General features: G+C 39.6%; 1 protein-coding gene and 1 long non-coding RNA gene across 2 annotated transcripts; both read left to right on the forward strand.

The window, feature by feature from the left end:
* The first annotated feature begins 4178 nt into the window (after nt 1–4178).
* Nucleotides 4179–19815, forward strand: LOC115561605 (uncharacterized). Its single transcript, XM_030381751.1, has 8 exons — nt 4179–4260; nt 10089–10168; nt 10270–10341; nt 10742–10958; nt 11551–11626; nt 11959–12228; nt 19539–19620; nt 19707–19815. Exons 1-8 carry the CDS (start codon nt 4225–4227, stop codon nt 19813–19815), a joined length of 942 nt encoding a protein of 313 aa, XP_030237611.1. The 5' UTR covers nt 4179–4224.
* An 862-nt stretch (nt 19816–20677) lies between these two features.
* LOC115561711 (uncharacterized) lies at nt 20678–52504 on the forward strand. Its single transcript, XR_003979960.1, has 3 exons — nt 20678–20919; nt 21349–21489; nt 52405–52504. It is a non-coding gene; the product is annotated as an uncharacterized LOC115561711 (long non-coding RNA).
* The last annotated feature ends 19585 nt before the right edge of the window (nt 52505–72089 follow it).

Here is a 72089-nt window from a genome sequence, read left to right on the forward strand (position 1 = left end):
TTGTGGAGAAGGCAAAACCTTTTTCCAGTGAGTACTGCAGAAACGCAAGCACGCTTCCCACCTCGCATTGAGATTGGACAGCATGGTTCCTGTCACACCAATTAGAGAAAACGCCCCACTTCGGGGGAAGAGGGGCAAAGTAGGGAAGAAGTAGAAGGTGCACAAGCACTCTAAATAGTGTTGATAACTGCTTCAGGCAAACCTTTGCCCTGCAGGATCAACCTCTCAGGAGCCAAGCCAACAGCCGTCCCGATACATCGGGCGGGTGGGGCACTGTCCCGTGGGCCTGTGAAAGCGCATCCGATATGAACAGCACCGGTCACGGAGCCATCTGTGAGAGCGTCGCTAGCTCTGGAAACCACAGAGCTGAGCGGTGCTCCGGAGCCTCTATAATGAGTGACAATCTCTCCTGTCCGACCTGTTCCAGAAGAGGAAGGATCAGATGGAGCGGGGGAAACACATACAAGAGAGCCTGCGGCTAAGGTGTGTGTGCCAACGCATCCAAGATCCCGAGGGTTGAGAGAGAACCACCACCTGCAGTGTGTGTTGTCCCTGGACGCGAACAGGTCCACCAGAGCTGTCCCAAACCTCTGCCAGATCAATCTGACAATGTCGGGATGTAACCGCCACTCGTTTTGGCGGGGACCGCCGCAAGACATGAGGTTCGCCCTGAAGTTCTGGGCGCTCGCGATACGCAGGGCTCTCAGACTGAGGAGATACTGATGAGCCCAAAGTCAGAGCTCTACCGCATTTCGGTGAAGAGCAGAGGAGCGCATTCCCCCCTGTCTGTCCTGATCAGAACGTGGCAGCCATGTACCAGGTGAAAGAAATGCAACAGCACTTTCCTCACAGCGGCGAGTTCCAACACATTTATGTGTTGAAAGCTACTCGCCTCCGACCGAGTGAGAGAGGCACGTTCCCCCCCAACCCGTCAACGAGGCGTCCGGGAAGACCACTACGTAGGATGTCACTCTGCCCAGGGGAACACCCCTGAGAAACCGAACGGGGTACGATGAGCACCCTGAGCTGGTGTCGCTTGGGGTCCAACCGTTGGCGAGCAAACCACCGCTGGAGTCTGCGCATAAAGAGCAGACCCAGGGGAACCACGGGATGGGCGGCTGCCATCAGCCCTGACAGGCGCATGGTGGACAGTGCGGTCACATTTCTGCGAATACAAAGTGAGAGTACCAACAGGATGGCGTCTCGTCGAGGAGGCGAGAGCATCGCTTTCATGGTGGCTGAGTCTAGGCAAAGGCCCAAGTAGACTATCTGCCGGCTGGGGAGCGGGGAGCTCTTTTCCCAGTTGATGGAAAAACCCAGGAAAGAGAGATGGTTTATCACCATCATGGTGTCCCTTCTCGCAGCTTCCTCTGAGTTGCTCAGAATAAGTAGGTCGTCGAGGTAGAAGAGAACCCTCTTTCCCTAACGCCTGAGCGGTCCCAACGCCATCTCCACACACTTCGAGAAGGAGCGTGGGGCCAGGGAGTAGCCGAATGGAAGGCCCTGGTACTCGTACGCCACCCCCATAAAGGCAAAGCGGAGAAACTTCCTGTGTGCCTGTCGAACAGGGACGTGGAAGTAACATGCAAAGATCCAGAATAGGTCTCTTCTTCCCTTACTTCTTGGAAACCACGAAGTAGCAGGAGTAAAACCCTAGGTGTGACTCGTGGGGGGGAACGTGATGGCCTCCTTCTCCAAGAGACGGGCCACCTCTGCTGCCAGAGCCGTGCTTACCGCTGGGTCCCGTGGCCCGATCTCTAGCAAGTCATGTTGATCAGTAAAATGCTGAAAGAAAAGGGAGAATGAGTGGTGGTATGCGCCGTGTTATGTACACGGTGCCGTGGGAAATGTGGGCGGTGCCCACGATGATTGGTGCATAGTTGAAATTTTCAGTGCGTGCGAGCACGGGCCAAGCCCATAAGGCAAAGTCTAGACGGCGTAGCCTACAGGAAATAGAACCATTCCTAACTGTTGCTAGTTTGAAACATGTCATCAGAAGTAGCATAGAAATTATTTACATAAATTTGATTATCTTCTGGTCCCAGTCTTCATATGCCCCGGATTACACATATGTTGTTTGTGGATTTATATATAGAGAAAACCCAATGAGATAGAGTACATGTCTGTATGTGACGTCACGCTCCCTGTGACTGGCATGGATAAGACCGACAATCTCCCCATCGGCATAACTGAAACTCTCCACATGCCCCGACTTAATGGTTTTCACCTCTTTCGATGCTTTTATCCTCCCCTTGGAAAAAAGCGGTGAAGTGGAGCAGAGAGCTCGCCATGTCTGTACCGGAGCTCCAAGTGCGGGTCGTGACGTATATCATTCTCGTCGAGAGCAGCGAAGAGCTGTAGTTCACAAAGCGGCCTCACACAAAACTTAACATCATCAAACCTCTTCACAATTTTCTTTTGTTTTCTTTGCCTGAAAATTTATCATTTACATCCACAAACAACATAAGTGTAATCCAGGGCATATAAAGACTGGGACCAGAAGATTATTACTTTCTCTCCATTGAAACCTATTCATATTTTTCTCATAGGTCCCATGGGCTCTACCGGAAGGGGTGTGACTTTGCCACTCTATGCGGCTTTGGTCCGTGTCTCCCCAACGTGATGTCATGCAATGCATTCTGAGCGAAATGAGAATCAATAGACCCCTGAAGAATAAGTCCCGCCTCCGAGGCTCTTGGTTCCATGTTTAATTGTCTATGGAAAATAACATGGGGTTTTGAATGATCGTACGTGACAAACTCTGCAGGTGGCGAAGAAGTAAAAGCTGCTCAGGTTTTGAAGTACACACTTTTCCCATCTAGATTCCACTTGGGTTTTGGATTGTCGGGCCCGTTAAAGTAGATAAGTATAATGAAGAAGCATTATGCTAACGCGGATCTGCGCCGACTTAGGACGTCAAGGTTGCATAGCAACGGCAATGTTTCATAGTTTGTCTTCACTGAAATGGCACCAGAGCTTGCCTACGGAGGAGGCGGGCGCAATATCAATTATTTTACTATATTTATGCTATATATATATATTACTATTAATATATATGAGCTAAAATCTACCATCAATCTAATATCTCAATCTCATGTCTCAACTATTATCACGGTCTAAAACAAAAGTCGGGTCGTGGAGAAAAGAGGCCGAACTTCTTAGGATTCATCGAGTAGGATTTATAGACCAATGAAATTACGTGTGAGTACTCCCGCCAAGTATGACGTATGAAGTCTGCGCCGATCAGAACTAGCTCCCGGTTAGCATTAATAATAGTTAACTACTTTAACAGCCCCGACAATCCAAAACCCAAGTGGAATCTAGATGGGAAAAGTGTGTAGGTCAAAACCTGAGCAGCTTTTACTCCTTCTCCACCTACAGAGTTTGTCATGTACGATCATTCAAAACCCCCATGTTATTTTCCATAGACATTTAAACTTGGAACCAACTATTTTAGTGGTTTGCTATAGACCGCTGAGGAATGAGTCCCGCCTCCGAGGCTGGAGGCAGGACTCATTCTTCAGCGGTCTGTAGCAAACTGCTAAAATAGTACCTACTCTTTCATATTACATTACATTTTGTGATACCTAACAACATTAAATACAATGGATAACAGTTTAAATCTTTATTACAAACAAGCAAATTGCACAAATTCTTTGGAAAATGTATCCTGCAACACAGCCAACAGTATGAAGACAATCTATGTAAAGACTATTAATGTTCTGAAAGTATGAAGACAATCTATGTAAAGACTATATTCATATTGTGAAAGTATAAAGGAAATCAATGTAAGACAATATTAATGTTGTAGTCATGAATCATTTTAGTAACGGAATGTATGGAAGTAAATCTGTGCCATCGGGTTTTGAAAATAAAAACACATTGAATTATAAGCACTGAATATTTATGCATTGAAATAACCTATCTGAATTTTTTGCCTCTGAATTTAACTCTTTACATTTTCAATTTATCATATTCACCTTTATTTTTCAATGTTAAAAAATTCAACGTTAAAAAATGCAACGTTAAAATATTTCACTCAAATAGTTTCAACGTCCCAAAATTCAGTCCGCTAAAGTCACCATCAAAATTCAATGTACGAAATTCAGTGTTAACATCCGGGGACCCAAGAAAGAGCAATCGATCGATCGCGGTCAAACGAGTGGGCGCGTCATTCTCGTTGGATACCTGATTCTCACGCGGGAAGGCATAACAGATTTAGCCATGTCCTACGGAAACAGCAGCAGTAATGGTGCTTCGGTGAGTACATTTTTCTATGTATATATAATAAAACAGTCTTGCCCACTCCACAGTACACCCGAGGTATATCAATTATAATGCCAGGACTTCCGGTTATGGCGCGCTGCTAGGCAGACGTGTGAAAGAGAGCTCCCATGCACAATTCATAGAAAAGTAATCAGGAAGCCACTAAGAATTACCAAACAGTTACTACTGATCCAAAAACACAGCAAACAGCCATAATGCCACCGAAACTGCAGCCAAAGACTTCAAGATCTACTAAATCAACCGATGATTCTTCCAGCCCGACGATGCTAACTAGTTCCAATACTAGCGACGACGACACAATTAGCCCTGGTCTAATTCTCAACGCTATCCAGACAATGAAAGAAGATTTTGTGTCGAGGTTTGATGGGCTATTGGGCGCTATTCAGGGAGTGCAAGGCGAATTAAAGTCATTGACTGGCCGACTGACCGAAGCTGAAGACCGAATTGGCGCCAATGAAGATGACCTAACATCTCTTAAAACACAGACCACCACCATGAAAGCAGCTATGGAGGAGCTTGTGCTAAAGGTGGATGACTTGGAAAACCGAGCACGCCGCTCGAATGTGCGGTTGGTGGGTCTGCCTGAGTTAACCGAAGGAGGTGACGTGCGTAACTTTTTGGAAAAGTGGATTCCTAAAGCTCTTGGTGAAATGGACTTTACTGGGCCATTGCTTATAGAAAGAGCACACCGAGTTGGTAGACTCAACAGTAAAGATGGAAGCCAACCAACCGCTACACGCCCTAGAGTGGTGGTGATGAAGTTTCTGAACTACGCCGACAAGGTTCGAGTGATGAAAGCGGCCAGAAGCAAGGGAAAGATACTTGTCGACGATAAGAATGTCATGTTTTTTCCCGACGTGTCGGCGGATCTGCTAAAACGTAGAAAAGTCTTTGATTCAGCAAAGAAAGAACTAGCCTCCCTTTCTATCCATGACCTGCGTTACGGAATAATTCACCCAGCTACACTTCTGGTGACCATCAAGGGAAGACGGCACACGTTCGACACTGCATCTGAAGCGGAGGCTTTTGTGCAGGAATTAAAGTCGCAAAGCTAGGCAACGCTGGGTGGTGAGAAAGCTAACGTGTTTAGTGCTGACACAATACAGGTAACTGAATTCTTCCTGGACTGTTTAAAGAATGCAGCCGCAATACGGGCGCGATAAGCTTTTCCTGGACTGTTTAAGACTGTTAATTTAAGTCTAATGTTTTGCTGCAAAGTGGTTATTTCTGATTGCAATACACAATAAGTTAACTTTTAATATTTTGCATGGAGCTCCAACATGATCGCTGAGCATGCTGTTCCTCGACATGTGGGTGGACCAGCTTAGTTCCATAGTCAGACTGTGTTCAGGGGTCTATTGGAAGTGTGATCTAGGGGAGGGAAGCGTGTACTTCGTTTGGGGAAGTACACCCTTTTGTGTTTACGTCTACGTCTTAAGGCACATATTGTTATTTTCATTTGTATTAATTAAGTTTTCTCTGTATTGTATACTCAATTCCAACCCGCACATACAATGTAGTATTATATCATGTCATTTGAACTCCAGTTCACCTCTTGGAATGTAAGAGGTCTAAACAAACTTGTCAAGCTTAAGCAAGTAATGAGTAGGATTAAACAACTAAAAGCTAAGATAGTCTTTCTGCAGGAGACACATTTAACACCTGAAGATGTAGTAAAAGTGAGGAGGAGGTGGCCAGGTCGAGTTTTTTCTGCTTCATCTAGTTCTCGCTCACGTGGGGTAATTTCTGATACATAACTCCCTACCCTTTCATCTCATTAATGTGGATGAAGACCGATATGGGAGATACATTATTATTCAATGTGAAATACTCTCAATTAGGTTAAATCTGGTAAACTTATATGGACCCAATGATGACAACCCGTCTTTTTTCAGAAATCTGTTTTTGTCCCTGGCTGATTTGTCTGGTAGTTTCATAATAGGTGGAGATTTTAATTGCACTCTCCAACCAGAGATTGATAGATCCACGGGGATAGATACCTCCCATGCCCAGACACGAAAGGAGTTATTACAATATATAAAAGAATTTAATTTAACTGACATATGGAGAAGAGACTATCCTAATCAGTCAACCTTCTCATGTTATTCTGCCACCTGCCAGACATTCTCCAGAATTGACTACTTTTTGGTCTCTGCTTCCTTGATGTCAACAATCACAAGAAGCTGGTACGACAGCATTGTAATTTCAGACCATGCTTCAGTTTCATTTAGACTAAACATGCCAAAGTCACTGAATTTCTCCATGGGGTGGCGCCTTCAGTCATTTTGGCTGAAGGATCCAGAATTTATGAAGTTTATTGGGGCACAAATTGATGATTACTTTGTAAATAACACAACTCAAACATCAGCTGCTATACGGTGGGAAGCATTTAAAGCCTTCCTGAGAGGACATATGATAAGTTATACAAGTTATAAACAAAAATCTTGGAGGCTGGAGATGCAACAGTTAGAAAAAAAGATAAAAGAAACTGAATCAAAACACTTCAAAAATCCTTCCCAACAGTCCTTTAGAGAACTTAATGAATTTAGAGCTAAGTATAATGTTTTATCTGTCAATAAGGCAACTAAAAGCCTGCTGAAATTGAAACAGTCCTATTATGAGCAAGGGGAAAAGGCTAGTAAACTCTTAGCTTGGCGTATTAAACAATCAGAATCTGAAAGAACAATAAATACTATTCAGCTAGATGATGGGTTGGAGACTAGTGACCTTAAAGAAATTAATAAAGCTTTTAAAGGTTTTTACGAGAACTTATACAGCACAGACTCTTCAGCCTCAGCCTTGCAAAAACAAAAATACTTTTTGGATTCATTGAACATCAAGCCTCTTGAAGAAAACTTCCTGGATGATTTAGACCTAGACTTAACCATTGAGGAATTATCTGCAGCCACTGGGAGTATGAAGGGGGGTAAGACGCCTGGCGAGGATTCGATTCCCATTGAAATCTATAAAGCTTTTCAGGAAACGCTACTGCCACCTTTACTTGAAATGTATAAAGAGTCCTTAGATAGTGGGTCCTTTCCCCCTTCTCTAAATATGGCGGTAATCACACTATTGTTAAAACCAGGTAAAGCATCTAACCTTTGTGGATCGTATAGACCAATATCACTTCTTAATAACGATCTCAAAATTCTCTGCAAAGCATTAGCCAGACGGTTAGATACACTTCTACCACAAATGGTGCACTCTGATCAAAACGGCTTTGTTCAGGGACGACAGGGTTTTCATAATATAAGACGAGTTCTTAATATTTTGTTTGAAAATTCAGGGTGTATGGACACTGCTATTTTGTCATTGGATGCCGAGAAGGCCTTTGACAAGGTGGAGTGGCACTTCCTGTTTGAGGTTCTTCAAAGATTTGGCATAAAGAAGAAATTTCTCTGTTGGATCAGACTACTTTATGCTGAACCCCAGGCTGTAGTTTTAACAAATGGGCTATCTTCAGCACCCTTTAAGTTGTACAGGGGCACAAGACAAGGCTGCCCCCTGTCTCCACTGTTATTTACCCTGGCAATTGAACCGCTGGCCATGGCAATTCGCAACCATACTAGTTTTAAAGGCATAAGGATAGGAGATACGGAACACCGCATAGCACTGTATGCTGATGATGTCATTTTGTTTTGCTCTAATTTGAAACAGACTTTACCAGCTTTATTGGACCAAATTAACTTTTTTGGCACCTTTGCGGGATACAAAATTAATTACTCGAAATCTGTAATATTATTCTTGAATGAAAGGGAACGACTACACCCCCCAATTCCTACTCCTTTTACGGTTTCACTAAATGGCTTCACATACCTGGGTGTTAAGATTGCCCCTACCACTGACAAAATTGTTCCTAATAACTACAATACCTTAACAGATAAGGTCACCCAACTTATAAATAGATGGACAAATCTACCCATTTCTATGATTGGGCATATAAATGTATTGAAAATGTAAATTTTACCGAAGTTTCTTTATCTCTTTCAATCTATTCCACTTGCTCCTCCACCCTCACTCTTTAATTTTCTTAAAAAGCTTTTCTCTAACTTTATATGGAACAACAAGCGTCCCAGGCTCAGGCTTTCCCTGTTGTATTTACCATATGATAGAGGTGGTTTACAACTACCAAATCTTGAGTGGTATTACTGGGCAGCTCAAATCAGAGCAGCAATGTTTTATTTTGAGAGAAACCACCCTCCAGCTTGGGTTTCAATAGAAGCACATTTAACAAACATACCTTTAAACCTGTACATCTTCTCTGCTAAAAAACATAAACTAATCAAACATACTAAAAATCCTTTTCTCAAAAATACATTAATGGTTTGGCACAAATCTCTTGCATACCTAGGAGAAACAGCTAAACTATCTCGGTTCTCTCCAATTTTTGGTAATGATGACTTCCAACCTGGTAGAGCAGACCCAGGGTTTAAAATATGGGCAGCCCAGGGTATAGCTAAGGTTGCTGACCTTTACAATGAAAACTTGGTTCTCATGTCATTCGAAGAGCTTAAATCAAAATATGGGATTCCTGCAAAACATTTTTTTAAATATTTACAATTTAGAAGCTTCATCCTTTCCAGACAGAGCAATGATTTGAAGCTTCCCCCCCTATCCACTCTAGAAGATTACACTTTGAAGTTTTTACATTCTAGGGGACAAGTTTCATTACTCTATGAGCTTTTTGTAAGCAAGTCTAAAGAATCATCACAGCGCTCACTTCAAGCATGGCGGAGGGACTTGCAGGATAATGTAACTGAGGAGGAATGGTCAAAGGCATGTTTTCTAGCTCAGACCCAATCCGTAAATACAAACTCCAAACTGTTACAATATAAATGGATAAGTAGACTGTACATAACACCAGCTAAATTGCACCACTTTAACCCTAACATACCTGATACCTGCTTCAAATGTAAAGACCAAAAAGGTACCTTATTTCATTGTATGTGGGAATGTCAAAAGACACTTTCTTTTTGGAGTAAGGTGGTGGACCTTGCTAGCCAAATCAGTGGCAGGAAAGTGCCTCTTAGTCCTAAATTGTGCCTATTGAATATCTATCCAGAAGACTTCACTACCTCTAAAAAAATTAGGTCTCTTCTGAATATTTGTTTTCTGGAAGCCAAACGATGTATTGCTCTCTCATGGAAATCAGATACACCCTGTGCCACATCACAATGGTTGAAGGGAATGACTTCTTACTTAGCTTTGGAAAAGATAAGTTACACAACAAAAAATAGACTTGACAAGTTTTGGGAAGTATGGAACATTTTCTACAACTTCCTTGAAAATAACAACATGGATGTTGATGGTTGGTTGGATGATAAGACGGATTGAGTATTTTTTGTTTTGTTTTGTTTTCATTTGTTCTCCCCTGTAAACAATGTAAGTTAGCAGATGTAATTTCAATGACTGTAACACACTGTCTACTGTGACAAGAACATCTATTATATGTGCTATATGTGAGAACAAATTGCATTATATGTGCCTTGTTGTGTTGTCTTGTATTGTTTGTCTGTAAAATGAACAAAATTCTTAATAAACATATGTTTAAAAAAAAAAAAAAAAATTATAATGCCAGACTATTGATGTAAATGTCTGTGTTGATAGAATAATGTTCGAAATTAAATTAACCTCGCATCGCATGAATCATCGCACTGTTTTATTAGCAGGCTAGCATTGCCCTTTGACTTGCGATAGCCTAGCACGAGCGAACTCTGCAACTAGAAGGGCTGAATGAAATGTGTTGAACTGTTTCTAATGATAAAGAACACCAACACCATTCTGTGTATTTATTATGACAGGGCAGCAACGTCAGTCAGGGTGAAATCGTGGATTCAGCAAGGCGATTGCTGGATTTAATTACGTCCGCTGAAAGACAACGGTGAGCCGATGTCATAGATGTGAGGTTTTGTGTTAAACTGCAATTCATGTATATGGCATACTTACTTTTACATTCTCGATCTATCGGATACGATCTTGCAGAGAACCGAGGCAGGTCGATGACAATGGGCGTTCAGCCCCAAAGCCCGCCTCGCTTCAGATGGAAATGACCAGGTAAAGGCTTCAAAGAAAATAATTAGCTTTTTTAAAAGCAACTCTATGCATACTTACTTTGTCGTGCTGTCAATTTGTAGTCACATTTGTACCTGCTACTTACAGTAAGTAATGATATACTGTACATAGTGTAGTGTAGCATTCTCTGCTTCTTACTAATATTGCAAACAATCTATGTGCTTTTTTGTGACCATTCAGTGTATTTCAGATTCAGAGTAAAGACCTGTTTTGAAGGTTCAATCATTGCCTGTTACACTTTACTGAAACCTGATGAGTATACAATATAGTGCAGTTTTTTTTCATGCAAGACAATGTTCAATTATAAATATGTCCGATTTTTTAATGCAGTAAGAAAACACTAACAATGTGTTTTATATTCTAACACTCTTATTTTCTATAGGTCTTTTCCAGGGATGTTCACCAAGGCCAGAGGAAAGAGGCGCTTTCCCACCCCAACACTTGTCCCAGCCAAGAAGTTGAAGCCATTAGAGGTGGCTTTTTATTTGCTTCCAAAGCAGTGTGAGAAGACCCCGAAGGAGGGGGACCAAATCCTCCATCTCCAAGCAGGGTTAGGCCGCAGGACTGCTCACCTGGATGAAGCTTCAACACATGAAGAGGTATTCAAATACTATTAGTAATTTAGTCTTGCTATACAACAAAAGAGTCAATATGATGAATTGAATCATCAGTTTGATAAAAGCAAAACAGTGATGAAATGATGTAAGCCAGTTGGCGGCAATAATGTGTGTCGTCAAACACTATAGAAGAACATTGTGAGCGTGGGCATTGAGCGTCTTCTTGAGTGGGTTGCAAAACTAAACTGAAAATATCAAAAGCAAAAAACAGTGGATTCATATGTTTGAGTTAAATATATTTATTCTCCTCTGCCTGCAGTGTACTTCAAGGCTCTTTAACGTGCAGTGTGGCACTTGTCAAAGATCACCCTAAAGGCCATATGTCAACTCGTTTTGTAGACAGAAGGCCTGATATCCAACTCCAATGCAATTTTCTGTAGTCGAATAGTCTAATATCTCTGTGACTGAGAAATCCTGAGTCGAGGACAGCCCTAATAACGGCACCAGAAATTATATTCATGTTTTTTTTTTTATTGCTTTCTTTTATTGATTTTGATTTTGCCATTGGTTTAACCAAGCTATCCTTGTTTCAGAGTGTTAAGCTTAAATACATTTGTATAATTTTTACTTGCAGTTATGTGAGGCCCTAAACATTCTTTTTCCCAAACTGAGGAATGTTTCCGGTGGGTGGCTGGTTTATAAAGCTTCAGGTAGGTCAACACAAGTGTGTTTTGTTTTGCTCATTAATTTAAAAAAGTACATATTCAGCAGCTAACTGCATATTATGCAATGCAAACTTTTGATTAATTCTTACAGATTGTACCCAAATAATCAAAATATACTCTTCAAACTCATTTATGTAAATGTATTATTAATATGATCTATGTTGAATTTGAGTTTGAGTTTGAAAAGTAAAAAAGACGGGTGAACTCTTCAGACTGGACTGTATTCACACAAAGAGTCTAGTTAATTGGCCTTAAAATATATTTTATACATTGTTGACAATTTCTAATCAAATTTTCCTATGCAATATTTTCTACAGCTGGATGGGGTTGCCGAAAAATCACGCTTGTGCCTCCTGAAGATAGTGGCTATTCAGGCAGGATCCTGAAGTTTGCAAGTCGTGGGGCCAAAAATCTCTTCATAGCCCCAATTCAGAAAGAACTGAGCACAAGTCCCCTACAGTTGGATGACAGGAACATGCCGAAAGCAGACTGTCAGAAGTGTGGACTACCAGTTCCGCTTCCACTCCTGACAGAACACCTCAAAAGATGTGATGTCATTGATGATATAGTCATTGAAGAGAGGGAAAGTAAGAATTATTACTTCTCTCCATCTGCTTCTAAATATCTGGGCGGTATGAATGCCTAGTTCAGTGTTTCCCACAGAAATTTTGGAGACTATGGGGGGGGGGGGGGGGGGGGGCATTCAACCGGACATGCGCGGTGGTTTGCCTACTAATAGTAAACTAACACTAACAAAGAACTAATTCCTTGGTATTGATTATGGACTTTGTATTTGTTGAGTTGTGGTGCACTATTGTTGCAGCTCACGTTGCATTCAGATGAAATAATAAATGATGGAATTATCTTTAGCCGTTCTTGGCGTATTTATTCATATTACAGATAGCAACCACCCTATTTACAGATATGACACCCTGCGCTAGAACATTTCAGTTTTCTTGGCTTTGAGAAAAACAGTTCCAGTGCCCTTTGGTAATTAAAGTCTTCAGGTTCTGGCCCGTTAATAGAGATCCTCAAACAGGCAGCCAGGTGCTCTCCCTGAAGTCTGTTACGGAGGTCTGTTTTGACCTAAAATGGCAAACAACTTGTTATAAAAATATGCATAAAAACAATGGATAAATATTAATTGAAATTCACATCACTGGTTTTCGTGCAGATGTCCTTACCCTGTTCATTGTGGAAAAGTCTCTTTCACAATTCACGCTTGACACCGGCACAACAAGGGCAATGGCTGCTAAGCGGCTGAGTAATGGATATATCAGCCCCCATTCGTCGCACTCACTTGCTAGGAGTCTCAGTATGTCAGCCTGGCTCTTGTCCTGAGAGGTCAATAAATGAGAGAGGTCAGTTAACTGTATTTAAATTAAATAAGGTGTGTGTTTGAAAGAATAACATACAACACCAACACAGAAGGTCACAACACAGTGCAGTATAATTCTACTACCTTGAATTGTCCTCTGTGGATATGCTCTCTGAAGGACTGATACTCCTGATTGACATTGATCTCATTCTCAGGTAAAAACTTGTTGGCCAGGATCTTAAGGTGGGCATTATTCTGCTCATCACTTTGTGAAGTTGCCTGTGGTCCCAACACACTGAAGGCCCCAAGAAGATTCAGATTCTCGAACCTGCACTCCAGGTGATGAATCAGGTCACTGATGTAAGGACTGGCAACCTATCATGAGCAGAGAAGAAAACCAACCAAGACTAAGCCACTCAATACCTCAAATGATAATGGTCAGGTGGAAAAAAACGAAAAAAAAAACACTAGTTTTAATCCAGATTTTGATGAGATTTTCCTTGACTAAAGGGGGATTATTCTGTTTTGTTTAAAACCAAAGATCTCCTTCAATCTAAGAACTAATACTAAGATGTGAAAAGTCTTGTGAAAACTTTTAGTTTTAAGAATTCGTAATTGAATTTACATCTGCCACAAATCTTGACCACTGTTGCTCTCGTGGTACGTCGTCAAGACTTTGTCCTCTCCTGTTCCTCTCCTCCTCATGATGTATGGACTGGGCTCCAAGTCCTGAGGGGTCATCCAGATCTCTATGGAGACAGGATAGGAAAGACCCATGTGGGGGAGAAGTGCCGGCATCCTTGATGCGTCTCAAGGTTTCAATTGTGATGGGAACCTAAAATGAGTGTTGGCATTAGACTACAAATGTAATTGTTTAAGATGTCCCAAGTTTCTTCAACAACTAATAACTATTAACTATACCTGTTCCTTTATGTGCAGGAAGTTCACATTTGCCTTCTGAAAAATCTTGGACAAACGGGCAAGATGTGGCAGTACATCTGCCTGCAGATATAATGATGCCACAAATCTGTAAGTGGCACAAAAGGTGTACAGTCCCTTGGCCACTGGGCATCGTTTCACTTCAACTTCCTCAGCTAATGTGGCAAGCACAGCTGCGAGGTTTCGCTGCAATACCCCAATGGCCTGGTGCTGGGACAGCCATCTTGTATCTTTTACTTGCTGGAAATGATAAACCAATTATGATTGACCAACTGAACTTAAGGTTAAGACATTTACATTTATATAATTATACACATAAATGATTTGCCTTCAACTTCAAGTCAGCTAGTCCCAGGGTAGTAGCAGCAGTCTTCAGTGCTGCAGTCCGGTTTGCACTGTGTTGGAAGTACAAATACAGGTCCTGGAGGTGGTCTCGGAAAATTGCCATGTATCTGACACCATTGGAAGCATCCCTACAGGCCAGTGCAAGCCGGTGAGCAGCACAAGCAACACCAACAACCTTGGGGAAGCTATCAGTGAATTGTTTCACAACTCCATTCAAACGCCCTGTGGTGAATAAAATATGTTTTACTAATGAATTCTTCAAAAAACATCAGGGAAAATAATTATACCTGAATAAATAATTATACCTGACCTGTCATAACAGCAGCACCGTCTGTGCCAATTCCATAGAGCTTCTCTGTTGGCATATTCTTATTCATTAGGACCGTTTTAATGGCAGTTACAATAGTGTCAGCCCTCCCATCAGGAACTGAAACAATGTCTAGGAACTGGTTGAAAACCAGTCCCTCATTATCCAGGTATCTGAATTGAACAAAAACAACATTAGGAATAGAACAGATTAGAGATGTGATTATTTCGCACACAGTTGAAAAAGGAAAAAATCTGTCTACATTGGTAACGGGGGTAAATTGTCCTCCAAACATTCGGTCACACCTGACATGCAGGTCAAGCTGGCGAGATGTGGACACACCCGTGCTCTCATCCACCTCAAGGCTCATGGCCTGGGATGCCCTTATCACTTGAATAATGGGCTCTTCGATAATCTGTGAAATTATTTCCAGCATCTCATCGATGATTCGATGAGAGCGATAATTGTTCCTGCGGTCCACCTTTTAAATAAGAACATTTCAAATGCGATATTTACTTAAATATTTACTTGAATTTCCTTCGGGATGAAGTACTATCTTATCTTAAATGCACTAAGTTAAGTTTGGAATGTTTGTAAAGGCATCCACCTTAAGCTTGTCAAAATAATCACACCCCAAAAGTCTGGCTAAACTAAGCAATTTGGGGTAGTTGGTGTGGTGAGCCATCTCATTTTTTATCAGCCAGTAAAGACACTTGAAACCACCAATAATAGCTTCGTGCTCCAAATGTATCACTGGCTCGAAGGTGGACATGATGGAGTATCCTGCATAAAGTGGAACAATTAAATTACTAACACTAGCAATTTAACTGTATAGAAAAATGTATAGAAAAATGTAGGAACTTGGAGTTTATTACAGGAGCAAGGTCAAGACATTACCTGATGCGACTGACTGCTGGGATTTCATGCTCAGTTGGTGGTGTTCAGTACTGATGTGGTGCTCCAGGTAATCCTTCCTGTAATGGAGAGCACCAACCTCCACAAAGGGTCTTTTTGTAGGACCATTCCTTACAGGTGGCTTATGCTGCCTGCAAATACGGCAAAACATTCCTAAAAATAAAACAATAAGAATTATAGCAATTCCATTGTCCTCATCTCATCCTCGTCATTTTATTTCTCCATATTATTCCGAACTTATCAAGTTAAAATATTCAAATATTATGAAGAAATAATAATGAGAAATGTTAAGCTTACCATGTGGAGTGGTGTAAAGCCAGGCTTTGAACTGAGGTAACTGCAGCCACTCCGGGTTCCAGCCTGACTTTCTGTGTTTGCCAGCTTTTATATAACACAGAAAATATACATAAACAACTGAAGGAATCGATTACTGCTCCTTTGTCATGAGTTGAACTTACCTGTTTTCCCTCCCTCAAGAGAGACAGTATTTCCTTCTGCCCCTATGGTACTTGGCCCTGCTGCCCCTGTCTGCATGTCTGTCCCTATTGCCGCTTTTCCACTGCATGGTACCAGCTCGACACGACTCGACTCGACTCGACTCAGCTCGCCTTTTTTGCGTTTCCACCGCGAAAACATGGTATCTGGTACCTGAAGTGGCTGCTTTTTCTAGTACCGCCTCGCTCTAGGTTCCAAGCGGCTGAGCCGATGCTAAAAGGTGACGTCGGCAGACGGCCGGCCACTGATTGGCCAGAGAGTGTGACGAAGTCACGAGAGCGACATGGCAACCATGCTGGTAACAGCCATAGCAGCGCCGCAGCCAACATATTCCACTTCTTCAACATGCCAGCTAATAATACGAACACGAATACCATCGCATCGATGTTCTCCATTGTTGTTATGTGGGTTCTGTCCATGTGTGGGTTACGTAGGTGTTGTTTGCGTCGCGTACAAAAATACGTCACGGCCCTTTCGCGCAGCCGACCCCGCCCACGTCCCGGAGGTACTATTTGCGGTGGAAAAGGACCCGCGCTGCTACCGTGTCGAGTCGTGTCGAGTCGTGTCGTGTCGAGTCGAGCTACATGTGCGGTGGAAAAGCGGCATATGTGTGTTGCTTCCTCTGCCCCTGCCGTTTCTTCAACTACATGAAGAAACTTTCTTTTCTGGTACAAAGCAATACATAATTACCATTGCAATTACTCAAATTATGTATTTAAAAATTAAGACCAATATGGCATCCTGACAAAGGCAGCAATTCGTGGCAGTTGATGTTAGGCCTACCTGAGATACTACCTCTTCATTCTGAGGTGAATTAAGATCCCTCTTTTTAAAATACTTCAAAACGCTCATGATCTGAATTAACAAAACAAATGTAGCATCATCAGTTTAGCATCCTTCTGTCGGTGGCTAGCATAAATGCCTCTGGTGATGCTCAAATAATTTGGTTTTACGGTGAACCACATCATTCAAACAACACAGACTTGCATTGGTTACCTGCGCAATGGGTCATCAACTATACAATTAATTAGCACGGGAAAAATTCACGAATTTTCATGCAAACCCTTTTTGCCAAAACTACCAGCAGTTGCCCTCTCTCTATGGTATGAGCTAAGCCATTGAGTGAGTGACGGCTGACTGAGATATGCATTTTCGCGCCACAATGCTCGACTGCCGCCAGAAATAATTTGAAAGCTGTAACTTTACATTTACACGATTGATTCATTTTAACTCAACACAAGCTGAATAATGTAATATACACTTTCTGCATGTTAGAAAAGTGTGCTGGCTTCCATACTGGACAACGCAACTTTATGTAGGCTAGTAATACTTACCAAAAAATCTTGAGCCCACGGTAACAGAGCGCCGTGTAGGCCTAGGCCTACGTGAGAAAATGTAAATCTGCAGCAACAGAAAAACACTTTTATCATGGATGCAATTAATCAATTGTATACGAAATTGCACCTGACGTATTTCAGGTGCATGGCCAGCGTAACACACAAAAGTATTACACAAGTTCAGACAAACCTACTCTGTTGCCAGGTTTGACCCATTAGTTTCACTAACATGGAAATGCTATGCTGCTTGCTAGTCACATGTAGGCTATCTTAAATGGTGGAGGAAGGTTCGTAATTGCCTCGCATGCTAAAATATTAAATCTATAATTTACTTATTTTTTCTTGAAAAAGCCTTTGTCCAGCCATCTAGTTACTTTAACCCCCAAATAAATTCATTACCAGATAGCTATTATTAGTCATGAATACTTACATAGTTGAGATGACTGTGTCTTGACTCGCATGGACAAAATTCTTCCACTGAATGAGCTGAGTCCGTCAGTTGCATTTGCGCGTCATGTATGATTGCGTGGTTATCGCGAGACAGCTGAAAGGCTACATTTACTGGATTTATTCACTTTATCCCAACATGACCGTAATAATTGTATTTACACTTTCTGCAGATATACATTCTACACAACAGATGGCCAATCTCCTTTTTTCAGTGTGCGCCTATTTAAACACAATGGCGTGGCCTAAATGTCACCTTCTCAATCGTTTCATAGGCTATACATTTGTATAAACCCCCCGTTTACACAATGGGAAAACACATGTTTTCATACGTTTTGCCCTTTCATTTAGGCTACACGAAAACTGAGTTTTTATCATGGGAAACGATCATTTATAAAAACTCTGAAACTCCGTTTTTATGTTTGCATGTGCACTAGGTCAAACTAGGGCTGTCAAAATTGCTCAAAAATGACATTCGAATGTTCGTTTGGAAAAAAATCACGAATTCGAACTATTCGAATATCTGGTTGCCTATTTTACGCAGTTGCCGTCAATATGTCAATAATGCGACAAAACCATGGTTCAAATTAGTGGGATATATATATATCCTATAAACAGCCCAGTAACGTGGAGGCCTAATCATGAAAAGCCACAACTTTGTATCGCTTGCATTTCACCACCACACCTGCAAGCGCGCAAACTATAGTAATCTGAAGAAGACGCCCGCTTCTGAATGTTACAAAGTATGCTAGTGGTAACGTTCCTTGCTTTGCTTACCATTTATCGAGAAGGCCTATTAAAATCGATAAAGAAAAAAATGCATGTCGCCTACGTCTTCCACCATGCCAGCGAAAGGGCCAGCACTAAACACCGTTCGGATTCATGAAAAAAAAGCTGTCTCGGACTTTGCCGAGAACATTGCATTATAGCAGCTTTCACCAGCCAGACTACTAGCTCCCTGAGCTCTACTTCGGATGCTTATTGAATGGCATAGCCGAGCTGGAATACCTATATCCAAGTACGGAAACCCCGAGGGGATAAAATACATTTGCTCTTCACAATACTAGTCTGTTACACTTGTACCGCGGGAGTGTTTTTTCACATTCGAATATTATGAGGGACATCGCGAACAGACAGAGGCTCATTCACAAAGCAGATAGAGTTCGAATTCGCGTTTTTGGATACATTTCGAACGAATATTCGAACTTCGAATATTCGTTGACAGCCCTAGGTCAAACGGAGTTCTATGTTCTCAAACAGTATGCATCTAAAAATGCATCACCTCTGTGAGCATCGTATGTTTACAGTTAGTTAACTTACTGATCATGGATGCTGTTAAGGTAGTGCTCATATGTCGCGCTCTCTCTATGTCGCGCTCTCTCTATTTTTTAGACAACTCAAGACCCTCTGCAACGTAAGCACATGCACGCTAAACTGATCATCACGATTCACCAGACTCTCATTTAAATAAAGTTCAAGGATTGCCAACTTGGATTCGGCTGCAGAAGGCTATTCGGCACAGTCGCAGGCAGACAGCCGAACTTCGTGCTCTCATGCAATCCCAATGAGAGCGACAAAAAAAAAAAAAAAAAAAACTTAATTTGCACGCAGAGACTATGGCGGCCGAAATTAGACTATGGCGGTGCGCCATAGTCTCGTCAATGTGTGGGAAACACTGTAGTTTGAGTGCGCCCTAAGATAGCATATTATATAGCATTTTTAAAACAAAATAATTCTGAATCCTTTGGTTCTATAATAACACTGTTCTTGCTTGTAACTTCAATTTCTCAACAGCAGATATGCAGGAATGTCCTGTGTGCACACAAATCTTCCCAACAGATTTTATTGAGGCACACGCTTCGGCCTGCGGGGAGAGGTATCCATTTACTTGTTTGTCCTTTTTCTCTCACCAACAATTGTCTTACTCTTTGTGCAAGTGTAACACAAAATATTTGTGGCTAGTGCTAGTGCAGGGAATGAGATGCATGCAAGTACGATCAGTGAGGAAGAAGCAGCAATACCTGGAACATCCGGAGGAGATAGAGATAGAGATGGAGGTGGGGATGCTTAGGCCCGTGTTCTCTGAATGCCATTCCCCTCTGCCCCATTGAATCTTTTTTTTATTTTTCTTATTAGGCTGGTTCACCATTGCTGACCCCGCCAAGGCCATAGCGCAGTGTGTGGAAAATCATCTCAGCCTTCACAAGGAGGAGAATCCATTGCAGCTAACCATGGACATAAGAAGTAGTCCTACCGAACAGGACATGGCCCTGATCTCCTTTTACAAGCCGCCAAATGTGGAATGGGGACGACCCCTGAACTGCAGACTTGAAGGTTGCTCCAACATCAAGTTTCAGTTGTCAAATTAATATTTTCAAGTATTTCCTTTATCTTTATTCTGTCAAACTGTTTCACAGGAGATACTGCTATTGGCAAGGGTGTGACTCGCTTTTTTTTGTCCTCCCGCATTGAAAAGCTGAAGTCTGGATTTTCCATAAATTTTGGTATGCAATTTAGGTGTATGGCATCCTTTTAAATGCTCTATTTGTTTAATGTTTATTTCAGGTGGGATAATAACGGGGGAGTCCAGTTCAGCACAAACAGTACTAACACATGTTTTTATTCAATGTATTTTTATGTGTTGAACAGCAAATGCCGATGTAACACGGCTTTTTGATGGCGAGCCTGGCCATTTGGTCCCATCAGCCTCTCATTTTCTTGTCGAAAGTGACTTGTTCATGGTGGCGGGGAGAATGCTAGGCCACTCTTTCCTTCACGGAGGACCGTCCTTGTCTGGACTTGTTCATGTACTGCTTGGTGGGAGTCCTGAAACGGCAACTCTAACTTTGGAGGATTGTCCAGACCTGGACATCAGAGAAATAATAAGGCCATTAAGTTGACTTAAAAAAAACGGTAGAATCCTGGGAAAGACCAATTAGAACACAGCATTTATCATTGCTGTGATGTGTTATAGCCAGTACTTTTTAAAAGGGCACATAGTACCTAGCATTACTCAACTTTGTATCCTAATTTGCTTATTGTGCCTCTGCCTTAAAGCTCGGAGGAGAATCCACACTATCGGAGAAGGATGCAGCAAGTGTCCAGGAATTGGCCTACGCCTGGGACCTTCCATCCATAACTGAGATGGATTTTTGAGAAGTTATTGATCCATGCTGTGAGTGAAAGTTTGAGAAATGTTTGCTTCCAAAATTACAAGTGGCAATTCTTCTTTTCTAAAATCTGAGTTATGTGCACATTGTTTATCTGTCGCACAACATTAGTCAAAATTATTCTGGTTAATTTATAACCAAGGAAACAAAGTGTCACGGTTTATGTAAAATGTTTTACTTCGTATTTGTCAAATTATTTTCCTGGAAACATAAAATATGGTGTAGTCACTGGTCAGTAATAAATGCAAAAGTGGTTTTATCACTGAACTGGAGGACACAGTATCATGTTACTTAATTCCCTTGTGGATAGACACATAACAAATGTATATTAATGTTATTATATTCTTAAATTGTCTTTTTCCAATCATTGACTCTCAGATATTGCTTTGAGATGAGGTATTTCAGGTTATACCCTGTCTTGTTACTATAAACAGGTTATCGGCCGTGTCACAAGACAAATAAAACAGCTCAGGCGAGGTCTCAAAGAAACCCCAATGTGGACAGTACTGACCCAACGACCTGACACAGTGGACAGGCTTCTCCCAAAAGAGGGATCTGGGAATATAAACCCTGAGGTACATTTTTATTAGTGATGTTTTATCAAAGACCTACAAAAGAGCACAAAAGTGATATGCAATACACATGGTTCCCGCGGCTCCTTAAAAAGTCTTAAAAAGTCTTCATTTTTTTGGTGTAAAATTAAGGCCATAAATTGTCTTAAATTTACTGTAAATTTGCTCTAGGTATTACATTTTGCAGAGGGTTTTTTAAGACTAGGGGAAATTGTCGCGCACAACAAATCACCTGGTGCGTCTTTTAATTACGGCATTTTCAGGAGTTTTACGTTACGTTAACGTTGACATCAGTCATCGGGGGGCCGGTTGCATCTGCAGCCTGCAGCTGCGTCTGTGTCTGTAGGACTGCGGGCACGCCAGCCGCACTTTGGAAAAGCCCCGTCAAGCCAGCCGCCGCTTAATATCTGTTGCGCATCTATTACTGCACTTACGGTACGGTGCCCGACTAGGCCAAAATGGATGGGAAAGCAGTTTTTTATACCCCGTGCAACGGTTAAACATGAGGGAAATTATAGGTTTGCTGATTTTTTCAATGGTTTCTTGTTCACAGTGATCCTGACTATCACTATAGAACATATCAAAACATTTTACTGTATGGCTTTATAGTAAATTATAATCAAAATCCCTCCCACTCTCAAAGTGCATACGGCGATTGGATAATGTCCTCAATTTCAAAACTGTACTACAATTATTCCGTAATAGGTTTGCTAATATTTTCAATGGATTCCTGTATAGAGTGATCCTCCTGACTATCACTGTAAAACATATCAAGACATTTTACTGTATGGTTTTATAGTAAATTATCTTCAAAATCCCTCCCATTCTCAAAGTGCATACTGGCGAATGGATAATTTCCTAAATTTCAAAAATGTATTTAAGTTATTCCTTAAGAGGTTTGCTAATATTTTCAATGGATTCTCGTTCAGAGTGATCCTGACTATCATTATGGGAAATATCAAGACATTCTACTGTATGGTTTTATAGTAAATCATATTCAAAATTCCTCCCACTCTCAAAGTGCATACTGGCGAATGGATCATTTCCTCAATTTCAAAAATGTATTAAAATTAGTCCTTAAGAGGTTTGCTGATATTTTCAATGGATTCTTGTTCAGAAATATCTTGACTATCAATATGGAACATATCAAAACATTTTACTGTATGGTTTTATAATAAATTCAATTCAAAGTCCCTCCCACTCTCAAAGTGCATACTGGCGAATGGATAATTTCCACAATTTCAAAAATGTATTTAAATTATTCCTTAAGAGGTTTGCTGATATTTACAATGGATTCTTGTTAACAGATATCCTGACTATCACTGTATAACATATCAAAACATTTTACTGTATGGTTTTATAATAAATTCAATTCAAAGTCCCTCCCACTCTCAATGTGCATACTGGCGAATGGATAATTTCCTCAATTTCAAAAATGTATTTAAGTTATTCCTTAAGAGGTTTGCTAATATTTTCAATGGATTCTCGTTCAGAGTGATCCTGACTATCATTATGGGAAATATCAAGACATTCTACTGTATGGTTTTATAGTAAATCATATTCAAAATTCCTCCCACTCTCAAAGTGCATACTGGCGAATGGATCATTTCCTCAATTTCAAAAATGTATTAAAATTAGTCCTTAAGAGGTTTGCTGATATTTTCAATGGATTCTTGTTCAGAAATATCTTGACTATCAATATGGAACATATCAAAACATTTTACTGTATGGTTTTATAATAAATTCAATTCAAAGTCCCTCCCACTCTCAAAGTGCATACTGGCGAATGGATAATTTCCTCAATTTCAATTTTTTTTTAAAATTATTCCTTAAGAGGTTTGCTGATATTTTCAATTGATTCTTGTTCACAGTGATCCTGACTATCACTGTATAACATATCAAAACATTTTACTGTATGGTTTTATAATAAATTCAATTCAAAGTCCCTCCCACTCTCAAAGTGCATACTGGCGAATGGATCATTTCCACAATTTCAAAAATGTATTTAAATTATTCCTTAAGAGGTTTGCTGATATTTACAATGGATTCTTGTTAACAGATATCCTGACTATCACTGTATAACATATCAAAACATTTTACTGTATGGTTTTATAATAAATTCAATTCAAAGTCCCTCCCACTCTCAATGTGCATACTGGCGAATGGATAATTTCCTCAATTTCAAAAATGTATTTAAGTTATTCCTTAAGAGGTTTGCTGATATTTTCAATTGATTCTTGTTCACAGTGATCCTGACTATCACTGTATAACATATCAAAACATTTTACTGTATGGTTTTATAATAAATTCAATTCAAAGTCCCTCCCACTCTCAAAGTGCATACTGGCGAATGGATAATTTCCACAATTTCAAAAATGTATTTAAATTATTCCTTAAGAGGTTTGCTGATATTTACAATGGATTCTTGTTAACAGATATCCTGACTATCACTGTATAACATATCAAAACATTTTACTGTATGGTTTTATAATAAATTCAATTCAAAGTCCCTCCCACTCTCAATGTGCATACTGGCGAATGGATAATTTCCTCAATTTCAAAAATGTATTTAAGTTATTCCTTAAGAGGTTTGCTAATATTTTCAATGGATTCTCGTTCAGAGTGATCCTGACTATCATTATGGGAAATATCAAGACATTCTACTGTATGGTTTTATAGTAAATCATATTCAAAATTCCTCCCACTCTCAAAGTGCATACTGGCGAATGGATCATTTCCTCAATTTCAAAAATGTATTAAAATTAGTCCTTAAGAGGTTTGCTGATATTTTCAATGGATTCTTGTTCAGAAATATCTTGACTATCAATATGGAACATATCAAAACATTTTACTGTATGGTTTTATAATAAATTCAATTCAAAGTCCCTCCCACTCTCAATGTGCATACTGGCGAATGGATAATTTCCTCAATTTCAAAAATGTATTTAAGTTATTCCTTAAGAGGTTTGCTAATATTTTCAATGGATTCTCGTTCAGAGTGATCCTGACTATCATTATGGGAAATATCAAGACATTCTACTGTATGGTTTTATAGTAAATCATATTCAAAATTCCTCCCACTCTCAAAGTGCATACTGGCGAATGGATCATTTCCTCAATTTCAAAAATGTATTAAAATTAGTCCTTAAGAGGTTTGCTGATATTTTCAATGGATTCTTGTTCAGAAATATCTTGACTATCAATATGGAACATATCAAAACATTTTACTGTATGGTTTTATAATAAATTCAATTCAAAGTCCCTCCCACTCTCAAAGTGCATACTGGCGAATGGATAATTTCCTCAATTTCAATTTTTTTTTAAAATTATTCCTTAAGAGGTTTGCTGATATTTTCAATTGATTCTTGTTCACAGTGATCCTGACTATCACTGTATAACATATCAAAACATTTTACTGTATGGTTTTATAATAAATTCAATTCAAAGTCCCTCCCACTCTCAAAGTGCATACTGGCGAATGGATCATTTCCACAATTTCAAAAATGTATTTAAATTATTCCTTAAGAGGTTTGCTGATATTTACAATGGATTCTTGTTAACAGATATCCTGACTATCACTGTATAACATATCAAAACATTTTACTGTATGGTTTTATAATAAATTCAATTCAAAGTCCCTCCCACTCTCAATGTGCATACTGGCGAATGGATAATTTCCTCAATTTCAAAAATGTATTTAAGTTATTCCTTAAGAGGTTTGCTAATATTTTCAATGGATTCCTGTAAAGAGTGATCCTGACTATCACTATATAACATATCAAGATATTTTACTGTATGGTTTTATAGTAAATTATATTCAAAATCCCTCCCAGTATCAAAGTGCATACTGGAGAATGGATAATTCTCCTATAATAATCTTTCTTGCCTGCTCTTATAATATTAGTTAACTTATTCTCGTACTTTTTGTATTTATTTTCTGAATCTTTAGTTCTGTCTTATGAAACCTCTGTATTGTGCATATTTTTATTTTGCAGGCATTTTGTAATCCCTTTTCTAATCCATGGACATTTAGTATCTATTTGTTTTCTGTTATATTCTTTTATTTGACAGTTTTTATTATAAAGTGACTTAAACAAAGTAATAAATGTTTCATAAACACTATCAATGTCTCTTTTATGGTATATTATGTCCCAGTTTTGTGCCAGTAAGTCCTTTTTTAGTGCATTGATCGCTTCATCCAATCTCACTCGTCTGTATTCTGTTAGCTTGTATGGATTGTTGCTTTGTGTATTCCAACAATTCTGTATGTTTACTGTGGCACACTTTTAGTCTTCATCGAGTTCAATATGTTGATTTTATCTCTACCTTTGTGTATTTCTCTCCTCAGGTCAACATCCTGTCCTCCACTTTTGGAGTTGGTTACTGTTGACTTGCCCTTTATTCCCCAAATTCATGCCTTTTAATATGGTTTCAGGACTGGTACGGTTGATGCAGCCCTTTCTGAGAATTACACTTGTTCTATGCTTTTCCATAACAGCCTCTATCTCTTGCTCTACATTTTTTTTCACTGCAAACAGTGACTGTAGCTTAAAGAAGCAAGGTGTGGCATTACCAGCTGCCAACACACATTTGAATAACTTCTGAAATGCCAGACTTGACATTGTGATGTATCTACAGACAGATGATTGATTGATAATTTTAGGGGCGCAACTACCCACTTTCTGGGGGGTATGCAGACACTTAGCAGGCAAAATAATGTGTGATTTGAACATGTTAAATAAGCAATTTTGGTGAACTCTGGTGAAGAGAATTAAAGACAAAGAAAACTTTTATTTCAGTTCAAATAAATAGTAAAATGAGCCAAACAAGTTAGTCAGCCAACCTTCTTGACATTACCCATACGACGTGTGTAGGTATTTACTAAGAAAAACGTTAAAAAGAAAAGCTCAGAAAAACGGTAAATGGGAAAAAACAGCTTGTTGATCAAACTTTTTTTTCAAGTGAAGGAGAGAGAAAGGCCTCAAATAAGATAGAAAATAACTTAGACCCTCAAATCGATCGCACCAAATTCCCTTACAATAAACTATTAAGATTGTGGCAAACAGGATTTTCATTATCATTGCTAAAAAACCATCCATCAAACATCTCTCGCTCTCGCTCTCTCTCTCTCTCACTCTCACTCTCACTCTCTCACTCACAACACAGTCGTGCGCTGGAATGGTGCAAAATATGATAATAGTGGGAAACAGGTGAGTTTGTTGTTTAGGCGCTGACCTGCTATCACTACACTACCATTCAAAAACGGTGAAAACAGCAATAGTCAAAAACTTGAGGTCCCTGTCATCAGATGACAACACGATTCAAATGAAAGGTCTCGCGCTCCAGCGCGTGCTAGAGGGGGCGCGCACTGGAGCGCTTATCGTGTGGGGAGGAGGAGGCGAAGGAGCGGGGGCGCCTATCAGTGACGTGCCTCTGTTACTGATCATATCATTTACGCAAACGCTGTTAAATACAGAAAAAAGTTTGCGCCACTGCTGAACATTTTGATGGTTGAATGGTTTCTGTAGCGCAAAATTTGAATGAGTTGAAAGGTGCTGAAAAGCGTACGGAAGAAGATAAATAATAACTTTAATAAATTCCAGAAGAACAATAGTGTGAATGCTGTGTCAGCATTCACACTAATAAATAAGCACAGTGAACATTGGGGTATTTTCCAGGAGCAAAATATCTGCTTCTGAAACAGGGGCCTTGTTGCCCTGAGGAGAAATCGTTTGTTCTTGCGCTGGTTTTGCGTCTCCAATCTATTTTAAATATACGGAGGTCAAAAGGTCAAATTGGCGTCTTTCCAGGGCAGTGATTGGCTTTCACATTATGTCAATCACTTTCTTTCTACAACGGTCTGGTGGTAATTGCAGCGTCGCACTTGAGCGAATATTTTCACTGTCAAGTTCGTTAATTTACTGAAGACAAAGAAATGTGTGCCCAACTTCAACGAAAGGATGAGTAATCCAAGTGACAGGTAAGATGCTAATTACCCTAAAGTCTTGAATGTGTGTGTGTGCGTGTGTGTTTATGTATGGAGGGAGGGGGAGAGAGACCGGCCTCTGTATGTAGGCCTATTACTGTGTTGTAACACCGGTATGAGTGTAGTGTATACAGTGTCAGTGAAACAAAATTAGTCGCAAGGCGTTCTATGGGCTGCCATCCACTCCAATGGCAGCATAATAATAATAATAAAAACTAGAACTGCAAGCAGTTATGCAGGGGTCCAAGAAGTGTGCATTTCGCCGGCACAACGCGACAAGAAATGTGCATTTCGCCGGCACAACGCGAAGCAAGTATTCAAAACGCTACCGTGAACAACATGTGGATATAAAGGTTTTGACTCTGGGAGCTTCGGTGTGGGAGTTATAGCCGCAAACGCGTATTCCTTGGTATAGCGCCACCTAGTGGCCGGCGTGTCTGGATTTTGTTATCTGAGTAGCGGTGCCGATTCTGGATCTAGTCATGCAATTGGCGCGTGTGCACCATTTACGGTTTGGGCTGTAGTCCCACAAGTACGGGGGGAAGTATAAAAAAAATCCTTACAAAAACAATAGGGATCCAACCTGTTGGCTTGGACCCCTAAAAAAATCCTTACAAAAACAATAGGGATCCAACCTGTTGGCTTGGACCCCTAATAATAATAAGAGGTCGTACGAAAACAATAGGTTTTCACGCAGCTTAGCTGCTTGACCCCCAATAACAGAAAGTGAACGCACCAGTATCTCCACTATAAACTCTATACAATTTTAGGCAGAATCTGTTCCAATAAATATATGTAGCCCCAACTTAAACTAAGTAAATCCATTCAGTATAATGTAATTGAGTTAGTCCAAGTAATTATTGTAAAATAAATATAGCTATTCAATATGATGTAATTTAGTTAGTTCAACTAATTATTATCAAATAACTAGAGCTATCCAATATAATGTTTAAAAAAACAAACGTTTTTTAAATCCAATTATTATATTTTATACAAATATAACCACTCTAAGAAGGGCTTGAATCGTATATAACTATATATGTATTTGTTCCAGATCCTGCACCTTCACCACATTTGGAAAGGCAAGTATTTCACTTAACGCACAACTTTGAAAAATAAGGGTCTTCACTCTTGTAATGACTATTCAATTGCACAATAATGTGTGGGATATTATACAATTTATTGTTGTGATCCTATTGAAATGTCCTAATTATGTCATTTTCAAGACACGGAGAACTTCCAAAAGCCTGGAACAAATACTGAAAAGTATTGAAGAATTGGCACAACCTGGGACCAATATAAAGGGTTGCAGTTATTACAATGCTGATGGCCTTTGGGGAGATGTCTGCAAAAGCCTGGAAGTGCCCAATACATCAGTGAATCGGCAAAAACTTTATAAGATCGCTGCTCATCTTTGGAAGGTATTTAGTCGTCTGTCAAATTATTTAATGACAACATAATGGGTGGAGTGGGGTGTTAATGTTATTTTGAAAATGTAAATATATGCTACAAATGATAATAGGTTAGAAAAATTAATATGAAAATATTGTGACTTTTTTATAGGACATCTCAGGGATAAAGAGCAACTTAAAAGTGACAGATGCTGATGCTGAGGAGAGGGAACACATCGCCTCTTCGGTAAATTCTCTGATGTTACAGTCAAAACATTTTGTTATTGTTACCCATGCCATTACTTTTGTCGTGTACAATTTGAAGGAATACAAATTATTGTTAGAGTGGCCACTGTACAGTGAGTCAGACACTATTTGATTATTTATCTTTGGTTGTACACCAATGTGAGACTCAAATGTTTACTTGCAGATGTCAGATCCAGTGCTGTCATTGTAAGATATTAGCAGAACAATAACTGGATATATTGCTGTTCATTACATGAAATTATGTTTTCAGTTCCTACTACTTCAGAAAATTTGACTATTACTAATGTACTGACACTGTGCCACATCAATTTAATGTTAATTAACGTGATCTGTATGCTCTTGTGTCTGATTGCATTATATAGAAGCTGTTAGACTATTAATTAAAATGCTTTTCTGTGCCTTTTTACCTATAAAGGATGACAATGATGTTGGAGACACTCATCTGTCTCCACCTTTGGAAAAAGAGGATGAATGTTCATCTTCATTTGAAAAGGTATTCCTACTTTTCCTAATTACCTAATAAAAATTAGGTAATTGTCCAAAAAAAATTAAACAAAAAGGTACAAATATCCAGTGTTATATTTTATGTTATTAACAATGGTGTACTTTAAAAAAAAATCAAACTATTTTCAGGGCTATTGTTGGGGTGATTTAGCATTATATGCTTATATGCTTGTTCTGTTTTAGTAGTGGCAAAATATTAAAATAAGGGTCCTCATTTAACTCTTTTAATTTCATATCACCAAAACTTTTCATATTAACTCTGAAAATGTACTGTGTTCCAGGATAATGAAAAGGAATCCAACCTGGCTGAATCTGCTTACATGTCAACAGAGAGCAGTGAGGCAGAGGAGACAATTTTCTCATGCTGTGTGCCACAGCAGCCATGTTTCTTTTTTCTTGACAAAAAGGAATGGCAAGACCTGAGGAAATCTCAGAGAGGAAATTGTTTTCAAGGGTTACAGTGGACAAATGTGATAGCAAGTGGAATAAGGTCACTTCACCTGCAGCTTTGGTTTTAGACGTCACGCATTAAAAACCCTGCGGTCACAAAGAAGCGCACCCATCTTCAAATGTAATGGATACTGTCGGTTTGAAGATTGCCCCATTGCTGTTACTGTCGAAGTCAGAGATGAGGTCACCCTGAAGGCAGATGTGGTATTCACAGGAGGAGATAAGGTGTGCCACAGTACCACTGAACTCAAAAGAAGGCCAGTCCGTGCAGATGCACGTTCATCACTTGCAGAAACCCTTGAAACGAAGTTACCAAGAAGCCTTTTTTTGGACTCTATGCAGAAAATTCCTGAGATGGTGATAGAATCAGGCTGCAGGGACGAAGCACCGACAAAAGAGGTTCTAAGGAACATCGCATACACCCAAAGACAACTTAAAAGACCTCACACCAACGAACTTTTAAGTCTCCAAATGCTAATTGACCAAAAAGCAGGAACAGACAATGAAGTCCTGCAGAGGGTTATGATGCACCCAAAAGGAATAATGCTGTGGTCAAAAAAGACACTGTCCATTTTTTACCAAAGATGCAAGGAAGACATTGTGTATCTGGATGCAACAGGAAGTATAGTTCAGAAAGAAAGTGGCAAAAGTCCACCATACTACGTGTATGAATTAGTTGTGCGGAATCCTTCCAAGGGGGCATCTCCTCTTCCTGTTGCAACCTACCTGACTTGTGACCACACCACAGCATCTGTCACCTACTTTCTGCAGGCTTTCCAAACTGATCTGAGGAAGTTGTATGGGAAAAGGGCAGTGCAGAGGCCAGTGATGATCATTTGTGATGGCTCTTTAGTGCTTCTGCAGTCCATTTCTTTTACATTCTGCAGACTAAGCCTAGAGGATCTTCTGCAGAAGTACTTTGAAGTCATCACTGGCCAACATCAAGCAGAAAGGTTTGACCTTCCCATTCTTCACAGATGCTTAAGCCACATCATGAAGAATGCAAAGGATCTGTGCAAAAAGCAGTAGGTATTTTTTTATTTGAACTATTTTATAGTACAATCAAAGATTTAACTAAATGTCAGTTATTTTTTCTGCCTTTATTTTTAGTGTTCCAAACCATTACAAGCTGGCCATGCATATATTTGGGCTACTTGCATGTTCCACAACTCTAAAAGAGATGGATGAGGTCATTCTCAGTGCCACAGTCCTGTTCTGTAGTCCTTGCACTGGAGACAATGTGTCAAAGCACTACAGCAACCTCCAAGTCCTTATGCAGCAAATGGGAACATTTGAAGTTGAGGAAGAAAAAATTGTTGCTGAGGACTAATTCCGAAAATTCTACTTCTATTCGTAGTGCACACTGTTGACCACATACAAGGATTTCATGGACTATAATGACCTTGTTGTTTACATGAGTATATTTAATTAGAATTGTGTGAAATTGCAGAAATTGTATTTTTCTTTAGAGCTTACGGATTTCATTAACTATTTTTCAGTGTGATGTCACTGCCACACCTATCCAGAATCACTTCCAACAAAAAATTGACAGGGCACCTCTTGACCATGATGGTGAAGAAAACAACTATCATGCACCAAATTTCATTGCACGGTTGGCTCAATACTTCCTGCCGCATGCCGCTCTGTGGTCTGGTCTGATGCTAGGTATTTTTTGCAAATTCTGTTTTAAAAGTGTAGTAATTTATAAAATAAACATTAACAATATATTCAATGTCATTGTTGTCTTCTTTTACGTTCTCATTATATTTACAGGGGATATTGGCCGTCATGGTACAGGCCCAGCATACCAGCATTTCAGCAAGATCCACAAAGAAGTCAGTCAGTCCAATAAACAGGTAAATACTGTTCAGATATTTTTAACATTTTGTTTATCAATAGCTGCAATTTTGAATAATGATGTTCCTTAAAATGACTGCAGTAAAATTGAAAAAAATCAATATTTTCAGAACTTTACACAAGACAACCGGACACAGGGCATTATGGAAAAAAGTCAGTGGGACCTCAAGAGAATACGATTCCAGAGAAGGCGACTCACACGATTTGATGATTTTGTGCAGACATACCAAAAAACTCATGATGCACTGATCATTGAATACCAAGACAGAGAAAGAACCAGAAAGAAAGTAAGGAGTATTTTTTGTTTTGTAATTGTGCCAGATCATACATTTCATTTAATTCATTGATCTTCATCACATGTGTGCATATTATATGTCCTCTAGTCTTTTCGAGTGGAAATGGAGCAGTGGAAGAAGAAAAGTCAGGGGCGTAAAGGAGTATACGTCTCCCGACTAGTGAAGAGTCTCCCATTCAAAGAAGTCAGAAGCAAGGTACTCTTTTAGGTTTTAATAATACCCATTATCTTATAAAAATGTAAAATAATTTGCTGAATGTATGTGTATAAGTATTTTAATTATTATTATTTGTATTTTTTTTTGGTCTGTCCTTTTTGGTCAGAAGAAGTCTCCAAAGGCAGCCACCAATGAACCCAAAGAAAAACCCGAAGCTGTGATCTCGACACAGGTTAATTTTTTTAATATCATTCATGATTAACATTCTATATATCTTATCAGTATATAAATGGAACATTAATATTACAATGTACTGTATGAATACAATTAGTAGTTTTAAGCTATATTCATAAAAGTAAATTATTGGGCCAGGGGTTGATTACCAAATTAACTGTTAAACATGGCTATTAACAGACATGAATCTGAGATAAGAGAATATACTTGTTAAGTTGGTTGGCAGGCAATAAATCCAATTAAATTAAATAAAAACATACTACATAAAACAAAAACGAAAGTTTTGAACTGGTTATACAATCTTGTGAGGTATACTGTATATACTGGGAATAATGACTGGTACAGATTTGAACAATACATAAGTGGACACCTGATCTGATCTATAAATTAAATGTATTATTATTATATTATTGATCTATTGATGGTGATGGCAAGAAAGCTCAGCAGTAAGAGCAGTTGGCCGGGTGGAGAACTGCAATCTATCTGGAAAGACAAATAGTGCAAAAAATACTGTGTTAACAGAGGATGTTAGTCAGAATAGAGAAAGTAGAGTCAAAAGACACCATGACATACTGTACAGTGCATAATTATAAGGAATGTGCATACTGACCTCCTGTGATTATATCAGCAGTGTATCCTATCAAGACACTGTTAACGAGTGGCACAAAGATTGAAATGTCTGTTAAATAAATTAATCTTTGTTGCAATAACACTTGGTTGAGTTTAGATCAGGTGACTGATTTGGAAGTTGAATAATATTCTGTATCTTTTTCTCGAGAAGCTCTTGTGTTGCTTTTGCAGTATGTTTTGGGTCATTATCTTATCCCTTACCTGTACTGTGGAGCACCATCATATCAGTTCCACAGCATTTGGCTGAATCTGAGCAGATAGCATCCAACTATATGCTTCAGAATTCATCCTGCTGCTTCTATCAGCAGTCATGTCAAGGGACATTTGTAGAATGAGGACTAACAACAATTATTTTCATCTAGGATGATTTGGAAGCTGCAGACACTGCAGCGGAAAAGGCAACCACAGCCATCGTACACCCTCAGCTCTCTCTCTCTCTCTCTCTCTCTCTCTCTCTCTCTCTCTCTCTCTCTCTCTCTCTCTCTCTCTCTCTCTCTCTCTCTCTCTCATATTCCATGAAAACGACACTTAAATCACTAAAATATCACACAAAATTAAAGAACAGTAAAATTTTGTGGTTATGTAGAAATAACCTGCTGTATAAGTAATACATTGTGGTGTCTGTATTCACAGAAAGCAGCAGTGCAGCATATAAGAAGGAGAAAATCCAATGTTGAAGGGCCTATTTGGAAAAACTACAGTGCTACGGGAAAAACAGTTACAAGAAGGCTCTCCCGACCAGCTAAGATAAATACTCTGCAAGAAATCCTTCACCATGACTACTGGTTGACCAGTGATGCCATGGATCAAGCCAGCTACCTCATGGCCAAGGATCATGACCACATTGACGGATTTCAATCGGTTTTACCGTTTAGCGCAATTGCACAAGGAGGGATTGTGGGGACTCCTGAAAAGAAATTTGTTCAGATGTTGAACATCAGACAGAGCCACTGGATAACGGTCAGCAATTTGTTTTGCAATGACACTCAACTCGCCGTTTATGACAGCCTACGTAGCCCTCTGGACCCAAGAACACTGCAGGCACTGTCCTGGCTGCTAAGGCCACAGTCTGACACTTTGGAAGTTTTGCAACCAGCAGTGCAGCAGCAAGCAAATTTGAGTAACTGTGGGGTGTTTGCAATAGCCTTTGCATATGCATTATGCAAGGGTCATCAACCAGAACAGTGCATATTCAATGAAGGCAGGATGAGGGCACAGCTGTACAAGTCATTCACAAGGAACAACATCACATTTCGAATGAATGTTGAAGACAGAGAAGCTCAGTCAAACATCACAACAACTACAGTACCGGTATACTGTGTTTGCAGAACAGCTCATTACAAAGAGATGATGGTGCAGTGTTCACTGTGCAAAGAGTGGTATCATCCCACATGCGTCAACATTCCGAGAGCTGTGATCGGGAATGATGACATCTGGCAGTGTTCCAAATGTGAACAAGCCAATAGCACTTGAAGTGGAACATTTTATTCACATAGACCACGTTGGTGGAGCACAAAGTTCTCAAAAATCGTACAATTCCTATTTTCTTTTAAGGTTATTTTTTTGTCATTTTCAAGCCTCAAAGAGCTGAAATGGGGAGAAAGAGAGAGAGGTTGGATGACCCGCAGCAAAGGTCCACGGGCCGGACCCGAACCCGCGACCACTGCAACGAAAGCCGGAGCCAACACGGCACATGCTCCACCCACCACGCCACCGGAGCGCCCCACAATTCCAATTTTCAAAGATTATTTATCACATGTTATGATTATTTGTCTATGTTCAGAGTTTGTACTATTAGAAATGTATTTATGTTTAAACCAAAAGGAAAAAAAACATTTGAAGGTTTCCGTTCTGTATTTAAAGTCGACACTTTGACAGTTAATGTAAAAATGGCAATTCTTGTATTTATTTGATACTATTTTAGTTGGCCTATGACATTTTTCAGAAATATAGTTACGTACATTTTATTTGAAAGTTGGATTGTTACTAAAGACTTTATTGGGGTTTTCAATAAAGAAAACAAATGAGCAAACCTCTGTCTTATATCATGAGGACAGTATCCATCCAATATGCACATTGAGAGTGGGAGGGATTTTGAGTTGAATCTATTATATAACCGTACAGTGAAATGTCTTGATATGTTCTATAGTGATAGTCAGGATCACTGTGAACAAGAATCCATTGAGAATATCAGCAAACCTCTTAAGGAATAATTTGAATACATTTTTGAAACTGAGGAAATTATCCATTCGCCAGTATGCACTTTGAGAGTGGGAGGGACTTTGAATTGAATTTATTATTAAACCATACAGTAAAATGTTTTGATATGTTATACAGTGATAGTCAGGATCACTGTGAACAAGAATCCATTGAAAATATCAGCAAACCTCTTAAGGAATAATTTAAATACATTTTTGAAATTGAGGAAATTATCCATTCGCCAGTATGCACTTTGAGAGTGGGAGGGACTTTGAATTGAATTTATTATTAAACCATACAGTAAAATGTTTTGATATGTTATACAGTGATAGTCAGGATCACTGTGAACAAGAATCCATTGAAAATATCAGCAAACCTCTTAAGGAATAATTTAAATACATTTTTGAAATTGAGGAAATTATCCATTCGCCAGTATGCACTTTGAGAGTGGGAGGGACTTTGAGTTGCATTTATTATAAAACCATGAAGTAAAATGTTTTGATATGTTATACAGTGATAGTCAGGATATCTGTTAACAAGAATCCATTGAAAATATCAGCAAACCTCTTAAGGAATGATTTAAATACGTTTTTGAAATTGAGGAAATTATCCATTCGCCAGTATGCACTTTGAGAGTGGGAGGGACTTTGAATTTAATTTATTATAAAACCATACAGTAAAATGTTTTGATATGTTATACAGTGATAGTCAGGATCACTCTGAACAAGAATCCATTAAAAATATCAGCAAACCTCTTAAGGAATAATTTAAATACATTATTGAAATTGAGGAAATTATCCATTCGCCAGTATGCACTTTGAGAGTGGGAGGGACTTTGAATTGAATTTATTATAAAACCATAGAGCAAAATGTTTTGATATGTTATACAGTGATAGTCAGGATCACTGTGAACAAGAATCCATTGAAAATATCAGCAAACCTCTTAAGGAATAATTTAAATACATTTTTGAAATTGAGGAAATTATCCATTCGCCAGTATGCACTTTGAGAGTGGGAGGGACTTTGAATTTAATTTATTATTAAACCATAGAGCAAAATGTTTTGATATGTTATACAGTGATAGTCAGGATCACTGTGAACAAGAATCCATTGAAAATATCAGCAAACCTCTTAAGGAATAATTTAAATACATTTTTGAAATTGAGGAAATTATCCATTCGCCAGTATGCACTTTGAGAGTGGGAGGGACTTTGAATTTAATTTATTATTAAACCATAAAGTACAATGTTTTGATATGTTATACAGTGATAGTCAGGATCACTCTGAACAAGAATCCATTAAAAATATCAGCAAACCTCTTAAGGAATAATTTAAATACATTATTGAAATTGAGGAAATTATCCATTCGCCAGTATGCACTTTGAGAGTGGGAGGGACTTTGAATTGAATTTATTATAAAACCATAGAGCAAAATGTTTTGATATGTTATACAGTGATAGTCAGGATCACTGTGAACAAGAATCCATTGAGAATATCAGCAAACCTCTTAAGGAATAATTTAAATACATTTTTGAAATTGAGGAAATTATCCATTCGCCAGTATGCACTTTGAGAGTGGGAGGGACTTTGAATTTAATTTATTATTAAACCATAAAGTACAATGTTTTGATATGTTATACAGTGATAGTCAGGATCACTGTGAACAAGAATCCATTGAAAATATCAGCAAACCTCTTAGGGAATAATTTAAATACATTTTTGAAATTGAGGAAATTATCCATTCGCCAGTATGCACATTGAGAGTGGGAGGGACTTTGAACTGAATTTATTATAAAACCATACTGTAAAATGTTTTGATATGTTATACAGTGATAGTCAGGATCACTGTGAACAAGAATCCATTGAAAATATCAGCAAACCTCTTAAGGAATAATTTAAATACATTTTTGAAATTGAGGAAATTATCCATTCGCCAGTATGCACTTTGAGAGTGGGAGGGACTTTGAATTGAATTAATTATTAAACCATACAGTAAAATGTTTTGATATGTTATACAGTGATAGTCAGGATCACTGTGAACAAGAATCCATTGAAAATATCAGCAAACCTCTTAAGGAATAATTTAAATACATTTTTGAAATTGAGGAAATTATCCATTCGCCAGTATGCACTTTGAGAGTGGGAGGGACTTTGAGTTGCATTTATTATAAAACCATGAAGTAAAATGTTTTGATATGTTATACAGTGATAGTCAGGATATCTGTTAACAAGAATCCATTGAAAATATCAGCAAACCTCTTAAGGAATGATTTAAATACGTTTTTGAAATTGAGGAAATTATCCATTCGCCAGTATGCACTTTGAGAGTGGGAGGGACTTTGAATTTAATTTATTATAAAACCATACAGTAAAATGTTTTGATATGTTATACAGTGATAGTCAGGATCACTCTGAACAAGAATCCATTAAAAATATCAGCAAACCTCTTAAGGAATAATTTAAATACATTATTGAAATTGAGGAAATTATCCATTCGCCAGTATGCACTTTGAGAGTGGGAGGGACTTTGAATTGAATTTATTATAAAACCATAGAGCAAAATGTTTTGATATGTTATACAGTGATAGTCAGGATCACTGTGAACAAGAATCCATTGAAAATATCAGCAAACCTCTTAAGGAATAATTTAAATACATTTTTGAAATTGAGGAAATTATCCATTCGCCAGTATGCACTTTGAGAGTGGGAGGGACTTTGAATTTAATTTATTATTAAACCATAGAGCAAAATGTTTTGATATGTTATACAGTGATAGTCAGGATCACTGTGAACAAGAATCCATTGAAAATATCAGCAAACCTCTTAAGGAATAATTTAAATACATTTTTGAAATTGAGGAAATTATCCATTCGCCAGTATGCACTTTGAGAGTGGGAGGGACTTTGAATTTAATTTATTATTAAACCATAAAGTACAATGTTTTGATATGTTATACAGTGATAGTCAGGATCACTCTGAACAAGAATCCATTAAAAATATCAGCAAACCTCTTAAGGAATAATTTAAATACATTATTGAAATTGAGGAAATTATCCATTCGCCAGTATGCACTTTGAGAGTGGGAGGGACTTTGAATTGAATTTATTATAAAACCATAGAGCAAAATGTTTTGATATGTTATACAGTGATAGTCAGGATCACTGTGAACAAGAATCCATTGAGAATATCAGCAAACCTCTTAAGGAATAATTTAAATACATTTTTGAAATTGAGGAAATTATCCATTCGCCAGTATGCACTTTGAGAGTGGGAGGGACTTTGAATTTAATTTATTATTAAACCATAAAGTACAATGTTTTGATATGTTATACAGTGATAGTCAGGATCACTGTGAACAAGAATCCATTGAAAATATCAGCAAACCTCTTAGGGAATAATTTAAATACATTTTTGAAATTGAGGAAATTATCCATTCGCCAGTATGCACATTGAGAGTGGGAGGGACTTTGAACTGAATTTATTATAAAACCATACTGTAAAATGTTTTGATATGTTATACAGTGATAGTCAGGATCACTGTGAACAAGAATCCATTGAAAATATCAGCAAACCTCTTAAGGAATAATTTAAATACATTTTTGAAATTGAGGAAATTATCCATTCGCCAGTATGCACTTTGAGAGTGGGAGGGACTTTGAATTGAATTAATTATTAAACCATACAGTAAAATGTTTTGATATGTTATACGGTGATATTCAGGATCACTGTGAACAAGAATCCATTGAAAATATCAGCAAACCTCTTAAGGAATAATTTAAATATTTTTTTGAAATTGAGGAAATTATACATTCGCCAGTATGCACTTTGAGAGTCGGAGGGACTTTGAATTGAATTTATTATAAAACCATACAGTAAAATGTTTTGATATGTTATACAGTGATAGTCAGGATCACTGTGAACAAGAATACATTGAAAATATCAGCAAACCTCTTAAGGAATAATTTAAATATTTTTTTGAAATTGAGGAAATTATCCATTCGCCAGTATGCACTTTGAGAGTGGGAGGGAATTTGAATTGAATTTATTATAAAACCATACAGTAAAATGTTTTGATATGTTATACGGTGATATTCAGGATCACTGTGAACAAGAATACATTGAAAATATCAGCAAACCTCTTAAGGAATAATTTAAATATTTTTCTGAAATTGAGGAAATTATCCATTCGCCAGTATGCACTTTGAGAGTCAGAGGGACTTTGAATTGAATTTATTATAAAACCATACAGTAAAATGTTTTGATATGTTATACGGTGATATTCAGGATCACTGTGAACAAGAATACATTGAAAATATCAGCAAACCTCGTAAGGAATAATTTAAATATTTTTTTGAAATTGAGGAAATTATCCATTCGCCAGTATGCACTTTGAGAGTCGGAGGGACTTTGAATTGAATTTATTATAAAACCATACTGTAAAATGTTTTGATATGTTATACAGTGATAGTCAGGATCACTGTGAACAAGAATCCATTGAAAATATCAGCAAACCTCTTAAGGAATAACTTAAATACATTTTTGAAATTGAGGAAATTATCCATTCGCCAGTATGCACTTTGAGAGTCGGAGGGACTTTGAATTGAATTTATTATAAAACCATACTGTAAAATGTTTTGATATGTTATACGGTGATATTCAGGATCACTGTGAACAAGAATACATTGAAAATATCAGCAAACCTCTTAAGGAATAATTTAAATATTTTTTTGAAATTGAGGAAATTATCCATTCGCCAGTATGCACTTTGAGAGTGGGAGGGACTTTGAATTGAATTTATTATAAAACCATACAGTAAAATGTTTTGATATGTTATACGGTGATATTCAGGATCACTGTGAACAAGAATACATTGAAAATATCAGCAAACCTCTTAAGGAATAATTTAAATATTTTTTTGAAATTGAGGAAATTATCCATTCGCCAGTATGCACTTTGAGAGTCGGAGGGACTTTGAATTGTATTTATTATAAAACCATACAGTAAAATGTTTTGATATGTTATACGGTGATATTCAGGATCACTGTGAACAAGAATACATTGAAAATATCAGCAAACCTCTTAAGGAATAATTTAAATATTTTTTTGAAATTGAGGAAATTATAAATTCGCCAGTATGCACTTTGAGAGTCGGAGGGACTTTGAATTGAATTTATTATAAAACCATACTGTAAAATGTTTTGATATGTTATACAGTGATAGTCAGGATCACTGTGAACAAGAATCCATTGAAAATATCAGCAAACCTCTTAAGGAATAATTTAAATACATTTTTGAAATTGAGGAAATTATCCATTCGCCAGTATGCACTTTGAGAGTGGGAGGGACTTTGAATTTAATTAATTATTAAACCATACAGTAACATGTTTTGATATGTTATACAGTGATAGTCAGGATCACTGTGAACAAGAATACATTGAAAATATCAGCAAACCTTTTAAGGAATAATTTTTAAATATTTTTTTGAAATTGAGGAAATTATCCATTCGCCAGTATGCACTTTGAGAGTGGGAGGGACTTTGAATTGAATTTATTATAAAACCATACAGTAAAATGTTTTGATATGTTATACGGTGATATTCAGGATCACTGTGAACAAGAATACATTGAAAATATCAGCAAACCTCTTAAGGAATAATTTAAATATTTTTTTGAAATTGAGGAAATTATCCATTCGCCAGTATGCACTTTGAGAGTCGGAGGGACTTTGAATTGTATTTATTATAAAACCATACAGTAAAATGTTTTGATATGTTATACGGTGATATTCAGGATCACTGTGAACAAGAATACATTGAAAATATCAGCAAACCTCTTAAGGAATAATTTAAATATTTTTTTGAAATTGAGGAAATTATACATTCGCCAGTATGCACTTTGAGAGTCGGAGGGACTTTGAATTGAATTTATTATAAAACCATACTGTAAAATGTTTTGATATGTTATACAGTGATAGTCAGGATCACTGTGAACAAGAATCCATTGAAAATATCAGCAAACCTCTTAAGGAATAACTTAAATACATTTTTGAAATTGAGGAAATTATCCATTCGCCAGTATGCACTTTGAGAGTCGGAGGGACTTTGAATTGAATTTATTATAAAACCATACTGTAAAATGTTTTGATATGTTATACGGTGATATTCAGGATCACTGTGAACAAGAATACATTGAAAATATCAGCAAACCTCTTAAGGAATAATTTAAATATTTTTTTGAAATTGAGGAAATTATCCATTCGCCAGTATGCACTTTGAGAGTGGGAGGGACTTTGAATTGAATTTATTATAAAACCATACAGTAAAATGTTTTGATATGTTATACGGTGATATTCAGGATCACTGTGAACAAGAATACATTGAAAATATCAGCAAACCTCTTAAGGAATAATTTAAATATTTTTTTGAAATTGAGGAAATTATCCATTCGCCAGTATGCACTTTGAGAGTCGGAGGGACTTTGAATTGTATTTATTATAAAACCATACAGTAAAATGTTTTGATATGTTATACGGTGATATTCAGGATCACTGTGAACAAGAATACATTGAAAATATCAGCAAACCTCTTAAGGAATAATTTAAATATTTTTTTGAAATTGAGGAAATTATAAATTCGCCAGTATGCACTTTGAGAGTCGGAGGGACTTTGAATTGAATTTATTATAAAACCATACTGTAAAATGTTTTGATATGTTATACAGTGATAGTCAGGATCACTGTGAACAAGAATCCATTGAAAATATCAGCAAACCTCTTAAGGAATAATTTAAATACATTTTTGAAATTGAGGAAATTATCCATTCGCCAGTATGCACTTTGAGAGTGGGAGGGACTTTGAATTTAATTAATTATTAAACCATACAGTAACATGTTTTGATATGTTATACAGTGATAGTCAGGATCACTGTGAACAAGAATACATTGAAAATATCAGCAAACCTTTTAAGGAATAATTTTTAAATATTTTTTTGAAATTGAGGAAATTATCCATTCGCCAGTATGCACTTTGAGAGTGGGAGGGACTTTGAATTGAATTTATTATAAAACCATACAGTAAAATGTTTTGATATGTTATACGGTGATATTCAGGATCACTGTGAACAAGAATACATTGAAAATATCAGCAAACCTCTTAAGGAATAATTTAAATATTTTTTTGAAATTGAGGAAATTATCCATTCGCCAGTATGCACTTTGAGAGTCGGAGGGACTTTGAATTGTATTTATTATAAAACCATACAGTAAAATGTTTTGATATGTTATACGGTGATATTCAGGATCACTGTGAACAAGAATACATTGAAAATATCAGCAAACCTCTTAAGGAATAATTTAAATATTTTTTTGAAATTGAGGAAATTATACATTCGCCAGTATGCACTTTGAGAGTCGGAGGGACTTTGAATTGAATTTATTATAAAACCATACTGTAAAATGTTTTGATATGTTATACAGTGATAGTCAGGATCACTGTGAACAAGAATCCATTGAAAATATCAGCAAACCTCTTAAGGAATAATTTAAATACATTTTTGAAATTGAGGAAATTATCCATTCGCCAGTATGCACTTTGAGAGTGGGAGGGACTTTGAATTGAATTAATTATTAAACCATACAGTAAAATGTTTTGATATGTTATACAGTGATAGTCAGGATCACTGTGAACAAGAATCCATTGAAAATATTAGCAAACCTCTTAAGGAATAATTTTAATAAATTTTTGAAATTGAGGAAATTATCCATTCGCCAGAATGCACTTTGAGAGGGGGAGGGACTTTGAATTGAATTTATTATAAAACCATACAGTAAAATGTTTTCATATATTATAAAGTGATAGTCACGATCACTGTGAACAAGAATCCATTGAAAATATCAGCAAACCTTTTAAGGAATAATTTTAATACATTTTTGAAAAGCAGGATTGTTATCCATTCTCCAGTATGCACTTTGATACTGGAAGGGATTTTGAATATAATGTACTATAAAACCATAGAGTAAGATTTTTTTATATGTTCTATAAGGATAGTCAGGATTACTGTGAACAACAATCCATTGAAAATATCAGCAAACCTGCTAAGGAATAATTGTAATACATTTTTGAAAAGCAGGAAATAATCCATTCTCCAGTATGCACTTTGATACTGGGAAGGATTTTGAATTTAATTTATTATAAAACCCTACAGTAAAATGTTTTGATATGTTCTATAGTGATAGTCAGGATCACTGTGAACAATTAAGAATCCTGTGAAAAAAAAATCAGCAAACCTATAATATCCCCCATGTTTAACCGTTGCACCGGGTATAAAAAACTGCTTTCCCATCCATTTTGGCCTAGTCGGGCACTGTACCGTAAGTGCAGTAATATATGCGCAACAGATATTAAGCGGCGGCTGGCTTGACGGGGCTTTTCCAAAGTGCGGCTGGCGTGACCATAGACATCATATAGGTAGACGCCCCCTTCGGCCTTGGGCGGCATAAATCGTCGGCGCCATCTTGGTACGGGAGTTATTTCGTCTTCGGAGTGAAGATGCCTACTTCATGCGCCGCTTGGGGGTGCACTACCGTCAGGACGATTCAAACGAGATCGCAAGGAATTACCTTTCACAAGTAAGACTAAACAATTGTTTCTATTTGTAATTGTAAAATTCAGTCATGTCACGTAGATCATGTGTTATGTTGAGAGCTAAGAGCTGTTGAGACAGCTAAGTTGCCGCCAGAATCAGACTATAGCTAGTCTAACGTGAAATGGACATGGTGAGCAAAGCCTTATTCTATCGTTCGTCAACAGGAGATAATATTGTCAAGAAATATAGGATATACAGTATATATATATATATATATATATATATAATCTACCACTACTTGCTTGTGAGTAATTACAATGTATGTATAATGTAATTATATAGCATTTATGGTCGCGACGGAAAGCTGCGTTTCGGCTGAGCGACTGGCCTTAATTTCTCTCTGTGATGTATTTAAAAAAGAGACTAGATTAAAACAAAAAAAGGCTCAAAACATGCCACTGTATATGTAATGGTTCTACAATATATGAAGGTGTCACGTAATGAATGAAACTACGGAAAAAATGTCACGATACTCTACATGCACCTGTGAGATGCACGTGCAGTCAGTCGCCGGCCGAAATTGACGTTTTAAACGTTATTTCTATTTAAATGTTTTTCTTTTTTAAAGATACATCTGTATTATGAATCTGACTGACTGGCTAGCTAACCTTTCTCGCAATTTTAAGGTTTCCCAAAGAGAAGCAGTTGAGGAGACAGTGGGAAGTGGCTGTGAAAAGGGAAGACTTTTCTGCCAATGAGAGGTCAATGCTCTGTAGCCAGCACTTTCGGCCGGAGGATTTTGACCGGACAGGCCAAATTGTCAGGCTCAGGGATGGAACTAAACCATCTGTGTTCAGTTTCCCAACACATCTCAAAAGAGTAAGTGCATCACTAAACTTGTTGAAAATGGTTTTTGTGTGTGTGTGTGTGTGTGTGTGTGTGTGTGTGTGTGTGTGTGTGTGTGTGTGTGTGTGTGTGTGTGTGTGTGTGTGTGTGTGTGTGTGTGTGTGTGTGTTCATTTGGAATGATTGAGAATGAGATACACCTGTTCAAGTATTTTGTTCTTCGGTTTTAGAAAGTGCCAGCCAGGACTACACAAGCCTCAAGGAAGGCTGAAGCGAGCCTTGTAATTGACTGTTCTTTACAATCATTACAAGTCACTGAACCTTCACCTACCTACCTTGTGAGTATTAACACTAGCTATGCCCCAAAACAGCAGTGAGCATCATGGCATCATAAACATTACTCACTACTGTTTTGTCCTTTTTTACTAGGAACACCCTTATGCATTGCCTCCATCTCCCACTCTTCTCAAGACTAGACTCAGTGAAGCCCTGGCTAGGGTGGAGAGTCTTGAGAAAGAGATGAGGAACTCAAAGGCCCGAGAGTGGAGGGCGAAGAAAACAGTGCGTTGTCTTCTGGAGGACCTCAGGGGGAAGAACCTCATAAATGAAGAGCTGCACGAGAGGCTTGACTTATACTCAGGTAACATTGAAATTAAACTTTGAATGTCAATTATATCTTGGGGCTGTAACCAAAGAAATACAACTGCAATAATGTGTTCAAATGCTTGGCTTGTCTGAATTTCATATATCAGACTTAAACTCCAAATACCTGACGTCTGTAATATGCCCCCATTCATAGTTTGAATAGCATCTGGCACAGACAAAAGCCAACAATCATAGTCTGATAGCTCTAGCTTCAAGACACACAATAGCCAGGTACCTTTGTTGGCAGGTGTTTATGGGCACCTGTTTAGAGCAATCAGTCATGGTTCCTGGCTTTTGTGCATCTTTAAGCTAGAGCTATTAAGTCAATGATTGTTGGCTTTGGTCTACAGCCATGACAAGATTACATTTTTCATTCATATGGCCTTGCCTGGAAATAAACACATTAGCCTATTGGTGTTTTCATAATGACATTCATACTCTTTCAGTCACTTACTAATTACTCTGTGCTATCTGCATTTCAGATCTTCCATTAGGCCTCCTGTCCAAACAGGGCCACGAGTACACTAAAGAGCAGAGGGAGTTTGCCCTCACTCTCCACCTGCACGGGCCCAAAGCCTACTCTTACCTGAGAGAGTCTCTCCACCTCCACCTACCACATCCACATACATTGCAAAGGTATTTGCCATTACATTTAATTGCACTTTATTGATAGGAAATTACTGGTTCAAATACATTTGTATTGTATTATTGCTACTTAATAATAACTACTTTTTCATTTGATAAAGGTGGATGATCTCTGTGGATTCCAAGCCTGGACTCAACACCATGATGCTGGACATGTTGAGAAGAAAAAGAGAGGAAGATCCAGTGAAGTATGGACGTGTGGCGCTCATGCTGGATGGCATGGCCATCAGGAAACATGTCCAGTACAGTCCACATTCCCAGAAAATGACCGGATTTGTGGACATGGGGGATGGCCTAAACGAGACAGATATTGCCACTGAGGCTCTGGTTTTTATGGTGGTTGGCCTACAAGGCCATTGGAAGGCTCCAATTGCCTACTACCTGACCAAGTCTCTGACGCCCGACACACAGAAGGTCCTGCTGGTACATGCGCTGGAGGCCCTGCATGAGCGTGGCATCCGGGTCATGTCCCTCACAATGGATGGGCATGCATCAAACGTAAGCATGTGCAACCAGCTGGGGTGCCAGCTAAAGGCCAACCCTTGTGAGCCTTTGAAAACATTTTTCCCCCATCCTGCGACTGGCGAGAGGGTGTTTGTCATGATGGACGCTTGCCACATGTTGAAGCTGGCAAGAAACATGCTGCAAGCGTACAGCCCAATCTGTAGCAGAACTGGCCTCATCAACTGGGACTACGTTGTTTGTTTGAACGATATTCAAACAAAGAATGGACTGCATGCTGCCAACAGGGTCACTGAAAAGCACATTCAGTTTGACTCACAGAAGATGAAGGTGTCCCTGGCTGCACAGACGCTGAGTCGCTCTGTGGCAGTAGCGCTCCGAACGCTGAGGGACCTGGGGTATCCACGCTTCACCCTCTCTCTAGCGACAGCCGAATTCATTGAGGTAAGACTAGATTCAAACATTGTTTTCTTATCAAAGGGTCCTGGCCATCTTCTTCATCTTCATCTTCTTCCTTTCTATTTCCTAAACAATTTATTTTAGATGATTGACAGGCTGTTTGACATTATGAACAGCCGCAATCCCCGTGCCAAAGGATTCAAAGCCCCCCTGGGATCTTTGAATTGGACAAGGAGTGTGGAACTCTTGTCCAGAGGCCGGGAGTACTTAATCAGTTTGGTGATGAAGGATGGAACTCCCCTTCATCGTTCAAAGAGGTATTTTAAATAGTGACTCTTCCATATGTGCATGCTCTGCTTATGCATGCATATGATGCTCTGTTCTATTGTTCCGATCTTTTTGCTGTCTGCGGTTTTTCAGTTCATACAGGTGAATGTGGAAATGTCCATGAAATGTCCATCTACAACTTTCAAACTGACAAAATATTTTCTTTTTAAGGTACCTGTCTGTCATGGGGTTTGTCATCAACATTGACACCCTAATGCTGATGTGTCCTGAGCTGCTTCAGAGTCAGCAATATATCTGCACCTACCGGTTCAGCCAGGATCATTTGGAGCTCCTTTTCAACTCCATCAGGGCATCAGGTAAGGATCTCAGAAGTTTCTAAATTAATTAAATTGTCTTTCCAAAAAAGTCTTTGACGTCTGAAAAGAGTAAATATCGCTATTAAGTGTTGTGTGTTTTTGGTTTTTAGGGGGCTGGAACAACAATCCCTCCGCAGGCCAGTTCCAGGGCATCTTCCGCCGGCTCATGGTCCGATGTGGTGTCACACCGAGCACTTCAGGGAATGTGGCACCACAGGATGAGACCGTGTCTCTGTCGGCTGTAGAGATGTCCTCTCCCTCTGAAACGGAAGAGCTTGAGGTGCCCTTCGTGAATGTGTCTGCGTTGATTGGGGACCACAGCTACTTGCCAACCCGCTTTGGTGGCCTAGTGGAAAACGCACTGGTCTACATTGCAGGGTTTGTGGTGCGGCAGGTTTTGAGAAAGCTGTCCTGTGGTGAGTGCCGTGCTAGCCTGGTGACAGATGCTGCACGCGCATCTTTCGACGAGAGCTACCACCTGCTGACTCTGAAGAACAAAGGAGGGCTGATGATTCCTTCAGAGGGGACAGTGAAGGTGGTCAGGTCAGCAGAGCGGTTCATTCGCCAGCGTGCATCAGGGCAAGCTGTCAGTGTGTCTGTGATCCAGCAGTTTGTCCGGGCTGACATCTGGACAGATGATGTGTTTCTCCTCAAGGAGCACATTCAGGACACACAATTTGGCATTGAAAACCACCACTTTGCACTGTTGTCCTTGGTTGTGTCTGTATTTCACAAAATCAGGCTGCACCACATTGCAAAACTGAGCACGCTGCAATTACAGACTGGCAACAGTCGAAAAAAGCTCAGCAAGACTATACTTTTTAAAGGGTTCTAGCCTAGATTAAATTATTATATAATATCATATTGTGGCGACTCCTACCCCTGGGGAGTCTGGGTAATGGGGTATTCATAACGTTGTTTGGGGAAAAGGGGGTTTATTGTCTTTAGATAAGTTGTTTATGTTATTAGGTTCAGTGGGGTTAACGGGTTTGGGGTCTCTATTGTTTGTGTGTTTATTGTGTGTAGTGTTGTCGGCAACCATTACCCGGAATTGGATGTATGTCCGTCGGTCAGGTGTGCCGTGTTTTCTGTTATGTGTGCGTGTTTGAATAAAGGCAGCTCTCGGGGTCGTGCGGTGTATTGAGGCACGAGAGTTGCGCCGCCATTTAAACCTGGGCTCCCGTCTCGTCCTTCCCGCGCTGCTCGCCACAATATATTGTGTGAAATTATATATTGTGTCAATTGCACTGCATAGATGTGAAAATGTTATGAGCATGATTGTATATTATGTCAAATTGTACAAATGTACAAATATATATATTATATAATATGAATATATACCTATACTTAAAATATATTATATTGTTTCACATATTATATATATCATATATATGTTATTCCATTGCACATTATACTGAGTCATTATATTATATTGTATTATATATATGCTGTTATTTATATTACAGTTCAACTATTGAGATGTGTATGTATATATTGAGATGTGTATATTTTTACTGCTATAGAATATATATATATATTCTCTTATAATATATATAATATATTTCTCTTAATGATGGTCAATACGTAGTAACTAAAGAAGCACTATTTCGATAGTTCATAGATCTCAGTATTTTCAAAGTGCACGGGCTGTGCAAGAAAAGGGAGCGTTTATCATAGACCCATGCACATGTATGACTGGCGATTTAACTAGCGAGATTCAAAGTAACGTAGAGGCAAATCTTTTTCACACACTTCACGTAGAGCATAAACCCTTGAATACTCCATGAAATTGGTTGCGAAATGTAAAAGGTTATCGTGATTTTTATCCAGATAAACCGCAGCTCCTGGCAACTTGCGCTTGTTTTGACGCGTCTGACAGACCTCCGGCTTCAGAGAGCTCCCGTACCAATATGGCGGCGCCGCGTTTCGCCTAGGCAACGGGCTGACGCAGTGGAGGCGGCGTCTACCTATATGATGTCTATGGGCGTGACCGCAGTTCTGTAGGCTAACTTGCTGACGCTACTTTTAGCTAGTGACGGTTGACATCATTAGGCCAACTTGCGCTACTTTCAAGATGGGATGGTGCAAATTCAATGAGAAATGGTTTGAGGAGGATACATTTCGGGGGTGGTTGGAGAAGGCAGGTGACTACGAGGCAAGGTGTCGTTTATCCCGAAAGGCATTCATACTAGGGACCATGGGAGCAAAAGCTCTTGAGTCCCACATGAGGTCGCAGAAATATATCCGATACTCCGTGGCAGCTACAGGACCACACCGATGCCCGTATTATTTGAAAGAAGTGGACTGAAAAGTTCAGCATCCGTGGCTAGTACTTCACATCAGACGGCGTTAACCGGCTTTGTGTCGCCACCAGAAACCCAGAAGGCGGAGGTATTGTGGGTTCTCCACACGGTGAGCAGACATAATTCCTTGAAATCGAACGAGGACATTAGTAACGTCTTGGCTGCTTTGTTCCCAGATTCTGAGTTTGCGAAGTCGTTCACCTGCGGTGAAAACAAAACGGCCTATCTTGCCAAACACGGCATCGCATCTTTCATAAAAAGAGAGCTGTCACGCAGCGTAAACTATAAACAGTACGTCCTCATGTTCGATGAGTGAACAAAACCACCAAAAGCAAACAGATGGATATCCATGTGAGGTACTGGCCCACGGAAGACACCGACAGCCATGTCATATCGCGGTACTATGGATCACAGTTCATGCTGGATCATTTTAATGTAAGTATTCCAAACAGTAAATTAATTAAATTGTGTGACGGGCTTTGATTTTTGCCCAAAAATAATATTCGAAGTTTGTTTGTTTATTAATATTAATATTAGAATATATTAGAATATTTATTAATAATATTTTGACCATTAAATTCCTTCAGTAAGACCTGGATTGGTGCTTCGCGGGGTTTGTTTACCGGCGTTGCTATGGTTACCGGTCCTGCGTGTTCCGACGGTTTATTAGGTATTGTCACGACCCCACTGGTATCTAGGGAAAACCGGCTCTCTGTCTAGGCAGGAGTCGAGACACATACGTGGTATAACCACAGCTGGTAGGCAACTAGCTTCCGGGGCACGTGTGTAGTGACTCACCTGGGTTCCTGGTGAGCGCTGGTCCTTCTCTCTCTTGCTATGGAGATAGCCCAAGCGTTGTGGTGAACGGTAGCTGTCTCGTTCAGTTATGGTTTACATGTTTAGACAAACACTTGACAAACAAAGACGGTGAAGGGGCGGTCACGTTCCCCCGTTGGACTCCTTAGCTCTGGTGTGTACTGGCATCTGGGTGAACGGCTTTACAAAGTCTTATCCTGCCGGAGCTGTAACCACTGGCCACCATGCTGTGTATATCCACCATCTTGGATCCTCCATGTGACCACAATCAACCAATCAAGGGAGCCACTCCCACCGTTACCATGACCACCAGTTACCAACCAGCTTAACCTTACCCAACAGTAGGATCGTGACAGTATCTAATAAATCGCTGTCTAATCTATACTTCATTCAATGCCTCTTCCGTGGTCATTACAATATTATGACTAGACTGCGTCGGGTTCTCCGACGCTCTCCCTCTTGGCCTGCCATAACAGGTTTGAATATTAAGGGCTGCCTAATATTCGTTTGAATTTTGATTTATTTTTTGATATTCGCATTATATTCTAATAAGGAAGTTCGGCTTCAAAGCGCGTGTGTGTGTGTGTCTCTGTGTGTGTGTGTGTGTGTGTGTGTGTGTGTGTGTGTGTGTGTGTGAGATCACTGTCAGCCGTGTTTACATGGACACATCTGATCCGCATAGATGTGGAAGAACAGCCCAATCGGAATAGAAAAGGATCATATAATACGCCTCAATCGGAATACAATCATCTGTTCGTAATATAATTCTATTCGGCTACAGAAGAGGTGGTGTAGTCTGCTATAATCGACATGCATACACTTATTCTGATTAGTTTGGGGTTTAACTTAGGAAAGCTGCAGTAGTTCGCATTTGGTCCCTTCCGCACTCCAAACTTGACCGCTGTCAAGGACGGTGGATTTATTGCCTGATTCATGTCTTTGTTATCACTCCGTAGTAGTTACAGTAGTCCGGTAACATAGCAACCCCAGTGTGTCCGGTTGCTAAGCGACGGGACATGGGTGACTATGGGTGACACGGGTGGGTTAATGTGTTCGCGTAACGTCGTGTCCGCGCGCTTCCGAGATAACTTTGCAAGAGTACTACTACTGCTAGTACTACGGCTACGGTTGATGTGTATAAGTGACTCAATAAATTCCCTTTTCTATCAAATAATTTTTCAGACATATTTTGGGTCTTAATTTATGTATTTGTTGGTCTTAAAAAGTCTTAAAAAGTCTTATATTTGACTTTAAAAATGGTGCAAGAACCATGATACAATTATGATAAAGAATTGCAAGGTTCCCACAGTCATGAAATTCATGACTGTTCATGTCATGCCATACAATCAGAAAAACTATTCTCAAGGCCTGGAAATGTTGTGGAATTAAATGAATGTTGAGGAGAAAGGTTATTATTAACACTGTTTTTGGATGTTTGTCCTCATCTTCTCATCCTCCGGGAATAAGTCTTACAATATTGCACTTTAATGGATATATAGAGCTTCCTATTAAAAACTATTCATATCAAGTAATTGAAATGGTGTATAATATTTTCTAACAACTTTTGAACATTCATTGATAAAATTGAATTGAATTTTCAATTAAGGTACTTCTTCAGCGAATCACTTGGCCCCGTGAGGACGACGAAGACGCAGATTATTCAGTCGCTACGATATGCTGCATTACAGGCTATCTTCAACAGTTCATTGCTCATGGTAGGTTTACACAATGCATTTGAAAGTACTATTAAAATTGTATTTGGCTACATAAATGTTTAGTATTTACTTCACATTTAGGTGAATTGTTTTTCATTGTAATGTTGTTATTTTGAGCTAATTTAGATATTTTTGGTGAATTTCATTGTTTAATCTTTAAACCTCCATAGCTACACCAACCAAATTGACTGATCTGGTCAAATTTTGGACTGGATGGGAGATCCTTCCAAGGAGCCTCTCAGTCGAAGTAGTCACTGGCAGATACCCCACAGCGTCCACCTGCTTTGAGGCCTTGCGGGTCCCAGGGCATTACAAAGATTATACATCTTTCAGAACTGATGTTCTGGCCAGCATTTCATCGTGCCAAACAGGATTTGGTCTGGTGTGACCAAAGACTTTCACAGATTCTTGGGACGAACAGAGAAACTAGCTGCTGTTTCATTTGGGTTGGAGCCAACACACATCTAATCAGGCTGAAGGAATATTGCATTCTGACAAAAGAACACACACTCTTACACACACACGGCACTCACAAACAAACACATACACACACACACACACACACACACACACACAAAAACAAACACGTACACACAAACTCATACAAACACACACACACACACTCTCTAGATTTCTAGATATTATTCGAGTGTGTTGAGCCCTATGTTACCGTCAAAACTGTCAGTTTGACCCCGTTTGAAGCATAACATCTATAAATAAATGGTTGATATCATTTTTTTGCTTTATAATTATTACTTTTCCTAATTTAATGACCACTGGCAAACACAAAAAGTGCAATAGTTCTTCCTCTGTTATATCCAGTATTACTACACAGCCTAGGCTCTGTAAACTGGTATGTAAACAGGCCCAGCGTAGCTAGCAACATGCCTGTTTACTAGGGCTGTAACGATACACCAACTCACGATTCGGTTTGTATCACGATTTTTGACCCACGGTTCGATACAGCCCACGATCTTTTTTAAATTAAAAAGCATTTTATTTAAACAACACTTATATAACAATTAACTTAATGTAACATTTAATAACAAATCATTTGGAACACTGAACAGATTCGAACAGAAAGAATACTATTAAAGTATAGCTAAATTAATTAATAAATGACCAAAGATTGCAGTTGGAGGATGCTTGCACAGATTCGAACAGAAAGAATACTATTAAAGTATAGCTAAATTTATTAATGAATAACCAAGATTGCAGTTGGAGGATGCTTGCAGGTAGGCAAAAACCCTCAACTAGTTTGGTTGTTTAGTCAAATATCCTATAAGCGCTTCTTAATTAGGCTATGTAGGTAAAATAATGACATAATCAGGCCGTATAGAATGCAACATGTTTAATAGCCTAACTTTCAATAGATGCGAAAAAACATGAACGTCGCGAGGCATAGCGTTACGAGTAGCCTATGTTTGTGCGGGAGAATGGCAGTGTGCGTATGTTTGTGCGTGAGTGACGTCAGCGAGTGAGTGGACGAGCGAGGAGAGCGAGCGGTAGCGTGTGTGTCTAGTGAAGAAGCGAACGAGTCAGGTAGAATAAAGTACCCATCCTGTCAATAATCGGTGGCCGCTTCATTCCGACCTATAAGCAGACCAACTGCCGGTCAAATCACACAAAACAATAGAGACAGCGATCACACAGGCAATTTTTTTCGTGCTTGGCCCACTCTGGATAAATGTCGTTCATATCGCATATGAGGACTTCGACGGCTGTGGAGAAGTACAATCCTCCGTAGCCATGGAGAGCTGTCATCACAGAGAGGGCATCTCGTCGCATACTTACAGCATCGATAGGAGGGGGCGGTGTCAGCAGACTATTATTTCGACAAATTATTGGCAAATTTCAATCGGACAATTTGACCGGAGAGTTAGAAAGGGCGTTTCGCGCTTCTGCCTTCTCACACCGAGACAGGTTCGTGGCTGTTTACTACTGTTTACAGAGGCTGTGTAGTAAATCTGGATTTTTTTTATTCAGGGAACACAAAGTATGTACAGTTTCTCCTAAATCAGTGTTCACATCAAAGCTTTGACAACATCCGTTAGGTTTTACACAATTTGGCTTTAAAAAAAGAGTGTGTTAAGTGTTAACAAAAGTGTAAAACTCAAAATATTTATATTTCTTTTTCACCTTTTATAAATGTTATTTGATTTGCATGGCAAATATCACATCTGTTGAAATTAGGTAAGTCAAGAAGGCCATGGGAGATGGTTTGAAATGTTGGTTTTTTCCCGCTCCACATCAAGATCATTCCAGTCCAGATGTAATGACGACCTTCATCTTTTGGAGCCCGCTAACAAAACCAACGGGCCTCATTAATGTGGGCAGTCCAGCGATAAATGATTTGCTCCGATACAAAAAAATGACAGTTACATGACAGACATGGCCTATTTAAGCCAGGGTGAGTGGGTTTATGTCTCTATGCAAATCTCAATTCAGTTCTTTCACAGGGAAAGAAAATTTTCACAAAACTGAACAGTGGCAATGTAAATATCACAGCCAAAGGACTGGGGTGCAGCTCTTGGGTTAACTGCATGTCTCAAAGATGTCATTTGGTCATCAGTCAGTGGGCCATCTGTTTCTTGGACAATGATGCCTGAGTGGTCAGCACGGGGAAGTCCACTGTTTTCCCACTCAATTTCTGGAATGTCCATACCCTAAAAACAGAATAATTTTGAATTTCATGCAGTGTTATCTGGATAAACAGTGGGCACATTTTCACATATGTCTTCTTGGATTCTAATTTAATTGCTTAAACACGAGAACCAGACTACTTATTAAAATCACATATTTTGCACGTACCTCTGTGTTATCTGGGCCAGGAATCGGGTGATGTGCATGAACCAGCACCCACAGCTGGTTAGGGGTCATCTGGCTCTCTGTTCTAATAGGATGATTGTCCCAACCACTGCGAAAAGTGTCAAGGTCATCCTGCAGGCGTGGAAGGAACACAAAGTGGCAGCAGAAGAGGTGTGTAGCATTGTCAATGCTGAGGAAGCCCTCCTCTTCAAGGTAGTGGAGAGCATCTTAGTAAATGTTGGTTACAGCTACCCACAGGTCTCTCCACAGCCGCTCAATCCTGTAAAATTATTAAATTGACTAGTATTAATGTCATATTAAAAAAGACCTTCCACTCAACTTCTTGCATCCCCAAATCAACAGGAAACATCATTGATTGTCATGTATTTATTTTTTAAATATATTACTGTTCAAGTCTAAAATTATTGTTGTGGGATAGTAGTGTTGGGCACTGTTGTACTCAGGTTGAAAAAGTATTCAGAACTACTACAGTAAAAATTTGTATTATGAAATTGATGTGTTTAAAAGTATTGCCGTAAAAGTCGTGGTTTGTTCCCTCTAACAGAGTTTTTATATAAGGTTCTGACCTACTTTTCAATGAAAATTCAAAACTTTACTGTCATGTTCCATGACTTCATTCAATTTAAAATATGTAGGCACATAAACCGATTACAGGGCACAATAGGAGATGGTGAGGAAGAGAAAAGTGAAAGAGTAGAGGAAAAATCAGGGTACAAATACATTTTTACTTAAGTACAGCACTTGAGTAAATGGACGTAGTTACTTTCTTCCACTGGTTGTACTGTATATACTATAAAAAATAAATTTAAAAAGTAAAATTTAAAGTATACATTTACCTGAGAGGAAACCCAAACTTCTCAACAGATTGTTGGAAGAAAGCCAGGGTAGTTGATGCTAGGTTGTTGGAGGCTGCACCAAGATACATTATCTGCAGCACAAATGCAATTACATCCTATGAGAGACTCAACTATTTAATGATTATAAAAATGTGTACACTTTGTCCTGACAACTGTGTTTACCTTACGGGAAAATCCATCAATGCCGCCAAAGATAACAATGTTGTAGCTGAAAGGTAAAAGGCAGAATTTGTCAACTGTACATTCTGCAAGTATGAAAAAGTGTTAAAACAGAGAACAGAACAGTTGCTTACATTGCTTAAGGTCAAAAACATCTTAATTCACTTGCATTTGTTTACAAATAATTACGAATCAATTTATGGTTTGTGTCAATATGAATCAACGACTGGGGACCTGGAACTGAATAAGTCCGTCGAGCAATACATCCTAAATGGACCATTCGGGAGATGACACCAGTGGTGTCAACACGGTGCATGGACGCTCGGACACGGTTATACTGCACCCTCAGTCCTCTGGCTTGCAGAAGTCCCTTCACCATTCGGTATCCAGAGTGAGGCTGTCGGGATTTAATCTCGCTCACACACTGGTCCAGCTCTGCATCTGACATGGTGCTGTATATTGCCTTTACTGAGAGATCATACTCAGCCATGCGCCGGTAAACTGTCCTTCTTGACATCCCCAAGAGTTTGGCAATACAAGGGACCGACAGATTAAGTTCGAGAAGTTGGCGAAGGTAGTCTGGGGATATGACCATTCGCTGGCGCCCAGCTGGCCCTTCTTCAAACTGCAAAACTGAAACATGTTGCTTCCTTTTTTCTTTTTCTAAATTGATTTCACTGTATAGCTGTGTTAGTGCATCTAAAATTGATGGACAAACAGCAATTTCAGAGGATGCAGCATTTAAAAACACAAGTTCTTGTGTGCAAGTGAACTCCAAGTAGTCCAGATCCAGAGGCATGCGACCCAGAATATGTTCCAATCGAGAACGGAGTCTTTCTAACAGGTGACTAAGCAGCATTTCCTAAGAGAAGGAGAAAAAAAATATGTAATGTAAACCAGCAATAGATAAAAAACTCATGACTTTAAGAACAGTATATAATTCAATTGATGCATCTACAGCTGAAATCTGCTGCAGTCATAGACCTAAATATTAATCAATAAAAGCTATGGAAGTAAATCTGTGCCATCGGATTTTGAAAATAAAGACCCATTGAATTCTAAGCACTGAATATTTATGCATTGAAATAACCTGTCTCAAAATAAAATGTTTGTATTAATGGATATTTGGAATAATTATTAGCTATTGCATATATAAACCCACACATGCATAATCCCATTCACAAATATATACAAGTTTTAACAATTCTTGCTACACTTTTCTAGTTGAAGTTATTCATTTAGTTTAATTGAGTATTTATGTTTTTTCTTGAAGTGCAATTTTTTTTACATTACATACATTGCACATATTGTACCCCTGACATCTTCAATATATACGTTATAAACAGCATAAACAATGTACATGGGGTGAGTAGTGGTGAAAAATAACGTGAATCTGCAGTGGGAGCATTATTTGATAGAGGCAATTGGTCTATCCACAATACTGTGTAACGTGCGATGGTGTAGGTCAGGGTTAGCATGAAGGAGGCAACATGCGGGAGTCTCCTCACGGTACTTTTAGTATACTATAAGCTTTTCACCATACCACGCCAGGTCTCCACAGTACTATATATATTTAACACACAGGTGGAAAGTCTTAATATGAGTTATTACTAAATAACTCATATCAAAAAGGGAGACTTCGATCGTATATTGCTGTTTATTCTAGCAGAGCGGAAGAGCACGCACTACTTCACTCCACGTTATCTCGAATAACCAAACAAAAGAGGGAGGCGCCCCCTAGTGGCGCTACACATTTTAAACCTGACTGTTAAACTGTACCCCTGAAATCTTCAATAAAGACGTTATAAACCAGCATCAAAGTATGCCCGTTGACTTGCGCTAGCCTAGCTAGCCTAGTCTCCAATGATAAAGATCACCAAGGCTAACTTGGGAATCAGGTCCTATGTCCAAAATTCCGAACTACCCCTATTTTTCAATTCGACGTCCTTCTTATGTACAAGTGTCAGTTAGTATTGTCCATTGCTGAATCTTACAGAAACAACCCATACTAATGGCATATATATATATATAGAAAAATTTACTCACCGAAGCACCATTACTGCTGCTGTTTCCGTTGGACATGGCTAAATCTGTTATGCCTTCCCGCGTGAGAATCAGGTATCCAACGAGAATGACGCGCCCACTCGTTTGACAGTGATCTAGCATCTAGGATCAATTGCTCTGTCTTGGGTCCCCGGATGTTAACACTGAATTTCGTACATTGAATTTTGATGGTGACTTTGGTGGACTGAATTTTGGGACGTTGAAAATATTTGAGTTGAATATTTTAACGTCAAATTTTTTAACGTTGAATTTTTTTAACATGGAAAAATAAAGGTGAATATGATAAATTGAAAATGTAAAGAGTTAAATTCAGAGGCAAAAAATTCAGATAGGTTATTTCAATGCATAAATATTCAGTGCTTATAATTCAATGTGTTTTTATTTTCAAAACCCGATGGCACAGATTTACTTCCATAGGAATGTACACAGCCACCAACATACTTAATTTAACGCAAACACTTCACAAGGGGAACACACCACATGACACTCCAGCTCGAGTGGAAGCCTGCTGATTGACAACCGCGTGCGGATTGACTTCTTTACAGCTGATTGACAACCTCCATGCTGTCATGGTGCCTACGTAGTTTTCCCCTTATGATCTAACCCACGATGCTGAACTTGGTACCTTGTCAACTCTTAACCTTGAAATTATGATTCATGAACTTGACAATTTCTTAACCCATAACATATTCCAGTCCATATCTGTGTTTAAAACAACTTAATTGAACCTAGTATTAGTATTGAAAAGGTTTCTGTCTACATAATAGCAGAAAAGGAGACATTATTTGAGTGTCTACAGTTTTTCTTTTGTGCCTTTTACTTTCCACTCAGTCTTTGCTCTACCTAATTAACTTCATTCTTGAACGGCTTTTTCCAAACATGGCAGCCATCGTCCTTCTCCACAAGTTCATAATGCTCCACTCTTAATAATACACCTCTGTTCTTCCACATTAATGTCTATATTTCTCTATGTTCTTCCCCAGTCATTATTGTGAGAATATATTATAATCCCGATAACTATAGGTTCTTTCATCTGATAACTCATTCATTATCAAAGCTCTTAAAATGTGTGGGTGCTCGGCAGACCATGCATTGATGCATGGAGAAAGACCGTAGACACCACCTTCCACACTTTGGGTTCACACTGAGATGAGTCGGTCGCGACCGATTCGTTCACAACGAACGAATCCCGAACGTGAACGTCAAGAACTGGTTCCCCAAAACAACAAGAACTGGTTCTTTGATTCTTTTTTTTTTAACATAAACCAAAAATATGGTCACGTAAATAAAATATACAAACGAACAGAGCTTCGTCTCCCCGCGACTTATATTGATTGAGTCTACAACGTTCTCAAAGATTCAGCCAATGAGAGGTAGCAATGGTGTTGCAATGGCACCTGGGTAAACAAATGACAAGGCGGTACCGTCGAATATGCACGCTTTCTCTGTCTGACGTATCTTGGGTAATACCATTCGACGTGGGGCCACTCATATATCCCCCTACATACTTTGGAAAATAGACTTGACCTCCATCTGTTTATTGGATAAACGCATTTCCCAATCCCAGGAGTCTTTGCTCCATTCTACGTCAATTTAAGAACAAACAAAGAAATTAAACTGCAGTTCGTAGTTTTTATTTATGACCATGAAAGTTCTGTAATGCCTGAATAATGAAGAATTAAATGTAAAGTAAAATAAAATTATAAATGTAAAACCATGAATGAAATATAGAGAGTAAGCAAGTGGTATAAATATTGGTGGGACGTTCAGTTAAACTATATAGTATACCTTCTTGATTTTCACGGGGGTTAGAGCCTAGAAGTCGTTTAAATTATGCTCACGGTCGTCTCGCGGGGGGGGGCAGACACCAAATAACGTAATCTGACGTAACAAACGAATCAAAACGAACAAATCAAACAAACGAATCGTTATAGTGAACTGAACTGAAAGAACTAGTTCCCGGAAAAGAATCATTTTGCCCATCCCTAGTTCACACAGTCAAGATGGAGCCAACAGCCTGTGACGAAACTATCTTGTTTGTCATGCGTTTAACAGATACCATCTTCAACAACAAATTTTGGAACCATCTTTATTTGTCTAACTATTTAGTTTAACTTGTTTGTAGCACTTTCAACATTTTTAGAGAGGGACATCGTTGAGCTAACACACCCACCCATACACATGCACACACACACACACACTCACAAATTATTTCTGAGAGTAAGTGGTATAGCAACGGCTCACTGCTCTTGAACACTTAGTTTGTCTCTGTTCAGAGAGCAGAGAACACCAGCAAACTGCCACCAGTCTCTCTGCTGTGATGTCAACACACAATGACCAGCGATGGAATTGCCATGCTGTAAATACAGGCTCTGTGGCTCTGCTCTTTATCAGTTGACCTGGTCTCTTGTTTATCTATGTCAGGTAGACAAAGTTGCTACTTTCGAACATGCATTGCGTCACCACATTTGCCATGAGCATGTGATGGTATATGTGTGTTGGCAACTTAAACTGAATAGCCGGCATTTAGTTTTTACCGCTGAGACTCTGATAATATTCTAACATTATGGAAAGGATCCCTAGATCCCTAGAATGCTTTCTTTCTTTACCTCTCAATTGATCCCCTTCTTTTTGTTATTGTGTCTAACCAAGTCTCGCTCAAGTAGGAATCTCGCTTTGAAATCTCGCTGTTGCGGGAACGTTCCCGATTTTCATTACAATCTCAACTCTCCTTCACCCTCAAAAAAGTATTTTAGATGTCACTAAGTTATGTAGTCTAACACAACAAACTTTCCTCTTTCTGGCTCCCACTCCTTCGACAACTCAATTCTCACAAGGCTTCTCTCTGAGCGAGACTTGTTTAGAATCAAACAGAACAAGATCAAGCCAAAGATAGAGAATCGTTTTATTACTCTGAAGGGATCCTTCTCATAACGTGGCAATCTAATGTCAGCCTCATTGGAATAAACAGGCAGTTTTAGAGGATTTACATTGACAGGGCGGTGTTGCACCAAGGGATTACAATGTGGCACATTTTGCGTATATTGCCGCTGCAGTGTTCTCGTTCAATACGAAATTATTGATGTGTGCATTGGTCCCTTGGCCCCCAAATTCTCAAAAATGTAATTAAACAATGTAATAAAATAACACAAATCTCATAATTTCCTTTACCATGCATTCAGTTTGAGGCCATTGACTGTGATGCCCATTTCAGTTCTAAGACCGATATTATCGAAACAAAACACAGACACACACAAACACACACTCAAACAACAAACCAACCAAAGCAACTTATTATTTTCACCACACTGGTTCTAATTGGTTGAACACAATACTAAGTGCTTTAATATATAATTACAGTCATTCATATATATGAATAGGTGGTGACCTTCCATGCCAAAATGTGTGATATTATAAATAGATCCATTTAAATTACAACACACATATATTATCAGGAGCTCTGGATGCAAAAAAAAATCATAATGATAATCATCAGCTGTTTTTATTTTTTTTTACCAAAAAAATACTTGGTCTTCGGAGATCCCTCAAATTCTAATTAAACAAATATTCCTACTAGCAGCTCCCCCTTGGAAATAAGACAAATGCCCTATTGACACATCAGGTCCACTGAAAACATTTGGTCGATGCCATTTTCAAGTGTTGGGCCGAGAGAGAGAGAGAGAGAGAGAGAGAGAGAGAGAGAGATATGGATTGATAAGAATTTACACTGCAGCGGTCTGCATTCATCCGTTGGCCAATGCTCTTGTAGTTGCTGACCTCTGCCAGCACAGCAAATTAGTTTGAGGCCAAAGCTCCTAAGCTGAATAAGACAATGATTAAAGTGATCGTTCATTCGGGTCGACCATTATATTATAACAGTGCTGACCTTAAAATGATCTGAGTATCTCCAACTCAGTCATTAGCCGTCCTTTGTTGGGATCATGGAAGGAGCAGGAAGCTTTTAAAACATTTATATTGGAGATTTATGAAAACATGATGAATTGATTGCGCCAAGTTGTAATGTATTCTATGCCTTATTTAGACCACACAATATTTAAGCTAATATTAGTACCTCATTGGACCACATATTACTAGTGCTATGTTGTTTTGTATTGTTGTGTATTTGTTCTTTCTATGATTGCATATGGAAATGTGGCCTAGATAATCCACCAGCAGTGATGGACCTTGAGCCACATTATATCTTCTTAGTAAGAATGAAATTGATACAGGGAGGGCAATACGTTTTCCTGAACAAACTACGGCTGCAGCCCTTTTTTTTTTTACTACTTCACATTTATTTCCATATGCAATCATACAAAGAACAAATACACAACAATACAAAACAACATAGCACTTGTTCACTCCGCATTGACCCATTCAATTTAAATCATATTACACATTCGGCAGGTACACAATTCAACTAATTTAAGGCCATATGCAACCACCCATGTATTAACACATTTTTACCACACCACATTTCATCGGGAGACACTTCCTCCCTGTTGACGTTATGGAGAGTTTGTGTCCTTAATCCAAGGCCGTAATTCCAATATACATTGGGGGGGGACACATCCCCACAAATATTCAGATGTGTTTAAAATGTCCCCCCCAATAATAATAATATATATATAGATGTATCGATATATTTTTTAATTAACCTTTGAAATTAAGTTGAGATCTGATTCAATGGAACGACATTTCCTTTTATATTATTAGGACACAGTGAAACCAGCCAACGAGGATAAATACTGGAGAATAGGGAAAATAATTTGAATGGAAAGGATACGAAATATTATGGTCATGTTTATATATTTTAGGAAAAGGAAAAGCAGAGTGAGGAATAGTTGGTAACTTGTTTTTCTTTGGTAAACAGCATGTCTGTCTATCTGCGTTCCTGGTCTGTCTGTCTGTGTCTGCCTCCTCTCGCGCTTTGCTCTTTACCTCCCATGGTGACAGCCCTCATCTTCTTCCTCCTTGATTGCCTGCTTCTGATTGTCTCTTCCTAGTAGTCAGGAGAAGTGTCTGTGTGTGTGTGTGTGTGTGTGTGTGTGTGTGTGTGTGTGTGATGATATGCCTTCCTGTAATGGTGTGATGGTGGGTGTCTTCTGGTGTTCAAGGAAGAGGTTGGTTGCTTGCATGTGCAAAACTACCAAAAACAACTATGGTGAGCAAGGGGCTCACCAACAGAAACAGGCATATAAAATATACATATGGCTGATGTGCATGTTCCGACGCTAGTGTTTGTGTCTCCCAAGAAGTGTTGTTAAAGGCAACACCTTTGTAATCTGTGACAACAACATCAGACTATATCTGGTGTCTGCAGCATAAGAGCTCTGTAGAGTAACCAGTAATCAGCGTGTGCATAAAAAAAGAGATCATCACAAACATCACAACATCAGACTCTATTGTTCTGAATGTAATCTCTTTTTGGCATATCACCTTTCAATCTTATGCGGGTCATATCCCACTCATGATAAGATTGCTGGATTTCAATTTCAACTTCACAAATAAATGTATTCCAATGAGTCGTTTTTAGAACAGGATAAATGGTGCCTGGCCAATGGAGAGACACTGGGACCAAGTATATTACCTTACCTACCTTTCATTGTTATAACACGGCTTGTCAAAACATTAACTCAAAATCGGCATTTAAAAGCTCACAAAAAAATATTTATCTACTTCACTCGCGCCACCACACTTGCGCTTTGAGAGGCATGTCGGCGAAAAGCAGAGGCGTGTCCCGTCGTTACACCGAATTCTGCAACCTACCGAAAAGTGTGACCCCAGGGGCACAGTTTCACATTTAATAACAAGGTGAGGGGGTGGGGGGAGATCTTATGTTTAATTTATGTTTTTGTTATAATGCACACTGTTTTTTCGACTTCAAACTCATGCATGTTGAAGAAAATGTGCAACAGCGCCCCCTTGGGTCACACTTCTCGGTGGGCGCCAGAATTCGGTGTAACACTGGCGCAAGTTATGCATGGTGCAATCTTACAGATTGATTTTGTAATCGCACCACTGACCGAAAAAAATCCTGGTTTAAATGCCCCAGCGGACAGCGCATTTGGTATTGCTATTTTGACGTGCCTATATAGGCAGGACGGAACTGTAACAAGCTTACACACGTAGGCTATACACAGCATGCAAACAATTAGCCTAATTTAAATATTATGATGTCAAAGATTGTTCATATGTGTGAAACTAAATAGAAATAGCATGTGGAAACATGCAGCCCCTATTTCCATAGGGGCTGCATGAATGAACACTGTAGTAGGCTATGCCATGCGTTTAAATAATAATAATAACAATAATGAACTCGTGCAAAGTATGTCCCAGCCTTCCAAAACAAAATATCGTTTTAGGGTAAATGATAATGTTGGTTCAATTATTTGGTCTGATATAGCGGCAATAAGTTGTACTTTTAAATCAATGCATCTGCCAAATGCATTGATAACTTTTTCTCATCTCCTCAATTGTCCTCCTTACAAGCCCTGACAAATGTTCTAGATTTATTTACGAACATATCAGGGCCCCGTTTCCCGAAAGCATCGTTAGCCTAAGTGGATCGTGAAGTGCGTCGTACGAGCATCGTACAGTTTTCACACCGTTTCCCAAAAGCATCGTTGGTAACGAACGTCGTGAAAAACGCTCGTAGCTAACGAGGACTCCAGGGGTACTCGTAGGGTGCTAAGAGCATCGTTAGCCTACTATAGCCTCAGTGGCGTCACCAGCAGACATTCCGTGTATTGGATGCATTTTTATTAAAACACATCCAATACCACGGAATGCCCAGTTGGTGCAATTTCACAACCAAAATCACTGGTTACCGCCGATATATTACTCTTAGACTGCTGTTAGATTTAAACAGCAAAGATAGAGACATGTTAGAAGTCATCAACATAATTTATTGCAGCAATTTAGAATTCCAAAAATACATGCCCAGCCGAAATGTACCGATCAAACGCTAGTCAGAAGGCATATAATAAAATCAAAGGATTCCATTGCTCTTGTGTGGGAGGTCACTTTTGAGCTGCACTTGCTGTCTCCATCTGATTTTAGTTCAACCATCGTGGTTAAAATTTCCTGATATTGTTCAATGACAGAAGACATAGGCTACTGTAGACATGCATCATGATGAGACCAGCTGGTGTCTGAGAATTTCTGCAAGCGTTTTTCGCTGTGATTGTTTGCATTAAGCATTGTAGGTGCTTCAGGGGCGTACCTTAGACCGGGACAGGGCCCCGGGCGTCCGGGGGCCCCCCGCGCGGCCATGGCCGCCCAACGGTCGCCGTGCTGGCGGCGGTGTGAAGGCAGCTTAAGATAACTAGTGATTATAGAAAGGAACTGACCGCTTTATATAGACTCTTCTCTCATAACATCAGTCAGGGTGGCTCATATATTTTCTCTTCCTCTTCCTTAATGTATGTAATTTGGTTACAGTAGTGATATTTTGGCCACAAATAAAATAGTATATACAATGGCACTTGGGCTACTTCATTTATTTTCTTTTATTTTCAACATTTATAAAAGAATAGGGCCTGCTGGGAAATCTGTTCGACCAATCAACGTGATGTTTTGAGTGTACATACGATGTACCCTACATGTTACTCCCGTATACCACGTTGAATGCAGTCGTGTTTTTCCGAAGGAGAAGAAGCCGATTACCCGCGAAAACGAATACATTTAATGATGGAGTCTCCGTCTTCTTTTAGAAATGTCAACTATTTATTTGGAATCTAACATAGAAAATGAAACGTTCAAAATTTATTAAAAAAAACTTGAACAAGGAAATGTAACATTCAACATCAGTCCAACCTCCAGCTTTCCTCGTGAGTGCCCGGATTGTTTACATGATGTGGGCGCATCTGTCTGCGTCACACAAATACCCGGCGCATTTACTGACACACATGACTGTAGTTTCCTTTGTCTCGACTGTGCTGTGCTGTACCGACCCTCCCGGTCCGATAGTTTTCTGCTCAGGTACAGCACCGGGCGGTCGACCACGCCCAACCCCCTTTCCGACGCGTCCGTCTGCAGGGAGAAAGGGAGATCAAAGTCAGGAGCACACAGGACCGAGGGCTGTTTTAATAGCCTCAAACGACACCTGACATGGCTCCGACCACTGGACTGTATCTGGGGCCCTCTTACGGGTGAGGTCGGTCAAGGGGCTGGCCAGGTCGGAGATGTGTGGTACAACTGCCGGTAGTACCCTGCCAGCCCCAAGAACGGCCTCACCTCTTTCTTGGTCCTGGGCAGAGGGGAGGCGGGGACCACTGCGGTCTTCGCGACCTGTGGCCGGACCTTCCCCCCCCCCCCCCCAGGTGGTACCCCAGATACTGGATCTCCCTCCACAACGAATTTCGATAGGGACCAAAGGATACTCGTGCACATCCCCGTGTATACACCTCACCACAACACTCAACGCCTCCACCAATGCGTCGGACCGCACCAGACGCTGCTGGATCATGGTCTGCATGCAGCCTGAGTCCAACAGCGCCTGGTGCGTACCCCGCTGTATCCGCACCGGGATACGGTACGTCTCACCAGGACCGTGGGGAGGTGACGGGGCACCGATGACGCGGACGACCTGACCCACCTCCATCATAGGGCATTCCCGCCGGAGGTGGCCAGGCCGCCCGCACCGCCAGCACCCCTTCCCTGCCATCTGAGCGCCGGTCTGTGGAGTGGGGGGGGGGAAGCAACTCACGTGCCCGCTCTGGACCGGGCCCCCCCCCCTCTCGCCCTTGGTGCCGGTGTTGGTCTGTCCCGCCGCGGGTCCGCCGCACCGGCCCGTGGGCCTGCTACCGGTGGTCGCTGGCTCGCCGTTGGTGGCGGCAGGTGGCTCTCTGCTAGGACAACCGCGGCGGAGCGACTCTCGGGCCGGTGATATCGGACCCAGGCGGATGTCCTCGCTGGCAGCCCCTCCACAAATCTCTCCATGGAGACCTGCTCCACCACCTCCTCCGCTGTATTCCGGTCTGGAACCAGCCATCTCCTGGCCTGGTCCCTTAGCTGTTGGGCGAAGGCGAAGGGCCGGTCCCCCTCGCCGAAGGCCAGCGTCCGGAACCACCGCCAATGTGCCTCCGGGTACAGGCCCAGCCGATCCCGGATGGCTCGGGTGATGGCGTCATAGTCCCGCTGTGCCCTGACCGGCAGACTGTATGCGGCTAGCTGTGCCTCCCCGTCAGGAGCGGTTGGAGACGGTGCGCCCACTCCTGGCGAGGCCACCCCGAGACCTCTGCCACCCCCTGGAAGGTCCCCAGAAAGGCCTCTGCGTCATCCGGAGAATGGCCCGATCGGTGGCCAAGGATTGGACCGGTTCCGCAAGCACCTCGTTCTGCTCGTGGTGTAACTGGCTTTGTCGCTCCGCCATCTGGGCCAGGTGCCCGAGCACGTTTCCCAATGGGGACAGGTCCATCCTCTATGCGCTCGCCCCACCTTGGGCTCCACTGTAGCAAAGTAATGAGCGCGGGGAGACCAGTTTCCTTTGTCCCTTTGTTGGGAGCTCTTTTATTTAATAAAGCAAATTTAAGACATGCTCCAAAACTATATCAAAACAGTCGATCCATGCGCTTCCTGGTTCTGTATAGGTTGAGCACAGTCTCCGGATCTCTCTCTCAGGTAACGTCTCTCTCCTACTGCAACACAAAGCAGGCACATAAGTACACATTCCCTGATTGGACCTGATCGCGGGCACCTGCTCGCAACCAGGTCCAACCCCCTCAGCCGATCCGGTGTGTTCCCAACCGTCCCCTACTTCCCCATGCAGGCCAGACACGTCCCCCCCCCACAATGACGTTTAGAAATGTTCAGCGTAGTGTCCGAATTCTTCTTTGTTCGTTCCCTATATAGTGCACTATATCATGAACACTATATAGGGAATAGTGAGTGAGTGTATAGGGAACGATATCGAACACAGCTAGTGTCTCCAACTCTAACATATTGTTAAAAGCTAAGCCATACCATTGCAATGGTTAGCAAGCTAAAAAGTGGTGCTAAAAAACGTAAAGATTGCCTACAATTTAGACTTAAAAAATGTCTAAATTGTCTAAAACGGAAAGGCTTAAAGTTTCTCCAATGATATTGGAGAAAACATTTTTCTCCAATATCCTTAAAACCAACACTAATAATGCAAAAACCCTATTTGCAACTGTTGACAGACTGACCAACCCCCCCAACAGAAATTCCACCTGATCTCCATTCCACACAGAAATGCAATGAGTTTGCAGCTTTTTATATTGATAAAATTGAAGGTATCAGACGCGCCATCAATATCTCCGCTTCGAACAAAAATGTTGGACTACCACCCTGTTCAGGCAAAAATTACGTGGCAAGGATGGCATGCTTTAATGTTATAGACTCTCAAAATCTTGTGGAAACTGTGACACAACTAAAGCCATCCACCTTGCCTTGATACTATACCTACCAACCTCTTTAAGAATGTTTTCGACTGCCTAGCAGTAGACATATTGCAGATAGTTAACAACTCTCTCCAGTCAGGCAATTTCCCAAAAGCTTTGAAAACTGCAGTTATTAAACCCCTTTTAAAAAAGCGGAGCCTAGATGCCTCTATTATTAACAACTACAGACCAATATCAAATCTACCCTTCATAAGTAAAATCATTGAAAAAGTTGTCCTCCAGCAACTAAATCACTTCCTGGCATCAACTGGTTTCTATGACACCTTCCAATCAGGATTTCGACCCCTGCACAGCACTGAGACCGCCCTTATTAAAGTTGTAAACGACATCCGTCTTAACACAGACTCTGGCAAAACCTCAATACTAATGCTACTTGACCTCAGTGCTGCATTCAACACTGTAGACCATACATTACTTCTGGAAAGGTTAGAAAACTGGGTGGGGCTTTCAGGCACTGTCTTAAATTGGTTCAGGTCCTACCTACAAAATAGGAACTACTTTGTTTCCATTGGCGACTTTGTATCAGAATCAACCAACGTGACATGTGGAGTCCCACAAGGTTCGATCTTAGGACCCTCTTTATTCAACATCTACATGCTCCCACTAGGGCAAATCATGCAAAATAACAATATTGACCATCATTGCTATGCTGATGACACGCAAATCTATGTATCGCTATCACAAAATGACTATCGGCCCATAGATCTGCAATGCCAGTGCATTGAGCAAGTGAAGGAATGGATGTGCCGAAATTTCCTTCAACTAAATGAGGACAAAACCGAGATAATTGTATTTGGTTCTAAAACGGAAAGGCTTAAAGTAACCCAACACCTTCACTTTCTGTCCCTGAAAACCTCAAAGCCAGAAATCTAGGGGTTATCATGGATTCAGATTTACATTTTGACAGTCACATCAAATCAGTTACAAAATCTGCATATTATCACCTTAAAAATGTAGCAAGACTTAGAGGGCTCATGTCCACCGAAGACTTACAAAAACTTGTACATGCCTTGTACAGGTCTCCCAAAACAAACTCTGAGGAAGCTTCGGCTTGTTCAGAATGCTGCTGCCAGAGTTCTAACAAAGACCAAAATTTTTTATCATATTACACCAATTCTGAAATCGTTACAATGGCTTCCTGTAGGTCAGAGAATTGATTTTAAAATCATGTTGCTAACCTATAAATCCCTACATGGTTTAGGCCCAAAATATTTACCTGATATGCTTCCACTACATCAGCCTTCTAGACCACTAAGATCCTCTGAGACCAATCTGTTAATTATCCCCAGAGTAAACACAAAACATGGGAAAGCAGGATTTAGTTACTATGCAACAAATAGCTGGAATAAACTCCCAGAGGATTTAAGACCTGCCCCAAGTCTGAGCACCTTTAAAACAAGACTGAAGACTTTTATGTTTGCTATAGCTTTCTGCTAAATCTTAAATACATTGCACTTTCTAAAAAGCTTTTTTAACTTTGCCTTTATTTTCTATTTTAATACCAAAATGCCTTTTTCTATTTTGCCCATTTCTTTGCATATGTTTCTCTTTTACTTATCTATTATTTTATTTTATTGTATGACAATGTTTATATGTGAAGCACTTTGAGTCTGCCTTGTGTATGAAAAGTGCTATATAAATAAAGTTGCCTTGCCTTGCCTTGCCTAAAGAGAAGAAAGAACTGGATGTGCGCAATTCGAAATGTTAACAGCGATTTTCCTGTACCTCACCATACCAGTGACATTAGCCACGGCAGAGCGGTTATTTTCCAAGCTCAAATTGATAAAGACTTCCCTAAGGAGCGCCATGACACAGTAGCGATTGTGTGTATTGGCCATACTCTCCATCGAGAATGAAAGAGCAAGAAAATTGGATTTCACCTCTATTATCAACGAGTTTGCTGAACAGAAGGCACGCAGATTTAACTTCTGAACGGGTAAGAGCAGTTGTTATTTTATTATTGGTTATGGGGGCCCAGCGCGATCTTGCCCCGAGGCCTAGCACAACTATGCTACGCCACTGGGTGAGGCTGTGTTTTTATTAACACAGTTAAAACACAATTTATTTATTGGACCCTGTCTAGACAGTAACGAACATCCCTGACCATAGTTAATCGCGTTTGTAGTCTAAACTCAGACGTGAAGTCATTATTGCATGCGGGTGCCTTCATTCATAAAAAAATGAAAACATTCGGGAGTATGCAATTATACAACTTATTCCAAAGAGGTCAGAGACTCCGTGCGCAGCCCCACCTTCCCCAGTGAACCAAGAAAGCCTGCGCCATGATGAACGGGGGATTTGACCCCCTCGGTTTTACACAGGAAACTTGAGATAAGGTGAAATCGCCGGGCGTGCCAAGCTGCGACTGAACCGGCAGTGTAAAAAGACCTATAGCCTACTTCATCCTGCCCAACAATGTGGGCAGGATCTAGACCAGGGTTCAGCAACCTTTTCAACATGCAATGCCAGTTTGACATTATCTCGTTAATGAGTGTGCCTTAAGCAATATATAAAAAAAATTAAGCTGAATTATGATACAACCAAAAACATTTCCAGAAGACCTGGAATTGTACTATTTCCATACAGTCCACAATCATGCATCAACATTTTAAATGTTTTTTTGGTTGTTATATTTGCAACATGGGCTTACAAATAATTACATATGTCCCATCTTAAAACACCATTTTCAGAAACTCATTGAACAACATATTTGCACTGCGAAATCTAAAAAACGAGAATAAATGAGAAATCCACATCAATATCTTTAAGACATGTACAGCTTTGCAAAACCATTTGAAGGCGATGCGTACAGGTCACTTGCAACAGTATTTTAAATATTTTCTATTACTCACAACATAGGGTTAAAAACTATTAATTGATCCAATTTCAGAACACTCCTTTCTGTAACTAATTTAAACATATTTGCACTGGGAGGAAATGCCCAAAACAGAATAAAGCGCAAAAAATAAAATCGGTAGTATTGATTGTGTTAGGATAAACGATGCTGAACCCAAGAACAGACGGAGACGATGTTGAATTGATGAAAAAGGGTTTATTGAACGAGGCGGGGGAGCAGGTAGTGGATGAGGTAGCTGGGGGAAGAGCGAGGCAGGCGAGCTGGAGCGAGGGATCCGGATAACTGCAGGCAGAGGAAAACCGAGTTGGGTTGTGGTCAAAAACAACAAAAGACGAGAGAGTGAGGTAACAAGAATTACTTGAGCCAGGCATGTATCATTACCACTG

This window comes from Gadus morhua, chromosome 16 (assembly GCF_902167405.1).
Source record: "Gadus morhua chromosome 16, gadMor3.0, whole genome shotgun sequence".
Classification (NCBI taxonomy): Eukaryota; Metazoa; Chordata; class Actinopteri; order Gadiformes; family Gadidae; genus Gadus; species Gadus morhua.

Coding starts and splice junctions, on each gene's coding strand:
- LOC115561605 (XM_030381751.1), top strand. CDS start 4,225: ATGTCCTACGGAAACAGCAGCAGTAATGGTGCTTCG. Junction 11,627..11,958: donor GCTGGTTTATAAAGCTTCAG/GTAGGTCAACAC, acceptor TATTTTCTACAG/CTGGATGGGGTTGCCGAAAA. Junction 12,229..19,538: donor AGTCATTGAAGAGAGGGAAA/GTAAGAATTATT, acceptor ATTTCTCAACAG/CAGATATGCAGGAATGTCCT.